Here is a 72,089-nt window from a genome sequence, read left to right as displayed (position 1 = left end):
AACCAGGATGATCAGGGGTCTGGAAACAAAGCCCTATGAAGAGAGACTGAAAGAACTGGGCATGTTTAGCCTGGAGAAGAGAAGATTGAGGGGAGACATGATAGCACTCTTCAAATACTTAAAAGGTTGTCACACAGAGAAGGGCCAGGATCTCTTCTCGAACCTCCCAGAGTGCAGGACACGGAATAATGGGCTCAAGATAAAGGAAGCCAGATTCCAGCTGGACATCAGGAAAAACTTCCTGACTGTTAGAGCAGTACGACAATGGAATCAGTTACCTTGGGAGGTTGTGGGCTCTCCCACACTAGAGGCATTCAAGAGGCAGCTGGACAACCATCTGTCAGGGATGCTTTAGGGTGGATTCCTGCATTGAGCAGGGGATTGGACTCGATGGCCTTGTAGGCCCCTTCCAACTCTGCTATTCTATGATTCTATGATTCTATACCGCCCAATAGCTAAAGCGTGCTGGGCGGTTCACCAAAAAAGAAAAATGACTTGGAAAATGGCGTTGGTTTTCCCAGTCAGCTTCCTTGGGCATAACCTAGCTCACAGGGTTGTTGCAAGGATAAAATGGCGGAGAGGACCCTGTATGACATCTTGAGCTTGTGTGAGACTATAGCTGTAGTAAATAAATACATATAAATGAATTCATCTGGTCTTTGAATGACTGTTGAGTTTCTTCCCACAAGCAAATTTCTAGCAGAGCCTCAGCAACAATACCTTCAATCCATATAAAGCATGCTCAAACCCAGACATTTCCCACATCAAATATGATGCCCCTTTTCACCAGGGGGAGCAGGTTCTGCTCCTGGTCATGGTCTCCATGTAATCAGTTGAAGTTTTTAAAAAATACATGAGGGGGTTGCAGGGCCACTTGGGCTAGCCCTGACCCACCCTGACAACATGCCCAGTGGCAGATATATACATCAGCTATGTTCCCCTGCTGGTTATGTGTAAAGCATGCATGACACAAGCCTTATTTGTGTGCACATACATGCTGCTTCCCCATTCTTGGGGAAATCCTGATTTCCTGAGGGTTCCTCACCACATGCAGCATCAGTATACACACATAGGGCTCCTTCTCATGTGTTCCAAATGCATGGCTGAAGAGGACATTATCACCGTGTGCATCAGGTATTGGCTGTGATCTCATTCCCTCTCCCCCATGTGTGAGTAAGCACACTGCCCACAATGTCATTCCAGTTCCACCATTTCCATTGTACTAGAGGGACCTTTAGTGCAACATCAATGATGTAAACGTGTGTGACAGGAGTCCCTCGAAAACCTGTTGCACAAGCTAATGTTACTGGTGTTACGTAAGAGGTTCCTTGTGCTAGCACAATGTTATCAGCAGCAGCAGAATGACAATCTTGGATACTGTCCTGTGTGAGAACACACCTTCCGAACAGAGCGTGGGTCCCCAACCTTTTTTAAGTTGGTGGGTACATATCGAATTTTGAGAGAATGTCAAGGGACCTCTCAAAAAATGGCTGCCACAACAACACCCTGTTTGCCAACTCTGGTTGTTGTTGTGTGTGTTTTTAAAAAAGAAAGAAATATTCTGAGCATGTGCAGTTTTGCTTTTTAAATTCACTTAAATCAGAGTACATGACTACAGGAATACAGTGTAGTCTACTTCTGCTGTCCTGATGCTAAATATGTTTCCTTGGGAATAAGCACTGTTTTATTGTAAAAAAGAATATTATGAATTTTGAAAGTAAAAATAATAAAATGAGCATCTGTAACAATGTACATGCCCTCCTGGCTGCCCCCTCCCTATAACATGCTTTTTAAAAAAACAAAAAAAACCGAGAAACAAGGATGTTGCAGTGTGCAGCATCAGCCCTAGCTGGCCCCTGGTGGCTCAGGTCCTGATACAAGGGCTACTTGCCACTGCTCCCATCACCTGCCACTTTCTGAGTGGTCATTCGGAGGGCCCCTTGGCTATAGGACATGCGGTTTCCCAGCGACACATATTTGGCCACTGTGAGGACAGAATGCTGGACTAAATGGAGCCATAGGTTTTTTCCTAGGTTTTTTCCATAGGTTTTTTCTTATGATTTTACAAAGTGGGCTGTGCTCACGAAGCCAACAGAAGCAGGAGAAAGAAGAGGGGGAATCGCATGCATAGACCCTGGCCTATGCACAAGAAAGGATGTGTGCTGATGCTCAGAAGGATAGCGGACAGGTAGAGAGCTGGATTTCACTAATGGATTTATAACAGCCTGTCAAATTGTTAACCTCAGGCCTCTAATATTACTAAGGTCGTTAATACTAAAAGACTGGGTGCTAAAGTAACTGAAATACTGCAACTTGGATTGTTATACACATACACATATTTGGCTAATAAAACCAAGGCTGAATACTGAAAATTTGGTATATTTCCTTCCCCCAGTCTCTCTCTCTCTCATACACGCACAAGCACACACATACACTTCTGAAGCTTTCATCAGACATTATCCCCACATCTTCCCATCTATACGCTTTATCACACCAGTGCTATACTGTGCAATCACTGCAAATTGCATGCAAAGGACTCTGAAGTTTTCCAGCTTATAATCTGCTTTGACTGCGAAGTGCTCCCATGCATCCTGCTTTAATTGTGCTATGAAGCCAAAAGACCTGACCTATTTTGCTACTACTTTTGGAGCGAATCATCTGTTGTTTTCCAAGCGGCCACTGGGGGCGCAGGAGCAGGATTTGATACTTTTAAGCTTCAAATTAAACAAATGCTTACATCTGCATAAGTTTTAAATATAAAAACATCAAAATTAGCACAGTAATAGATATTAAGGAGAGCTTTAAGCATACCAAATTTAAATCAGATTGGGTCATCCGTTGATTTTTTAATGATTTTTTACATTTCCCCCCTTAAACCCTTTTCCTGGTATGCAAAGGATCTTAGGAGTGCTGCCGGCCAGGGTGTGATTTAGCTAACAACAACAACAACAACAACAGCTTAGCGTTGTAGGGGATAATTTGAGGGAAACAGGTATGTGGGATGAAGCTTTATCTCTACACAAGGGCTAGAAACTTGCTTCTCCCCACTTTTCAAATGAACACAGAGCATCTTAGGGCGCTAAAAGTTCTGGCCGCCATTTCAAGGAATGCACCATGCCCTGAGAGTAAATGTAGCATCTGCTAATAGGTAAAGAAAAGGAAAAGGTGGCTGAGTGAGTTGCATGCTAATTGCCTCTCCTAGATTGAACTCTGGATCAGATGGCAATTCAGTTGTTTTCAGCACAGCTTCTTGCATTGCTCAACACACAGGCGCAGAAAATGGAGCGCTCATTTGCTGACTAGAAAATCACAGTCGAGGTCGATTGATGAAGCAGTGCAAAGAAGGCTGTTCTGTCCCCCAGCTTCTGGGTAGACAATACCAGGGCTCACCCTTCACTAGTTATGTATTCAAATGCTGAATATTTTTAAAAATCTAGTTAAGCTGCAGCACGGCTTACTCACAATTTCTCGGGAAGATGTCAGATTATTTTTACATTTAGTAGCACATGAAGCAGCCAAGAATGTTTTTTTTTTTAAAAAAAAATACATCTAATGTGGAATAAATATTAAGGAAATCCAAGCCGTACCAAAAATATACTGGAAGTGGGTTTCCCATTGTTCTGTACAAAACCTTAGGAGGCAGCGAATTAACTAATGGAACGAAAATGAAGCGAGAAAGGTACAGTAGCTACTTTCTTGAAAACAAATCCAATCTTTTTCATTCCTGCCATTTGTTTGAATTCTTCCTCCGGGCAAGCTGGACAGCTGCACTAGTGAGTTTTTTAGTCATGGATTGTAAGCCCCACCTGGCTAGATTTGTTTAGCAGACAGCTGGCAGAATGAAATAAAAAAGAGGGGGGGGGGAGAATGAACAGGGATGTACAAACTGCTTCCAAAACAAAAAGAGAGAAAATACCTTCTTCGTGTGTGTGTGTGTGTCTGTGTGTGTGTGTGTGTGTGTGTGTGTGTGTGTGTGTGTGTGTATATGCATGCTTTTCTTCCTTTGCTGGGTTTAATGGATATAGATATGTACATATGGAAGGACTTTGTTCCTTTTTCATCTTCCTTTATATCCTTACTGTACATCCTCAAACCTTCCAAAATGAGGCCGGAAAATGAAGAGATAGAGACAGCCAAGTACATGCCCTACATGCCATCATTCTGAATATTAGCAAGGAAATAGTCTCTTCTATGTTATTTTGTTTAATTTGCAGTCACATTCCTGATTTACAGGTTCACACACACACACACACGTTTTAAATTAACTCAGATTATGCTTTATTATTATTCTGAGAATTATTATGGCTTACTAATTTTTTAAATGCTCCAACTTGAATGTGTGTTTTTTTCCAGCTTAAAGATAAGGAGGCAGAAATTGTGGGAATGGCATCCGTTCTGCATCTGTTTCTCTCACAAACCTATCAAATATCTAATTTTTGGCATTACTGCTGGCTCCAACAGGGGGATGACATAAACCAGCTTTGTGGTTACATATTTCACTTTTAATCTCACAAAAATGAAAATCAGCGCTGAAAATGTCCCTTTAAATGCGACTCTGTGAGCTTACCCCCACCCCCAATCCCAAAAAGGCCCATAGAAAAGGGCGTTAGCCTGTTTCAACTTAATATACAGCATATGTAGAAACTTCATTTTCAACTCACTTGGTACTACAATCTAAGCTAAAAACATCAGATTTTTAAATCCATAGCAATTTTGAACGAAAAGATCATCACTAAAAAAAAAAAAAAAAAGTACAGTGCTGTAACAAATTACAACACAGGAATCAGCAGCCTCCCATACCATTATGCGATACGTATTTCTTGCATGATTGTGTGTTGTTTGGTCTCCATACAATTCTTAGAAGCTGGCAAATCAACTAATATTTTCTTCTCTGGGTATCATGCAGTGATTCAAGACTATTCAGACATGCCTTCTTCATTATATGGATGAACATGGTAGACATTGTTTAGAAGATTAGAAAAGAATATGGTTTGGCCATTATCCAACTGGAGGAACTCCATGAAAACAAAGGCCAAGGTTGGGATCCAGCAAGTCTCATTAACCCCTTAATTTCCAAACCTTCACAGAGGACCAAGAGGAAAAGCAAAATGTTTGGATGGCAGGGCTGGGGGGATGGATAAGAAAAAAATAAGTGTACATGGATCCTGTTCAGATGCTTCTGTGCATAAAAAGTCCCTTGGGAAGATGTGTCCCAAACAATTGCCCATCCTAAATAAAAGCCCAAACAGACAAGACTTGGAATATCTGTGCTCGCATCTCCTGATGTTTCCTGCTTCTTCTTTTTTAACTAAAAGCTGCCATGAGTCCAAAGCTGGGAGTCCCAATTTCCTGGAGCGGCAGCAGCACTAGGAGAAGTAAGTTAACCGTTTGTCAGCCCCACACAATATTTTTCATCTAAATCCTCTACCACCTGCGACGTTCATAATAGCCCTGCAACAGAAAATGATTCCTGTTAGAGAGCATGATTTGGAAGAGAATTCCATTTATAACCAAACTTCAGTAATGTAAACAATAGGTTACAAAAACAACAACAACAACTCCACATTGGCCTGAAATGAAATCCCTGTTGTTGGTGGAAACATCTCAGCTATTAAAGAGCAAGCCTTGAAAGAAATCTAACCCATTACATAATACTTCAGCTTCCTTCCCAGAGCAGGAGCTCTCCCCCCACCCCTGCAACACACACAGACACTTTTCCCCCTTTTAGTTTGGCTCTCTTCCACCCGTGCCTATACATCTCCACAGAGCATAGACTTCGTGGAGCCATGTGCGATACGTGCATTTTAAGAGTCCAAACTAACCAAAAACATTGGTATCCATATCAGATGCTTCAAAGAGAAGGAGGGCCCAGGCCGCCTTAATCCCGAGGGCTTGAGGAAACTCAACGCCCTCTCCCAGGATGTTCTTGACAAGAGAGCAAAGAGTCGTCTTGCTCGTCTCCAGGTTTTGTGTGCTTCAGGAGCTGTGTCGCCATCAAAAAGCAGGCAAGCCGGCACAGTGGGGTGAGGGCAGCAGAGGTCACGTTAGGTTTCCGACTGACCCTCCTACGCAATTAGATCCTTGCTGTAACTTAACAGTTTCTCTGTAGTTCACTACAGACAATTACATATATTTGGCCAGATAATTATAGGAGCTGTGTATCTTTCCAGTTTTAACCGTGACTCATTAGCATTGCAAAGCTTTGTAATCCTCTCCTCCCCCTGCCCACACGCAAACCCTGCTCCAGTCCTTCTTCAGTTCCCTCTATCTTTCCAGACCCCCCTCCCCACTACACACTTCCACACCGACAAAGAGAGAGAGAATGAGAGAGAGAGAGAGAGAGAGAGAGAGAGAGAGAGAGAGAGAGAGAGAGAGAGAGAGAGAGAGAGAGATGCAAGACTAATTTGATATTTCTCTATTCTTTGGCAAACATTTTGTTAAGAGTCCACCAGTGTCTGCTCTCAATGAACCTGAAACCTTTGCCAACTTCTTTACTAAGGGAAATTGATTCTTGTTTACTCCTTTTCAGAAAAAGAGAAATCATGATGAATTTTAATAGGCTAACCCCCCACTGTTCAAAATCTCCCCTCCTTTAGCTGTGCGAGCTTTGAAATACGTAAATCAGAAATAAGCCTGGATTTTAAAAAGAGAAGGGGATAGAAAGAAGAGGGCGGGAGGGAAATGAAGAATTCTACAAATCTAAAACGCATCCTTAGATTTGGCTCTACACAGCCATCTTCTTTCTTTGCAGCATTCATCACCCCAAAGAGCACTGCACCATTTTGTTGCTGTTGTACTAAAGACCCTAACTATAAATTCACCTTTACTTTACTTTTTGCTTAAAAAAAGAAAGAATAGCAAATGATGAATAGCAAAACCACTGCAAGTATTTTATTTCCATGCCGAACATTTACATAATTTCATTGCAATTCTGTTAAGCATATACCTTTTCCTCTGGGGGATAACTGTGAGAAAACATAAACTCTTCAGAGTAGAAGGGCATATATAAATATTCCAAGAAATTATGGATGCTGCAGTGTACTCAGTCCCAGAGAGACGCACACAAATACGGATTCTGTACATCTGTGGTGGGGAGCTGAGTTGATGTACACATCTCTTTCTAGGACACTGTTACCCATACTTCATTAGCGGCCTGCAGATATGAAGCTTGGCCCAACACTGAGATAGGAGAGCCCTGGCAATAGCTCATTAGCAGAGTGTGCATATTTTGCCAGCAGACATTCCCTGGTTCTGTGCCCTGCATCTCTAGGTTCGGGCTGCAAAAGACTTCTGCCTGAAACCCTGGAGAGCTGCTACCAGTCAATGTACACAATATTGGGGTTCCAGGAGCCAATCTGCCCCCCTGGAACTCACCATGGGCTCTACCCTTGTGGCCACCACACCACCAAAACGTGGCGACATGGTGTCAGTGGTAAAAAAAAATGGAGTCATGTGCTATCGAATTTCAGCAGTCCAGTGGCAACTGAGAAGGGCTGATTTTGCTGTAAAACAAGACACGCATGGGGTGCACAACTTATTTTAAAGTTAAGTTGGCCCTTTTCACCTGCCACTGCTGTGTGACTAAAATTCGGCAGCAAACCACCACTTTCTGTTGTCGTTGCTGCATCAACAATGGTGAGGGATGATGGGAGTTGTAGTCCAACAACATCAGGATGCTGCAAGTTGCCGACCCGTAGTCTACTGCAATATAGCATATGGTCATTGTGCTATACTTTCCTCTGCCCTCGCTGCTAATAGTCAGTGATACAACATGGGGGCAGAGAAAGATATCACACATAGGTATCGCATGAGATGTTGTGTTATTCGCCAGTCAGGGATCATAGGATTGATCTCTTAATCAGTGAGTGTGGGTAAATTTGAATTAGTGGGACTGAGAGTTAAAGGAATACAGGTTGGCCAAGGACTTCCAAAGTGGTCTTCTATCACTTAGGTGCTTCAAGAGCTTCACCAGCTGCCACAGAGCTTCACCCTGTGCTACAAGGTTTTGTTAACTATGTATAAAGCCCTGCACTGCCTGGGCCCTGGTTACTTGAGTGCTCACCTCACTCCTGTGTCCCACCATTGACAGACTCGCTCTCAGGACCAGGGTGCCCTGATAGTCCCCTGCTACAATTTGGAATGTGCGGGAGCCAGGGCTTTTTCAGTGGTTGGTCCCCGGTTGTGGAAAAATTTGCCACCGGAGATTAGACAGGCTCCTACTGTCAATTGTTTTAAATGCCTCTGTAAGGCGTTTTTACTTTCACAAGAGTTTAAATTTAAGGAGGGTTTTTAATGGAAGTTGTTTTATGTTATTGTAAAGCGCCACGATGCCAGAAATGGTGAGGTGGAGCTATTTGAAAGAAAAAGTTTTAAAATAAATAAATAAATAAATAAATAAATAAACAAATAATTTTAAGTTACTATTTTTTAGTGTATTTGGGGGCTACTATATTACTTGAATTGGAAATTAAAAGGAAACTATTAAAGGTAGCCTTTCCCTACTAACAATGAGCGTTAGCTTTTGTGCATGAAATTGTAAGCTATCTCAAAACGATACCTATACTGAGATTTTGGTAATATGCAAATATATTTAAATACAATCCATAAATTAATCAGTTGATTGGTTAAAAGGGAAGAGATTAATCATCTATCAAGCTTTTACTTGTTCAATGGCCCTAATTTGGTTTTGTTGATGAGAACATCAATGTGTAACCTGGATTGTTTGCAATACTTACCTAAGTTGCCATATGAACATATTTCCACGATGCTTCTGCTCTTGGCCCATGGCACTATATGGTCTATAGTATAGGTTCATTGGAGAGGGCCTGCTTAATTCTGGCTTTTCACATCCCAACATTAGAGGGTTCAGACAATCCACCCATACACTGAAAGAATGTTTGAAGAGGACCATGGGGGTCACACATGATATCCCCACAGCCTAACCCACCGACATTTGTTGCCTTGTTTACACTTTACAGGGTGACAAACACACACACAGAGCATTTTAAACTTATATTTCAGAAGCAGTTCATATGCTCTTGGTTCTTATTTTCAGGATTTCCAGGGGTAGGTGGGGAGAGAACAAAGAAGAAGAGTTTGCTGTAGAGATGTATTTTTTTTTTTGTTTAAAGTGAAGCCTGTTTCAGCTGAAACTATCAGAAACACGTTGTGATCGCATTGAACTGAACAGAGCTCCGCAACGTAGCTTCCCGGAGCACCTGAATCTACACTGGCGGCCTCCATATGGAGCCTTGACCCAGGCTTGTTGAGGATGCCTGATGCAATCTCAGCCTGAGGTAATCTGGCTGCAGGCCCTCGCGATTTTTGTTGTGGTTTTGTATTACTTTGATTCCAGGCTTTTAACATCATTTTGAGCAAGTCTCTGTGGGCTAAATCATGCTCATGGATGTGCAGTGCTATCGAGCTTGCAAAATCAGTCCCTAGGCATGTGCGGCACGCAATGCTGGAGGGGTTCTCAAGGAATCTGATGATACTGTGATCTGTACTCGTGTACCAGAAGACGTTCCGTCCTTGCCTTGCATTTTAATGCAAGGGTCGCTCCCTCCCCCTGCCTGCTTTCTCAGAGCTTACCTTGATGATTTCTAAGGAAAAGGTCGCATCCTTACAGCAGGAATGTTTCAGCCCTAGCTAACTAGCCAAGTGCAAAGACAAGCATTCCCTGCTGTAACACATGGGATGCAGTCTGCTGTTTTAAGTGAGTGGATGTATTCTTCGTTGCTTTCAACCAGATATAACTGCAATGGATGGCGCTCATCATTACAACCACACATGCCGCACAATATGTGTACCTTTTAAAGGGTGTGCTGTTTTGCATTTTACATGTGAACATTAAAAACTCTGGTGGGCAGAATCCAGCAAATGTTAGTTATGGCAATGGCCGGGTTCTCCCTGAAGTTTTGTGAAAGCTTCATGGCTACTGGGGCACATCCACACGTCGTTCTCAGGGTGCTTCCATCCTCCCCCAGTGCAGCCCGAAAACGATCGTGTAGCTTGCCTGTAAAAGAGACGAGGAAGAGGCGTCCTTGCTGCCACCGCCGCCACCCACCTCCCTCCTCGCCCGCTGGGACGGTGAGCTTGGCAGAAGAAGGCGGGGTGGAGAGCTTCTTCCGCTTTCCACCCCACCTTCTTCTGCCGAGCTCTCCGTCCTGGCCGTCGTCTCTTCCTCATCTCTTTTACAGGCAAGTTACATGAGCGCTTTGGGGTCGCACTGGGGCCGCATGGAAGCGGCCTCAGTACAACGTGTGGAACTGCCCCATGCTGGCTGCACATTATCTCCAGCAGCAGAGGCAGCATTCCTCTGCAAGCCCATTGTTGGGGAACATGAGCAGGAGGGCGCTATTGCCCTCACGTCTTGCTTGTGCATCTGGTTGACCACTATGGGGACAGAAAGCTGGACTGCAATGCTGGACTTTGGTTTAAGCCAGCAGGGTTCTCCACATGTTTGAACGCTCCTCTGCTGCAAAGAACTCCTTCTCTGTCCTAAACTGGTTTTGACAGGGATAAGGCTAGGCTAAGATCCTTGTTCCTGACATCTCGCTTTCTATGCGGAGAGAATTATTTATATGGAGGCGGGTTAGATTATGTCTGCCTCACATGCAAACTAAAGCGTAGCCACTCCAGTAAAGTGCTTTCCACCCAGTTGAGAACTAGGCATATATTTCATTGAAATCAATGGGAGAAGCTAGAAATGACTTTCAGTTTTCCTTGGCTTCAGGTGGGGCTTAATCACAATTAACTTTTGCTGGGTTACAGCGGCAAGGTAGTGTGACAGATAGGACCGGACTTGTAATCCAAGGTTTGCAATCTTGGCTTTTAAGAGGAACAACAACACAGGAGCCCAGGTTCAGGCGACATGATAACCTTTCAATTTCTGGTTAGTTTTACCATTCCTGATGATGGGTGAGTAACAACAGGGTTAGTGGAAACATCTAAAAATGCACTGCAATGCCTGTGTCCATACACAACGGTAAACCAAGTAGTAGTGAAGGTGCTCTGCCCATCAGCACACAGATCCTTCACCGTAAACCAGGATTATCCAGAATTCTGGCTTACCATTGTGTGCAAATATGGCACATGTGTTTATAATTGTCACCACCTACATTTCAGAGAAGGGCTGTGGCTCAGTAGTAGAGCACTTGCTTTGCATGTAGAAGGTCCCACATTTGATCCCAGCATCGCCAGATAGGGCTGCAAAAACTCCTGCATGAAACCCTGAAGAGCCACTGCCTGTCAGTGTCAGGCTAGATGGACCATCTATCCTGGGCTAGATGGACCAATGTTCTGACTTCAGTATAAGACATCTTCTAGTGTGCCCTGTGCCCTCAGGATGCAGCAGATTAAAAATCTAAGAACCTGATAAGAGAAAATAATAAAATGGAATTTTAACCTACTTTGGTTTCTAGGGTTGCCAATATTATTTTGAGTTCTTACTAGGGATGTGCTCCGCTTCTAATCGGACCGGCGAATTAGAAGCAGAACGGGGTGCTTTGCCTCCCCTTAAGGCGGAGGCGAAGAGGATTGGGGGGCCGGCGGAGCATGGCGAAGAGGATCGAGGTGAAGGCGGATCCTTCGCCTCGATCCGGAGCTCCGCCAGAAAGGTAAGTGGGGTTTACCGGGCCCTGCCGCTGTCGCTGTCGCCCATGCGGCGACGGCGGCAGGGCCCGGTAACCCCCCCGCCCTCCTCTCCCTTACCTGCCTCCTTCCGCGGTCCCTCGGCTTCATCAATTGAGCCTGCGGTTCAACAAGGAAGTCTGAGCCGCAAGTGCCCCCCCCGCCCTCCTCCCCCGGCCTTACCTGGCACCACTCCCCTCCACTGCGGAGCTCCGATTCGGAGCCGGAGCTCCGCGGCGAAGAGGAGCGGAGTATGGTCGGAGCGGCACGGAGCGGAGCGGAGAGGAGCGGAGTGGGCCGATCCGAAATTTTCGGATCGGCCCGCGGGGCAGAGCGGGGGGGGTCTGTGCACACCCCTAGTTCTTACACCTTTAAGAGCAGACTGACAAAGAAATTTAAGAGGTTTCTTTCCAACACTTAGGGCCTGTTTAGATGTCATGCTAAGCTGCCCTGAATAGTTGAAAATTGTAATCTACGGTGGTTTAGCATGTCATGTGGTGGGTGTTTCCCTCCACACACACACGATGGCTCAACTACCATGCCCACTACCCACCTGCTGCAGTGGGGTTAGCAGGCTTCCATGGTGATTCTAGTGCCATCTGATGGGATCTCCATGGTTAGAATGTTATATTCTGGTGGAAACACATACACCCCATGGCAGTGAGCATAGAGTCCATCAGCAAGAGGGACCACCATTTCCAGTGACATCCTTGCCACCACAGAGTTTCTCTACAGTCATGTGGCCATTTTTTACCCACATTGCAGTGGCTGCTGGGACTCCGCTCATACTATGGAGAATGCCAGGCTGCACTGTTAAACCATACAGAGTAGTTGCAGATAACTGTGGAGGGGAGGTGGGTAGTGAGTAATAAGAAGTGGTAACCGGCCGTGTGGCAGGCCCACTAATCATGGTTCTGTCCCCTCTCCATAGTTACCGTAATCACCACCCCGCCTTGTGATGTGAATAGGGCCTTCATCTCCCACCAAGTCAACCTTAAATCCAAGAACCTTCAGCTGCTTGAGATTGGTGTAAGCTGAGTGCGGTTGAAGTCATAATGAGTAGGATCGGTTTAAAAGCTGGGAACCATCAAATTCAAGAAAACTGAGAGGGTTGTCAACATTTTTGACCGTGGTATGTTTTCTATGCTTTTAACAACAGACTGAAAGATGAACATTCAGCAGGTATAGTTTCCCACCCAGGAATGTCATCTGTCATCCTTCTGCTTGTCACATCTGTTACAGTCAGAGGAGCAGGGAATAATTAATAATAATAATAATAATAATAATAATAATAATAATAATAATAATAGGCAACCTTATCCAGAACATGTCTAAATAAAAGCTATGCTCTTTAGTGACATAGCTTCTTAAATCTGATTCATTCGGGGGAACAATCAATTCCTCGCTCTCTCGCTCTCCTGCAACAGGACATCTGTTCAAGACAGTGACTCAGAGGCATGTATGTCCGATACCTCCTGCGGTATCCCCACCCCCTGAAATCCTGCAACATCAGGCGATTCCTTCCCCCGGAGGTCTCCCGTTTATGTACTAACCAGGCCTGACATTGCTTACCTTGTGAAATCTGACGAGATCACAGGCAGATCTCGTTTGGCTGCAGGCACCCCCCTGAGAAAAATCGCAAAGCAATAACAGCCACCGGCTGGCTATATACAAATAAAATGTGACAAACATCAAAAGTTTTTTGGGGGTCTGGGCTGTGTGGGAAGCTTTCATTTGGGAAGGCTCACACCTGTTTCTTCTTAGCGGGCCCTTCCCAGATTGTGGCCTTGTGCTTCATGTGAAGACAAGCAATTATATCAATATAATCAGAGTCAAATCCTATGTAATTTACACATTAAAAGGAGAGAATGATGCATGGAATGAAATCGGTTTGCCTAAAGCAATTAAAGCCTTTAAGCAAATACTGGCACTGAAAGGGGGCAGACAAAAACTGCTCTAATATCCCAGGACTTTTGCTTTACTAGCTCAGCTTTAAAAGAGCTGAGAAAGGGAATACATTTTTTTTCCCTTGGATTCCCTCCACCCTTTTCTTTCTATGTCATACACTCAGATTCTATCTGGATATGCAGCCCAAATATTAGGAATTTGGTTTGCTTTCAAATTAAGGTTGCCAGCTTTTAGGTTTTTTTTTTCTTTTTAATTTTCTTGCCCTGGCAGGTTTCCTGCGCTTTTAACAGCTGCACAGCAGGCAGAAATTTAACAGATGAAGTTTTTCCTTCCACGTCAACTCCATGCTGGGGAAAGTTTCCCTGCTCAGTTTCTGACTAGCAAGTTGCTGCAAAAGGCAGAGGAGCCATTCTGGGTGGTGGTGGAGGGATTTAGCAACCTTAGTTCACATCCACCGGCGCATGTGCTCTGGCCGGTGTAGGATTTCACTTCATTCATTTGACAAAGCAATTTCCAGCCCACAAAAGCTTCAACCACAATAAATTTGCTAGTCTTTAAAGTACCAAAGGACTCTTTATTCTTTTGTGTTCTAGAAAGCATTCTATGTCTTAGTCAGCTCCACCAAAAGGCTGCAAAATTCTTCCGAATGTCTGTGGGAAGGAACCACAATAATCACTTGATGCTGAGATGATTACACACTAATAATAATAATAATAATAATAATAATAATAATAATAATAATTTCTTACCTGCCTCTCCATTTTGATCGAGGCAGGGAACAACAGCAGACATAAAATACATAGAATATGTTCTTTATGTTTGCTTCTTGTTTTCAAGAGGTGAGTGCCAGCTCAAATTACGCCCTGCTGGACAAGACAAGTCAGACCTGGCCAGGGGTCTTCATGGCACCACTTGGGCACCTGAACCCCACAGCAGCATAGCTGCCAGGTGAGGACATTTCATCCCCATGGCAGGAGGGAGCCTGGGCTTTCCAGCAACCATTTGGTTAATCAGGCCTACCCCCTTCCTTCTCACTCTTCCAGTGACCTATCATTGGTCACAATCCATCCCAGAATGCCTCCAGCCTGAAGCCGAAGTGAGGTCACCACCATTTCCCCACTATCTGTTGTAGCAAAGCAAAAAAATTGTGGGAAGTCCCTGACTTCTAAAATCTGCAACTTCAGGGAAAAGCCCTGGGGTTGCTGCAAATTGGTGGCTGCGTTGTATACCCAACACAGCACAACTGTGCAACCACCACAGGGTAAATAGGGCATATAGCAGTCACTAGGTCACAGTCAGCATCTTGCTCATGTACTATAGTGCAGGAAGGACTAGGAAGAAGTAACAATAGCAAGAGAAGTTAAGCATAAGTGATCAACCCTTCATTGTCTTTGACTCCTTTCAGTCACAGCTTTTGTTTCTAGCAATGCAGCCTGTACAAGTATTTGACCACTACAGGTGTGGCAGTGGGTGGGGGTAGAGCGGCTGTTTTCTTCATGAAATGAAGTAACTTAAATGAAAGTGATAGCTTTCCAGGAACTTGGAGGATTCATGTCAGACCTGCACAGTGTGGTGTAATGATTGGAGTAGCATTGCACAACCTGGTGCTTTTTCAAAGTTTGACCTTGCTGACTGGGGTTGATGGGAGTTTTCATCTAATGCATATTGCAGGTACCAGGTTTATTTGTTTATTATTTATTATTGCATTTATATCCGCCTTTTTTCCTCCAAGGAACCCAAGGCAGTGTACATAATCCTCCTCTCCATTTTATCCTTACAACAACAACCCTGTGAAGTAGGTTGGGCTGAGAGTCTGTTCCTGGCCCAGAGTCACCCAGTGGGTTTCCATGGCCGAGTGTAGCCTAGAACCCGGATCTCCTGTCTACAGTGCTGGACAAGGAACAGATTCAAATCCCCACTCAAGCATGAAGCTTTCTGTCTGGGTCACCCAGTCATTATGATCCTTTCTACACAAGGCATTTATTGTGCACTTGTGATTCCTGGGTAACAGTAGTCTGTTGGTGCTTTAAATGATGTTTTTATCCTCCAAGGCTTTGAAACCCCAAAGGTGGCAAGAAACCCTAAAGTATTTCTGGAAGAAGCCCTGGTGTATTTGTGCAATTTTACTATACCACAGCGCCACCTCGTGGTTGTGTAATAGAACATATAGGAAGACAGAGAAAGAACCCCACCCACCCCAGAAAATGACACACGTAAAGGAGCTAATCTTAATCCCACAAAGAATCTAAGAGCAAAAGCCGCATGTTGAAAAGCCCCATCTCTCAGAGCCAAACTAAACATTCTGTGTAGCATGCATAGCACAGCCATGTGTGCTAGCTTGGATCAGAACTGTGGTGCTTTGAAAGGGGGTGTAAACTTTTTATCCTACTCATTTCTTCACAAAATTCCAATCCCACCTCCATGGAAAAGGGTTTTTTAAAAGTGCTCTTTTAGAGTCAATGGAGTGGGGTGTGTTTTTTTTTAACTGCTCTGAAGGAGTAGGGGTGGAATTTCACCACACACACACACACACACACACACACACACACAATTAAGTGGGGGAGAACTTAAACCCCCTCCCTTCTTGGAACACCATGGTCCCAATCTGAATCAGTGCTGTGTTCTTACAGAAGAATAAGGAAAACTGGACAGAACTTTTTGTTTGGACCTCAGCCTAACCTACTTCACAGGCTGTCTATGACCATAAAATGGTGCAGCGAGGCTTTAGGGTGGGGAAATATGACACATATATGCTTCTCTGTGCTCCCTGGCAGAAGAATGGGATAAAACTCACCCAAAGGACTTTGACTGAGTTGATTAGAAATACAATAAATGAAAAAAATATATGGGGAAAAAATAGAAATACAATAAATAAAACCACAAATAATGTAATAAATATACAGTTACACAAACATACACACTGTGGTCTCTGATCAAAACATTTTGCAATTTTTGAACACTATGAAATATTAGAAAGGCTGAAATGAGTAAGAAGCTGCTAACCTATGCTCATTTCCTTGAGGGTAAGTCCTACTGAGCTCAGTGGCTGGGTTCGCACAACATACTAACCCACACTCATTGATTGAGTCTGGGTTGTTGTTCAATTGTGGGTTGTTTATTAAGCCATGGGTTAGCATTTTGTCCGAACCCAGGACATATTCTGCAGGGTGGCTTGTTAACCATGCAGTGTGGGTTATTTTTCTTGAACAAGCTACCTTGAGAACCCATGTTTTGTTGATGGGTTGTTCAGCCCCACTGCATGATTAACAAGCCACCCTGGGGAAAATGTCCTGGGTCCACAGGACACACTATACCACTTCAACAACAACCCACATTCATCCACTGAGTGTGAGTTAGTGTGTTGTGTGAACAGTCCCACAGTGTGTGTCTCACTTTCTGTATCTACGTGCAGGCTATACAAAGACTTCCCTTGCACCTCTTCCCATTTTGAAATATTTTCACCACAAATTTCCATTTCTCCATCGGTCCTAAAGTTCACCTCTTGCCCATATTTCCTTGACCAGACATAACAGGATTGCCATAACCTCCCTAGCCCCAGCATTCCTTGTCTTTTATTTCCCTTTTACTCATGCTTTTCTCCCAGCTCTGTTTTCATCTTCCGCGCCAGTGAATCTATTTATTAATAAACCAGCCTTTTCAGAACAGTGATATATCAATAAACTCCAGAGCTGTTCAGTTAGTCAGCATTCTGGGAAATCCTTTCCAGTATTGAACAACTGTAAATCTTCATTATTGCTTCCAATAGCACAAATAGAGAACACCCCTCTCACCTTTGTGACAACTTCTTTGTTAATTTTAAGAGTGAATGTGTGCCTTTAGTTTATGTATTGGGCAATTGGCAGATTTTCAACTGTGGATGAAGGAACAGCAATTAGTTATGGACAATGATGATAACCAAGTAAACACTGGTTTAAATTAAAGGTAGGTGAACATGCAGAGTTAAAATAAATAGTGATGTATACACAGAGAGAGAGCGAGAGAGAATACTAAAAGAATTTCCCTATGTGTGGGCAACAGGGATTTGTATGTCATACATAGACAAAAAGCTATAGAGAAAAGGAGAGCCCTGTCTAAATTGTTAAAAGGATGTTATGTAATAAGCCAGTGTGTATTACTTCTGAAAATAAGCTCATCCAGTAGACCAAAAGAAAAGAATCAACAATGGTTCTCCCAAATGGACCTGAAACAGTGTTTCTGCTTGTTCTGACTTGTTAAATTCAGATTCTGATTCCCAGCAAGCTTCAGTGGAAAAACATACCCAATAGTTGGAATTTGTGCTGTGCTGAGCATTTCAATTCTTCCATTTTTGGCGTTATGTGGGCAGGTGGGGGTGGGAAATTAGTGAAAGAAGCTAGGAGAGGTAAGAATTTCAGAAAATTTTCTCCTTAAGGAGGAGGACAGTGTTTCCACATAACTTTTTAAGTGTAGGCAATTGTTGAGGGGGGCTTCTTTCTATGTTCTTTATTTTTTTAAAAAAAAAATACCCCTAGCACTTTGCAGGAGTCCTGGGGTTCTTCCTGAATGCCTATTAGAGAGAAGAGGTCACATGGTCTCTGATAGCCATCCAGGAAGAACTGCTGGACTCCTCCAAGTACAAGGAGTGGGTTTTTTAAAAAAAATAAAAATGAAAAAAGACCCTTTAACCACTGGCTATGCTTAAAAAGATTTGTGGAAACCCTGTCCTCCTCCCCAAAGAGAAAATTCTCTGAATTTCCCCCCCTCCCTGCAAAAGAGGCAGAAAAAGCAAGACCTCTTTTACAGGGAGAGAAAAGGTTCCCGAAAATAGGGGGCATGATTCGGCACAGCACTGCTAATTGGCTAATTTAGCAAATGCAAAGTTTGACAGCCCATCTTTCAACAGGGACAAGAGGGCAGGAACATAGTACATTAATATTTTGCCAGTTGAAGTGGCTGCCAATAAGTGCTCAGATACTGGTTATTGCCATCGGTATGACCTGGGCCCAGTGTTCAAGGTTGGATCAAACAAAAGATGTTCAGACAAACCTTCTCATTCTGGATTGGCCCAAGATTCCACCTCACATAGAAGTATTTGTCATACCCCTCCCCTTAGGATCCCTTCTGTGAGGCTGTGGATATGTTTGATCTGTGTAAAAGAGGGATCTCTCTTTACATTTCATTTTTAAGATCTCAGAGCGGCATACAGATAAAAACATACAGTATAAAACAATAAATATACAAAGTTAAAAACAAATTAAACCATGATCCAAGTTAAAACAATATATAATTTAAAAGCAATAAAAGCAGTTAAAACAGTTAAAACAATGTGCCAGTGAGTTTAACCATCAAAGGCTTTGTTAAAAAGCCATGTTTTTACTTGGCATCGAAATGCAATCAATGTTGGTGCCAATCGGGCCTCCAAGGGGAGGGCATTCCACAGTCGGGGTGCCACCACAGAGGAATCATAGCATATATGTTGCATTGGTGGGATGCGGAGAAGGGCTCCTCCAACAGATCTAAGGTCTCGGGCATGCATATATAAGGAGAGGCGCTCTCTCAAGTATCGAGGTCCCAAGCTGTTTAGGGCTTTAAACGTCATTACCAGCACCTTGAATTTCGACCGGAAGCGTATAGGCAGCCAGTGCAGTTCCTTTAAGACTGGTGTTATGTGGGCTCTATAAGATGTACCCGCCAGCAGTCTAGCTGCTGCATTTTGCACTAGCTGCAACTTCCACACCATCTCAAGGGCAGCCCCACGTAGAGTGCATTGCAGTAGTCTAATTGGGAAGTTACCAGTGCATGCACTACTGGGGCTAGGTTGTCCCTTTCCAAGAAAGGCCGTAGCTGGTGGATCAGCTGAAGCTGACCCCAAGTAGTCTGTGCCACAGGGTCCACCTGGGCATCCAGTGACAATGATGGGTCTAGGAGTACTCCCAAGCTACGTACCTGCTCCTTCAGAGGGAGCGCCACCTCATCCAGAACAGGTCGCTTACCCAATTCCCAGACTTGGGAACCACCAACCCACAGAGCTTCCATCTTATCAGGATTCAGCTTCAGTTTATTGGCCCTCATCCAGCCCATTACAGCCTCCAGGCACTGGTCCAGCAACCTCACAGCCCCAGCTGACTCCGACGACAAGGAGAAGTAGAGCTGAGTATCATCAGCATACTGATGGCACCCAACCCCAAAACCCCTAATGACCTCACCCAACGGCTTCATATAGATGTTGAACAGCATGGGGGACAGAATAGAACCTTGTGGCACCCCACAGCTTAATTGCCATGGGGTGGAACAGGAATCCCCCAATACCACTCTCTGGGATTGGTCCTGCAAGTAGGAGTGGAACCACTGTAACACAGTGCCTCCTACTCCCATCTCGCAGAGCTGACCCAGTAAGATACCATGATCAATGGTATCAAAAGCCGCAGAGAGATCCAGGAAGATCAACGGGGTAGCACTCCCCCTGTCTTTCACCCGGAGTAGGTTGTCAGTCAGAGCCACCAAGGCTGTAAAAGTGCCGTGCCCTGGCCTGAAATCAGGCTGAAATGGGTCCAGATAATCTGTTTCTTCCAAGAACGTCTGAAGTTGCCCAGCCACCACACGCTCAAGCACCTTGCCCCAAAAGGGGATATTAGCAATGGGGCGGTAGTTCTCACATACCTCTGGGTCCAGGGAGGGCCTCTTCAGGAAAAGGCGCACTACAGCCTCTTTCAAGGCAGCAGGCACCACTCCCTGACAGAGAGGCATTTACCACCCCCTGGACCCACCTTGTCAATCCACCTCTGCTAGATCGAATTAGCCAGGATGGGCAAGGGTCAAGCTTACATGTAGTGGGACGGACCGATTGAAGTGCCTTGTCCACATCATCAGGCTGCAACAACTGAAACTGATCCCAAAAAACATGATTAGATGGGGCACTGTACACCTCCTCAGACTCTGTGATAACTGCGGCATCAAGTTCTGAGTGAGTACAAGCAACTTTCTCCTCGAAGTGCCTAGCAAATTTATCACAGCAGGTTACCAAGGGCTCTAATTCTGGTTTCCCAGAGCTTGAGCCTCCTCCCAACAGGCTCTTAACCACCCGGAATAATTCTGCTGGGCGGCATTTTGAGGATGAAATTGAGGAGGCATAGTAAGATTTTTTTGCCATCCTCACTGCTGCTTTCATGACTACCTATCATGAAAGATGCCACACTGTATGCTGTGAACAAAACAACTTATGATTTATCAATTACACATAAGATGGTAAAGATTTATTTACATATATAAAAGCTCTGAAATTAACTTTTTTTTATTCCTGGCCAAATCTAACTCCTCCCTCTACATCTATCCAAAATCAACATACAGATTGTCCCTGCACTAACTTGCTTCAAACCCCAACTGTCTCTCTAACTAATTGACTCACCCCTATATAAACCCCACTCACTCTATACTCTCCACCAATCATATGCCAGCACACCAACATCCCATTCTCTCTCTCTCTCTCTCTCTCCACTCCCACCTTAACTAACTTACCATATTAACTCTACACAAAGGACATTAAAAACATTACCATTAATAGACATACCAACTTGCACCATTACTCACATTACATAGACGGACATCACAGTGTTCTATACATGGATGTGGGTACGTGCATAGTGCTACTTGACAATTACACATGGCCAGCTGGCTGGTGGATGTGTCAATGGCAGTGAGACTAGCCTACATGGCCTCAAACCACTTCACATATCCTTTAAATGCATGAGAGGCTTTGTCTGAACCTCATAACATGAGCCAGTGCACAAGTTCTGCACATAGTGGAACATGAGAGAAAGTCTTAGCATGCCCAACATCCATAGGACAAGTTATCTGAACCAATGTCTATGTACATTAATAGAGCCCCGCTTATTCAATTTAGTCATTAAAAAAAAAGAGTCAACTGATCACGCGGACAGGGTATACATATCTGTGAATGTACTTGTGCAGTCATTGGATCACATAAGTTTATTTATTTATTTATTTATTTATTACATTTTTATACCGCCCAATAGCCGAAGCTCCCTGGGCGGTTCACAAAAATTAAAACCATCATAAGTTCCAAATGGAGTCAAACTTACTCATAACTCCTCCTGCCTGTAGAATTGCTTATACATCCAGGAGCTGTGAAATTGGCCTTATAAAACTTCTCCCTTATGGACCTCCTCAACAATTGAGATTAACATTTGGTGCAACTTTGCTATTATAGGGTGATTTTGACATTATTCTTTGTAACCCACCTATTGGATCCATCTTCTGATATTTCCTGATGGCACATCATTCCTGCACAGACTAAAGCTTCTCACCTAATGCACAAGTCTCCCATAATTTACCATGTGGCCTATGTCATCTTTTGAGAAACAGTGATCTAAAGGGAATCCAAACTCTAAAGTTTTCAAGAACTGAGAAGTTAAGTCACTTCTTCATCACTCTTGTCTACATTGTAATTACCGTCTTCAATCATTATAATGATAACAGATAGTGTCATGTTGCATCTTGGTTATATCCAACACCATGGAGACATTTCTGACATGGAGCCTGCAGCTGATACAATAGGACAAGGTGTCCAATGAAAATACCTGCTTTTAGCTGACTCTCAGTTAACTATAAGTGTATTTTGACATTTCTGTAGAGAATGTGAACCAGCAGGTAATTTCAGTCTCTATCTCCATCAGCCCAGATGTCTTCTTGTTTGATTAGGGGGAAATCCGAGAATGGTGAGTTTTAAATTACCTTTGTTCACATCAGACCCATCAAGCAGGTGGGAAAACCTATCCAATCCAGTTGCTTCAACATGTCTCCCGTTGACTTCACATCCCTCAGCGCTCCTGGAATATTAGAAATGATTCCACGGCCACATAGACATTAGGAAACCCAAGTGTACTACACTGACAATTTTAGTTACTCTTGGAAACATTTTCCATACAAATGAAGAAATCCCTGAAGCAGATACATTACATGAGTGGGTTGTAACCTGGGGAAAAAAGGAGATGTATTAAAATATGGTGAAATTACAAATGCAATATCACTTCACCATATTAATTAATCCTGAATGACTGCAGAATTTTTATATAAATGTGTATGACATACCTAGCATGCCAAATTAATTCTTTATTATCAGAGAGCTATTGCAATCAATACTAAATGAATTCATAATGATAAGTTACATAAAATAAAAAGCTACTGCAAAAACAATAAAAAGGCTATCATCATCAAAGCTAGAGCATACTAATAAAAACCTGACCCAATAAGAGGAAGATAGATATGAGTCTTACACCATGCTTACTCAGAAGTACACTTCTCGCAGTTCAATGGAGCTTACTCTGAGGTATGTATAGGTTTGCAGCAAACCATTGCGCTGTAAGGCTTATAGGATACTTTGGGCCTTGCTAGACCCTGCCGGATAAGCCAGCAGTGAGGCAAAAAGCCACGGACCCTGCTAGACGTTCCTCAGGCCGGGGATGCGGAAAAGGCACACCATAAGCGAATTCGCTTATGGCGCGTTAGGGGAGGCTTTAGTGGGCCCGGATTACCCTGTGCGTCATGTGGACGCACAGCAGGGAAACCGGGTCTCAAAGCGCGCTAAGGCCTCGTCTAGCAAGGCCCCTTGTCTTCAGCCCAAATTTCTCACTATTCTCTTTTTCCTTCCTCCAACACAATAAAAGTAATAAATACTTTACTTAAAGTCTGGTTTCCACATCTATGCATATCTTAGTCCTGATCTTCTCACTTGCTGACATACAGTCGAAGGAGCAGACTGCTTCCACTGAAGGGCACTATGCTATTGAAGTGATGAAAGGTGACCGTGTGTGTGTGTGTGTGTGTGTGTTTTATGGCACCAGGTTTATGCCACATCCCTCAGAAACCCTGTGCTTTCCCTCCCCCAGGGTGGTACTGGGTAATCCCAATGCCAACGAGGGAGAGCAGGGTTTATGGGCAGCCATCCAGGGGGCTGGGCTGCCCTCGTCCTCTTCCTGGTGGAAGGGGACCAATCACAAGTCGCCTTGTACCAGGCACTGCCTGGCTATGACTCTGGAGTGAGGCTTTGGGGCTCTCTTGACATTATCTTGTTCTTCTTTGCCTTGGTCTGGAGAAAAAAGTCAGGTAAGTCCCTGACTTTTTTCCACTGTTTCGGCAGAAAGCCCCAGGGTGAGTGTGCAATTGCAGCTGCATCGTATAATAGACACCGCACACCCACCTCAGGGGTTTCTGAGCAGTTAGACAGACCTCCTGAAAGTTCTGTGAGTAGCAAATGTTTCACAATTTTTTCACAATTGACTAATGATCCTGCATGAGCAGTCCACCCAAAGTTTGGCCAATGCAGTAACTTCTTCCATTTGTTCTCAGGTTCATGTGCATGGCAGCAATCTATAATACTGACTAAGTACTGTAACACACAACCAACTACTTAGAAAAAAGAGACTCCTCCACTTTCCACCCCAACTGCATAATTCTGACTGCATAGCTCACATGAGCTAGAACTACACTACTGCTTCATAATGGTTTTGAAGTGTACTGGTAACTGTTGGGGCCCATGACACATTCCATATACTGCTTTCATGGTGTGTGCTTTTTATTCCACATTATCCCAAATATCGCAACAAATATCATTGTGTGTCATAAGAGGTATATATGCATGAGAGAGATATAGTGTTACCATGATGGGATCGTAACAATTTGACACAAGATGTAGATCTGGCCCTGGTTTTGTAATGGTTCCCAGTAAACCATTTGTATGGGCAGGAATCTGCTAGTGTGGTGTAGTGGCTAAAGTGTTGGACTGAGAGTTCTAGTCCCTATTTGGCCATGGAAACACACTGGGTGACTTTGGGCCAGTCACAGTCTCTCAGCCCGACCTACCTCACAGAGTTGTTGTTGTGAGGATAAAATGGAAGGAGGAGGATTATGTATGCCGCCTTGGGTTCCTTGGTGGAAAAAAGGCGGGATATAAATGCAATAATAAATAAACTCAGCTGCTAGAATGTTTGGCCTCTCCTTGTGGGGAGTGGATATTGGTGACTACCATGATGAGCACTTCAAAATGTATCAATATGCCCTCATTTATGAATTTTCCTTCGCTGTGTTTCTCCATATTAAAAGAAAGATAAAACTACCATGTTACTCGCAGGGTTTTAAGCTGTGTTGTTCATAGACTGTCGAAGGTTATAGATTCTTTTATCATTATTTCTTTGGCTTTTACTTCATTCTGTGTCTGAGATTGTGTGTGTGTGTGTGTGTGTGTGTGTGTGTGTGTGTGTGTGTGTGTTCACTTTAGCAGCTCAGTTCCATGCATCAGCAGCAGTAGCAACAACAATAACAGTCTGCCAGAGAGGTTTCGGGGAGAAGCAAACCTACCTCATTGAACATAATCGCTCCCCAGACAAAACAGGGAAGCTCAGGAGCGCATAGTGTTTAGGAGGTCAGCTCCTGTGTTCAGATGCTCAAATTAGCAGCTCGGGCTGCTGTGATGCTTTTTTGAGCACTCGCTCGAGTTTGCGTTGCCAGTGCATGGCCCAGTGGAGTTTTGAGCAAAGTGAAAGGCACAACCAGGGAGAACATCTTTAACAACCTTCCTTTTTAACTTTCGGCAGGGGAGGGGGGATGTATCAACATGCAGCAGATGTGCCGAGACCAAACTGAGCTCTTCCTCATGATTACAGTCAGATATACCTGGGGAGGTGCAATTTCATTCAGGCACCAACATGCAAAAGAGAGCAGCGCTGGAGCAAAATGTGAATAACGAACGGCTTCCTTCCCACGTACAGTAACAAAAGTGCAGCATTTTATTTTCCTAGACCTGCCTCATGTATAGAGAAAAGAGGCACAGTTTGACACAGGCCATCATCAAGCACAGTTAAGTAACGGTGTTTGTTCTCAGCACCCTTTGTTATAAATATCATGAAATTTTGCATTTGAAGTTGGAAATGTAATGATTCTCTCTCCTGTCTCCTTGCGCCCCCATTGTTTTGTGCCACTTGTAAATGCCCAAGGTTGTCATTATACCTTCACTTATCAATATGAAACCTTTACATGCTGTTGACTAAATGAGCCACTATTATCTTTGTTTCTGAAAATAGTGTACCTTAAAAAAAACACCTTCATTTATCAGTAACTAGGGATAGTCAATTACTCACCGGTATTGATCACAATATCTATAAGAGTTGCAAAGTACCTTTGCTCAAGGTCACTGTAAGGTCAAGTTATGATCAATATGAATTGACTGTCTGCAAATAAATTTAAGTAGCTGACATAATTGCAAGGAGTACCTATTTGAAATTAAGGTGGACCACTCCACAGCTTCTTTGGGAGGCTTATGCAGTTAATTACTACACACTCGGAACCATACGAAATAGGGGTGCTCAACAGGCTTTTGCCGTGTCTTTTAACATAACATACACAGTTTATGGACTGACAAATACCTGAATAAACAATCTCAAATGGAAGGCCTTTTCTGCTGATGATAAAATAGTAATTCATTTGAACAGTCTATTCACTCACCTAAAGCTATCCTTCTGCCAATGGCAGGCAAAGACTGCCTTATTCAAGAAAGCTGTTGGCCTCATAATAGGTCTGTAGGTTGGCTGCTGCTGTTATTCTGTACTTGTTGTTTTTTATTGTTTTTTAATGTGTTTTATTGTTTTAGGAAGGTAACCGATGGCTGTAGACAGTGTTTGCCGGACCCAGGATATTTTAGATTACAAGATCTGAGGCTGGAGGCAGAGCAGTGACCTCAGAGCCAGGAGTCTAAGCTCATGGCCTCCACGTGGGCTTGTAGAGAGGTGAAAGGGGGGTGCCGGCGGGCAGTGAGGGGAGGAGACTGAGGACGCAGGGATATTAGTAGTGGGGGGATGACACGCCTCTAGAAAGTGTGTCATCCCCCCACCATGGTAATGGTGGCCTTTTCCCTTTAGGACATTATAGAAAATTACAGAAAATTCCCTGACACCTAGGTTAGAACAAAAACCAGGGAAAACCTGTCATTTAGCAATCCCGTGGATGCAGTGAATGGGAGGTCCCATCCAATACTAGAGCCTTGTTAAACAAGGCAGGGCTTGACCTGGTTATGAGACAACAGTGTTGTAAGAGCTACATATACATCATTAAAATATATCCCTTTTTTAATGTCAGCAATCCTAGCTACAGGAGAATGCAGAAGCCTAAAAACCAGGCAATAGCCAAAACATTTGGGTGCGTCTCCTTATCTGCAGAGCAGTCTTTGGCCATTTTGGCCCATTGTGCAAGCTTCCATGGCACCCATCCTAGACATCAAATTTCAACAAAAGTGATGCAAATGCAATCTGTTGTGTCCAGTCTCGTTCAAAGAAAATAGCAAGGAGGGCACGCTTCTGAAAAGAAACGTTCGTGAAAGGGGACTGACTGGTGACATGTGAAATGATCCGTCTGCACTATTCACTTGGAAGGGTTTCTCATCGGCTACATGTTGAGTTATCATTATCCTATACCCAACCTAAATATCCCCCATTACAATGCACAGCAGGCAGGGGGGCCCAAAGCTTCAAGAGGCAATGATCAAATCAAAAACAAATGCAGTGGGAGTTGCATTTGATTAGCTAGAGCACGTTATGGGTAAAGGGCCAGATGCAGGTGCTAAAACAAGCTCTCGAGATTTCTTTAGGATAATGCAATTTCAATTATATATACATGTTTCTGAGACCAGTCCTGGCCAGATCCGGATTCTTATACACATACATACTGAAACAAAACAGTGTTTCTGGTAGAAATTAGTACAGGCTTGTGCTAACTAAAATTACACACATTCTTTTAAAATTTCATTTTCATTTAGATTATAAGAAGTCCCTTTTGGTGATCCCCCCTCCCCCCAGGCACTCCTCTCATTTCAAATATTATCAATATTAATACTATGGGCGCTGCCATCTTGGATCATGTAGGTGTATACCTTCAATCAGAGAGCCAGTATTGAAGCTCCCTGGTGAATTGGGCCAGTCACTGACTCTCAGCCTAACCTATCTCACAGAAAATGGAGAAGGATCATGTATATTGCCTTAGGTTCCTTTGAGGAAAAAAGGCAGGATATAAATGTAATAAAATAAATAAATACAACCAGAAACAAGGACATAGGGATCCAAGATGGCAATATCCATAATGAGGAGAATAACTTGAATACACACTCAAGTGTCTTTAGTTTGCAGATACTACTGTTGTAGTGATACTTACAGTCATTTTCTACCTGGTTTTTCCTTCTTTGAGAATTAAAAGGATCACTGGCTAGAGTTAGGTGTGAAATAGTTGATGGTGCAAACTGGCCCCACAGACATATGGGGCCAGTTTGCACCATCAAAATAAGCCACTGTGGCTTATTTAAGTCACTTGGGTTGATTACGGAAATCATGCCTGGCACACACCCAGCTAGCCCTGTGATTTAAATAAGCTACTGGGCTTATTTAAATCATGGCATGTGTGGTCATGTTTTCCAAACCCAAGCAAGATGGCTTGTTTGAGGAGAAACAACCCTCCAATAACCCATGGGCTGTTCTCCCCTCAAACAAGCCATGCCACCTGGATTCATATATAACAACAAATCATACCCAGATGGTGATTATGGACATCACACTCCACACATGCCTGGCATGCACCATGATTTAAATAAGCCACTGCGCTTTTTTTGATTGTAAGAACAAGCTCACAATGTACTAGCAGAATTAAAGAATGCCACATGACTCAGAGCAAGAACTTCTATTCGGCATCAGAAACTGAAGTCGCAGCCCCACAAAAATATCTCTGGGTTTCCCCCCAAGTTTTCTTCATGTCAGCAGCCTCTTTTAGAGGCTTTTTCATTGTTGTTAAACAACTGAGATTCAGAAATACTTGCAGATTTACTGGAGATTACTCAGAGAGTTACCAGTAAATCCTAGCCTATGTTTCTGCCCATCCCTGGCCTGCTCTGATTGCCAATGGCTGTTTTTTTTTAGTAAGGGGTCACAGCTCTGTGGCAGAGCATATGTTCTGCATGTAGAAGGTTCCAAGTTCAGTTCTCCCACTAAGCACCTCACATACTGTTGCTGAAATAGTGTTGAAAGCTAATGTAAATGATTTATACCTACAACAGAAGCAATGGAACCAGAATGTATGTTATACCTCCATTTTCTCCTTTCTCTGTCTTTTTTAATATAGCATTTATTATTGTTGTTGTTATAAATAACATTTTTTTCTTGTAGAGTTCCTACCAGTCAGTGTAAACAATACCGTACTAGATAAACTGGCAGTCTGACTCACTAACTGCCTTGATGCACTACTTGCATTAAGGGGCATCACATGACTGAACAGGTGTTTGAGCCACACCTCTGATCCTGTCCCCAATGACACAGAGCTCCCTGGAGCCCCAAGCTTGCCATCCCTGTGCTATCCTGATCATGCAGGATACCAGGGCCGGAGGAAACAGAAGTACCTGGGCTTCCATGCCTCTAACCTGTTGACAGAGGGTAACACACAAAGGCTGCTACTATAAGTCAGCTTTATCGGTTCAAATTCAGGGCTTCATACTCAAATATGTAATTATTTTATTTCTATCCTACCTTTCGATTAAAACACGGTGCTCCAATAAAACCATCTGTGCTGTTAATGGTACCTTTCAGTGAACAAATGCTTGGCCATTCATATCTTCTTTGTGGAAATGGAAGGCGAAACAATGAGATGAGACAAGATTGGGTTTAAATAGGGCCACATTTATTTAAGTTCAGAGAAGGGTGATGGAGGCCACTGACATGGCCATGTTTGGGATCGGGCAAGCCATTCATTCCCAGTAAATCTGCAAGTATTTCTATCTCTCCAGCTGAGAGCCCCCTCCCTCCTGCTACCAACTGTCTCTGGAGAGGCCACCAGTGAGGGAGGAAGCAGCAGCCAGGCATCTCTCCACCGTGCCTGGGTCCAGCTCCAGCTGAGAGCCCCCTCCCTCCTGCTGTCACCTGTAACTGCTGAACTTTACAACTAAGATTGTAGTGCCTGAATTTGCTTTCCTTTCCCCCCTCCTCCTCCTCCTCCTCCCTCCCAATCCCCTTTCCTTTTGTGTCATGTCTTTTAGATTGTAAGCCTGTGGGCAGGGACTGTCAAGAAATACTTTTGTAAGCCGCCGTGAGAGCCTTTTTTGGCTGAATGGCGGCATAAAAATCCTTAAATAAATAAATAAATCAAGAGGGGTTTATTATGATTTCTCTCTCCCCCCCACTCCCCACTCGGCTCCCAGCTCCTTTTCTAAAGTAGAAAGTTTGGCTTCTGAATTTGATCCCATGCAAAGCAAAGCTGGGGGTGGGGAGAGTGGAGGGGGGATGTTCTTCGATTCTCCAGCAAGCTTCGCTCACATCTGTGTGTTCAGGTGTTAAATTGCATGGAACAATACCCATCTGTGAAGTTAAAAGCTGCCCTTGCATTTTCCCCTGCACTCGGAAAAGAGAGGGAGAGAAAGCAAGTTTCCACCTTAAATACATTAAATCGTACAACAGCAGCAGCAGCAGAAGCTAAGGTGGTCAATGCAATTAAATTCAAAACCTGAATGTATTGAACTTTTCTGCAATTATACATGGGTCATCTCTGGACAATATGTTGGCCATCTGGTAGCATCTGTGCTGTTCCCACTAATAGAGTTCCTGCTGTGGCTCCAGGCCATGACAGGCAGCACTAAGCGGGTCACATGTTGTGTCTTTCAGCCATATTTAGGTCACAGGGTGTTTTCCCCCACCTCTCTCTCCCTCTCTCTCTCTTTCTGTCTGTTTTTTGGAGGTGGCAGGCAGCAATCATCTAGCTTTGCACAAAAAGGCAAGAGCCCTTTAACTCAGGTATTTGGTGTCTGCAAAAAGTAAAACGCCACTTTGCCTAGTTTTTAAATGTCTCATTTAGTCCTCAGGTGCACGGAAGAGAGATGGGGGGGGATGAATTGCTACCTTATAAAACCTGCTATAATGTTGTGAAAAATAACACACACATGCACACGCACACACGCACACACACAGGGGGGGGGGGAGCTCATATTCCCTAACTGAGTGCTTGGCTGGCCTGTAGGGGAACAGGGAGAATGTGATACTGAAAAAAGAAAAGTTCTTTGCCCCTCCTCAATCACCTTCCCGTCCCTTGAAATAAAGAAAACAAGCAGAAACTTAAAACAACTTCCAATATTTCAAGCACAAATAAATGTTTTTTTCTTGAATAGCACCAATATAGTTATGTGATAGAAAAATCATGCTTCTGAACTGTTGGTTATATCAGACCAGTAATTGCATTGCATGGGAGCAAAATCAAACCCTTTCAAGGACCCTTTCATACACCCTGTATACCCCATAGTGGCTGTGCAGTGGAGCTGCATCGTTTATATGACACAGCTGCCAATTTGCAGCCACCTCAGGCTTTTTTGACGGAATTGTGTGCTTTAAAAGTAGCTGACTTACCACGGGTCTTCCCTTTGCTGCGAGGTCTCCACTTTTTTTCTACTGTCTGTTGGTGGTGTCCTTGCTTCAGGTTCAAGCTGGAGGCATTCCCGTTGGGGGGGGGGATGCATCAAAGCCCAGGATAGGACATGGTAAGTTGGGAAGGCAGGGCAGAGGGCGGCCCGACAAGCTGAATGGCCGCCACCACTGCGGTGGTTTTTTTGTTGGTTTTTTGGCTGGAAAGCCCACGTTTCCTCCTGCAATGAAGATTAACGTTCCCACCCCATGGCTGTGACACCACGGGGGTTCGAGAGAACAAGCGGCAAAGGCACCATTGTCAAGACAACCCTCTAGTTACGCATTGCTACTTTCCATTAAAGTAGGTCTGAGACAGGAAAGCAAGTTCCAGAACGTTCCCCCTTTTGGCCAGGCAAACTTTCAAAGTGAATTGAGCCCAAGAGCGACCCGTTCCTCCTGAATGCAGATACAGCTTTGCTAGCTCCTTATGGCAATCATACAGCCATCTCCTCCATCTTCCAGTCCAGCTATGCAGAGTACTGATTGGCTCACTCTTGTGGTGACCCTTCTTTTGTCCAGAATTGTGAGGGTGGAGTGGAGGGGAAGAGGTTTTTTTAAAAAAGAAAAGAAAAGAAAGAAAATCAAACAGAATGGCTTCAAGGGGGAAATTGGTACTGAATAAATATTGAAATGGGAGAGAGGTACATTTGCCTTGGGCCAATGGGTGCAAGTGGACAGACAGAGGTCAGGTGAAAACACTTTAACAACCACTCAGCGAAGAACCTGAGTTTACCATCAGAAGCACCCTCATCAGGGAGCTGTTACCATTTCCACTTCTCTGAGGAGTGTATCCCTTGGTATTCCTCTCTCAGGAGTGTGTCTATATGGTGCGTGAGTTTTCAGACAGCTGCTTGTTGCTTTCATTCACACTTTGCATTTTTAAAGGGAACACAAAAACTTTTTTAAAAACATCTGTATTGGCCTTTTTCACAGTCCTATTTAGACTGTGGCTAACTATACCCCCCCTCTCCATATATATATATATATATATATATATATATATATATATATATATGACCCCCTTTAAAAATACAAAGAAACCCTGCTATAGTCTACAAAATGAATTGAATACAGTTTTTAAAACACATTGCGTTCATCTGTATCTTGACCAACATAAGCAATTTCATTTTGACATCAATTAGCAAGTTGCTTTTACTCTTATAGACATATTTATAATGGAAAGGAGTGCATTTAGGCTTTAAGGTCCTGCCAACTAATCAATTTGATGAACTAATTGATAATAAATGTTAATTGACAACTAACAGCAGTCAATTAATTGCATTTCAAATGCAGCTCCAGGAAGCTGAGCTGAACATTATTTCACCTCAAGCTACTCAAATAATAGCTCTCGATGACTTTGAACAAGCTTCCGAGGTCAAAATGGGCAGCCTTTCCTATTTGTTATTAGGCGATCATGGCACATGAGTTTGTAAAAACAGTGGCATGTGCATAAGTTCAGTTTCCCATGTAATTTAGAGAGGATGGGCACTTAAAAGGACCCCTCAATGTTATCCTGTAAATAAAGCTTGGGCTGGCCCTTGCCTCAGAAGAACTGATTTCACTTTCACACAATCCCTTTGGGATGAATTGAAGGATATAGGTCTCCCGTCAAAGAGGGATATTTGTTTTGGGAAAGGTTGATCTGAATCAATAAACTCTTGCTAGGCAAGAGGACAAGAGTGGATCCTTTGCTTTATTTAATTGCATTGACAGCAGTGGGATTCTGTGCAGTTCCTTCCTCCATTTATTTTTTTATTTATTCATATTCTACTTAATATTTTTTTAAAAATCCCCAAATGGTTCACAAAATCACATTTAAATACAACATTAAGACACTATTAAAACTGATTTTGACTACAACAAAATAAATATATTTAAAATACACGATTAAAAAACATTTTTAAAAACTACAATAACAATACAGTACAATACAAAAAGCGGTAAGATGAAGCAGTATATGATCAATTGCAATTATTTACATGCCAGAGAAGACCTGGGTGAACAAGTGTGTTTTCAACAAGGAGTTTGAAATTGCCCCATGGATACAAGTGCCAGGCATCCACATTTTTGACATAGTCCTACACACAGACCTTGTTCAGATATAATACAAAACCATGATTGCATTAAACATAGTTAAGAACCCACCATAGTTTGAGCTTCCAGGGATGCATCAGGCAATTAGAGCTACTTGTCAGCTTGTGTTTCTCTATCAGCTCGGCACTTACCTTCATAAACTCCATCTCTATGGCTCAGCAGCCTCTTGAGATTAAACAAGGGCCCCAGCAGCATTTTGTCAATGATCTGTGTCTATTAGGGTGACCATATGGAAAGGAGGACAGGGCTCCTGTATCTTTAACAGTCGCATAGAAAAGGGCATTTTAGGCTGTGTCATCTATATACATGCAGCACCTGGTGAAATTCCCTCTTCATCACAACAGTTAAAGCTGCAGGAGCTATAGTAGAGTGACCTGATACGAAAGAGGGCAGGGCTCCTGCAGCTTTAACTGTTGAAATGAAGAGGGAATTTCGCCATATGTTGCATGCATATAAATGACTGAAATTCCTGCTGAAATTCCTCTTCCAATATAACTGTTAAAGATACAGGAGCCTTGTCCTCTTTTCCATATGGTCACCCTAGTTAAGACGCTGGGCTCATCTATACCAAGCAGGATATTCCACTATGAAAGTGGTATTAAAGCAGTGTGTAAAAGGCAGGAGCCATACTACTGCTTTATAGCACTATTGATTCTGGCAGCAATTCGATCCCAAAATGACATAGCCTTAGCTCTTGCGTCGTCCGGAATAGGTGCGCCATTGCTACCAGGTGGAAGAACAGCTCATTCCGCTTTGAAATTGCCATTGAACATGCAATTCATTGAAACTCCCACATGCAACATTTCCAAAGCATCCAGCATGGGAAAAGTATTGCAGAAATGCAAACTTATTGTTTGGGATGAATGCACAATGGCGTAAAAAAAATCGCTCGAGGCTCTTGATTGATCATTGCAAGATTTGCGTGGAAACATCAGACCATTTGGGAACGCATTAATATTGCTTGCAGGAGATTTCAGGCAAACACTACCTGTAATTCCTCAATCGACACCAGCAGATGAAATAAATGCTTGCCTGAAATACTCTACTTTGTGGCGACATGGAAAGACTTTAAAATTAACTACAAATATGCGTGTCCAGCTGCAAAACGATCGATCAGCTGAGATATTCTCACGTCAATTGCTGGAAATTGGGAACTGAAAGGTACCAGTTGATCTGACCTCAGGACGAATTTCATTGCCTCATAACTTCTGCAATTTAGTCACGTCAAAAGAAGAATTCATTGAAAAAGTATTTCCCAATATTCAAACCAATTATAAGAATCACGATTGGCTGAGTGAACGAGCTATTCTTGCGGCCAAGAACAAAGACGTCGACAAACTTAACAATATTATTCAGTCTAACATTCAAAGCGAGGCAGTCACATACAAGTCCATCAACACTGTTGTGGAAGCAGATGAAGCGGTTAATTATCCAACAGAATTTTTGAATTCACTTGATCTGCCAGGGATGCCACCGCACGTACTACAATTGAAAATCAGCGTGCCAATTATCATGTTGCGAAATATCAACCAGCCAAAGCTTTGCAACGGCACGCGGCTTGCAGTAAAAAAAATACTGAGCAATGTCGTAGAAGCAACAATCTTGACAGGACCTTTCAAAGGTGAAGATGTCCTCATTCCTCGCATTCCTATGATTCCAACGGATATTCCATTTCAATTTAAGATATTGCTATTCCCAATTCGATTGGCGTTTGCAATCACCATCAACAAAGCTCAGGGCCAATCTTTAGAATTGTGCAGTTTAGATCTAGACACGGATTGGTTCTCACATGAACAATTATATGTTGCTTGTTCTAGAGTCGGCAAACCAGACAATCTCTATATCTGCACAGACAATGGAACAACAAAAAATATTGTATACCCACAAGCATTGTGAAATTAAACATATTAGAAACATGCGCTTTCTCTTTTCTTTCTTTTCCATTTAACCAGACTGAGCCACAGCAACGCGTGGCCAGGTACAGCTAGTATATATATTTAAAAAGACCAGTACTGTGTAGCCTCTAAAAGCATGATGAACTGAACATCAAGAAAGCAAGAGAGTGCTTTGGATGAATCAGCAACCAAGGATAACACTGTGAGAATAATTTATCCCCCAAACTTTTTCTATCCCATGAATATCTTTCTGAATCACGTGAATAGTAGGTTAGAAAGAAAGTATCAAGGCAATCAGAGGCATGCCCAGAAAAAATGTGGTGAATGTGGGGGTTGGAGGAAAGGAGTTTGCCACATTTTACAATCATCCCAAACAGAAAACAAAACTGTATACAGGATTGGCATAGGGGTGGGCATTTGCCTAGGCTTCCGCTCCCCTTGCTCCTGGCACCACCTGTCTAGGAGAGGAAAGCATGTAGTCTCTAGGTTAAAAGTCTGGGATCTAGGGGTGCAATCCTATGCATGTTTAAACAGAAAAAAATAGGAATTTCACCCTTAATGGCTGTATTTAGAAAAAAACAACCTTTCACTGTAGGTTGATACCAGAGATCGTGCACGCACCTCCTCAGATAAGTGGCTCCCCTGTGGTCCTCCCATTGCAGGAGTATCTTGAAATGTAACTCCAACTCATTCATAAACTAGAAATTAAAAGAAGACAGAGATCCTAAGCATGTTTAATAGTCCATTAAACATAATTTACCAAAAGTACTGATATACACGTGTGTGAATACAAAACATGCCAAAGAAGAATGTGCCAATGAAAGAGGATATGAATGATTTGTTGTACTTTATGCAAGCTTGAAAAGTTGTGTCACACACTAGATTTCAAACAACAAACCCAAGTTCAAAACCTTACTTGCATTTATCAGTCAAAAATATATGCAGCTGTTTTAATGCTGTTTCTTATTTCAATGGTTATTAAAGAAATGTTTATTTTTATCCCACCGTTTCTCCAAGGAACTCGAGGCAGTGTACATGTTTTTCTCTCCTCTTATCCTCACAACAACCCTGTTGAAGTATGCTGGTTGAAGTGATCATGACTAGCTAATGGTCACTAGGTGAGCTTCATAGCTGAGGAGAGGTTTGAATTTGGGTCTTCCTGCTCCTAGTCTGGCATTCTAGCCACTACACCGTACTAGTGGTAATAGGGGCTAATAATCGCCCTTCTACCCATATGGCCTAAAAAACAAAAAAACTATGGATTTCCATTCCCAACCTGGTGTCCTCCCAGTATTTCTGACCAATGACCACACTGGCTTGGACCTGAGGCCTAAAACATCTGGGCAGCACCAGCTTGGGGAAGCTGTTGTCTACATTAACTCATTCATGAGTTAGCTCATATACACACATTCACATGTCAGCCATCTTGGAAAATGGCAGCTACTGGAATGATGCCACAAAATCTGCATGTCTAGCCAAGTTAAATGTGTGCCTACATGGGCCTGAAACATAAACAAGTGGAAGTTCACTCCATCAGAAGCAACATGTTTAACTTCAGAGAAAATATGTTTAGGATGGGAGTGTTACTGTGAAATGTATATGTGAGATGAAACGAATCCTGCAGCTGTTTGGGTGTGTGTGTGTGGGTGTTTCCTGTTTTTGGTCCACCTTCTGGAAGCATAAAATGGGTGGGTGAAGATTTATGAGAGGAGGAGGGAACTACATTGAGGCAATGTGAAACCAGTTAGGGCTAATCCTTGCCAATATTTCAGAGCTGAAATGAAAGGAATAATTTGGGACTGAATGAAAACTGGAGATGGTCCCTCTAATATTGGATCATGCCACTGCTAATATATCCAAATTAATTAACAGAAAGTGAATCTGATTTATCAAAATACCATGCAGAACTCAATCAACGGCTGTGCAGCGGTATTTCTGGGCTGGAAAATATTTTCTTTCGAAAATATTCAGAAACAGAAGCTTCTCCAAAACATTTCTGATATTTGGGCATTAGGAGTGTCCACATCTGGTAGAAACATCCGGGGGGGGGGAGGAATCTAATGCCTCCTTCGAAATTCTTCTTTTGCAGCCATAAAAGCCTTGTCTGTGTCCAACGGTACTGCGACACCCGATAACGTATGTTCAGTGCTGCCTTATAACTGTGCATCAGAGATTGGTGCGTATCTTGTTTTCTATAGAGCCATTTCCTGTGTTGTTTTCACCCGTTCAGTGCAATGTCTGAAGTCATTTGTTTTACACCATGACACAGATCCTGCATTAAAGCCGTTGCTGCCAGGAGTCCCTGCGACTGCAACTCTTTTTATGGGCCAAATGTTTTGGGTCAACCCTTACGACAAAAGCTCCTTGTACAGTATATTGCTCAGCAAAGTGTCCCGCCACTGCAGGCATTTAGTATTCGGTCTGTTGCTTAGGCTGTTATTGCAATCCAATGTTCCCGTTTGTTTAGTAAAGCAGCACTAATCAAAGCTAATGCCCCTGGGCTGCCCGTGCCTCATGGAGTTTTAGGACAAAGCCTAGAGCTGCCTTCATTTTTGAGCATAGGACACAACAGGGAAAGCCCAGCCTCGCAACACACGGCAAGGCTCCTGGCTCACTGATGCACAGATTAACAAAGGGCTTTGCGTGCTGAGGCTCCATAAAGATGATCAGTTCAGAAAAGCAACTGGAGCACCTTTCCCCTTAACACTCCTATGCCACATTAGCTTCCCCTCGCCAGCCCTAATCCAGCATGAATAACTTGATAAATATGTAAGTACATAGCAGAGGGACAGGATGCGGGCCTGCTTAACTTGATTCACCGTTGCAGCCACTTGCCCTCATCCTGTATAAATCAAACAGGTTCCAAAATTGAGTAGATGGGGCATCCTAAGGGGAAAGAATAATTAAAGTGGAGGGGGAAATGTTCATGAATGGCAGTAAAGAAAAATAATTCTGGAATGGCAGGGCATTGCTGAGAGGATGAATTTGTCTTGCAGTGCCCATTTAAGACTTCAGTCCTATATACACACTTACCTGGGAATAAGCCCCAATGAAAACTGCGGGAATTATTTCCAAGTAAAAATGCTTAGAATTGTGCTGCACTTTTTTTCTTTTCTTTTTTTTAAAAAAGACCTATTTGAGTGGAAATACATATAGTTTCTTGTAAATATTTTTCCTAAGACCTTTAAAAACATTGGTAAGACTTTGCCTGGCATGGGTGATGGTGAACGGGCCAGAGATTTTAGACTCACCCTAGGACAAAATATCCAAGCAGCTCATCAAATGGGAAGCATGCCTGCATCTGTTATGATCACAGTTCCTTTCTGTTTGGAACTGGCAGTGAAATAGGTTCCCGTGACTGTGTTTTCAAGGAGGAGTTTGCATTTGTTAATTTGGTACTTGGATATTCATATTTGTCAGAAACAACCCATTGTGTTTTATTTTATTGACTTATTTTATTGATTATTACTTTTTTTTTCTTTTTGCAAGGAGCTCAAGGCGGTTTAGATTATCCTCTTCTTCTCCAGTTTATCCTCACAACAACCCTGTGAGGTAGGTTAGGCTGAGAGTCAGTGACTGCCTAAAGTCACCCTGTGAGCTTCATGGATCTCCTGAGTCCAGTCTAACACTCTAACCACTAAACCACACCAGCTCCATTATTGTCACAAGCACTGTACAACAGGCAAGGAAGCCAATGTCACACAACATTGTATATGTGTCTATTGTGTTACTTCTGAAACTGGGATAGTTTCAGATTTTCTACAGTATTGCTGAAAGTGCTACTCTGAGAGTAGGGATATGTGACACGGGGGATCCCATCCCACTTAAGACCGAAGAGAGCCTGCAGAGTTTTCATGCTGGTAAGTGGCAGCAGACTGTAGCAGATTGTTTTTTTCCAGTCCCAGAAATAGTTTGTGCTTTCCCCCACAGCACCCCATAATTTGTGCAAATGGTAATTTCTGCCAATTGCTTCTTTTCTTTTTTGCAGGGGGAGGGATCTTGAAATTTCTACAAATGGGGCTGTATGGTTTTTTTAAAATATTTAAAATATGTGATCTTGCATAGGTGTGCACAACCACCTCCCTCCTTCACTTGAGAAGCCCTGAAGTAGAGGAGGAAATTGCCAAGTTCTTTGACAAGTAGGGAGTGTGGTTCTGCAGGGCTAAACAGAGTGTGTGGAGAGTGTGAAACTGACAAGGATATTTACAAGAGGGAAATAAGCTTTTGAGGGGCTACATAGGGGACAGACAGACTTAGGATCGTGTGCACTTGTGCAAGATGACCAATTAAAAATATATGTTTAAAAATTACAATCCCATTTGCACAAATTTCAAGATCCCAGCGCCCCCACCACCACCAAAAAAAATCAATTTGTGCAAATTGCCTACTTTTAAAAAAAACAACAACCTTGAATGCTCTTATTGGCTCAGTTCACCACAGATTGAGTCGATGCCAGCAGGGGAAAACAGAACAAAATCCACCAGGGCCAAACCAGAAAAACCCATCAAGTTTTCACCCCCAAAATGGAATTCTCAATCTGAGAGGCACTGGACACATAGAGGGCACATCCAAGTTTTGCTGTCTCCATATTTCTATGACTTCATCACCCTCCACACATATGTTTCCCAGCTACAGTAGATATAAAGAATAAATGAATGGGCCAGGCTGGGTGAATAGCAGGACTGTGCTAATAAACTTTTGATAGTCTTTTTCTCCCCTCTGCCAAGATACCTGGGGGGGATTTACACTACTACTTTAAAGCGCTTTTTAACAGTTTTGACAACTGTTGGGGCCCAGGACACACTGCATATACAGGTTTCAAAATGTTTTCAAAGCGCTTTAAAGAGCTTTAAAAGCAGTAGTGTAGATCCCCCCCCCCGGTTACAAATTTGTTTGCTTTGGGGGCATGGCTGAAACTGTATGTTTCCGCTGTTACTACAAGTCTCTATCTATCCTGTGATTCTGCTGTTCCATTGTTCAGAACCTGGTCCTATACGTAACACAATGAAAATCTCAGATGTGCCTGTGTGTGTGCTTAAGATGCAAATTACTAGTCCTCATGGTGCTCATGATAAACTTTTACATGTGCAAACAATGTCTGCTGAAATCTCAAGAGCTAAAGCAGAGAAGGAGTAAGAGATCCCCTGATGTGTAATGTCTTGCCCCCTTCCTCAGACTAGGAGAATAATGCAAAATAACAAAATAGATGCAAATTTGCTTAATTTGTATAATTTGCCCAGAAATGGTGTTACTTTAGCACAACATTATGTCTTTAGATAGAGTATACATAACCTTGCACCTTTCAAATGTGTCTACACCTACAGCCAAAACCTGAATGGTAATAACTCTATATCTGACCTACACTTTGCCTCCAGCCTGGCTGTTACTTCAAATACTCCCCACTCTATATTAAGGCCTTACTTACTCCCCCATCTATTTCCCAGCATTCCTTCTCTTCCCCTGCACAAGCCATATATTGCTTCCCTCTCCAGCTGCTTCCTAGCTCCCCTTGGACTGTCCCCAAAGTCTTCTGCAGCTTCTTTCGTTAGAGGGAGTAATTTGCAAATGGAAAGGCACAGTTGAAGGACTGGAGATGGGCAGGCTTGTGGAAAGCTTGGTCCAATCCTCAGGGCAGGTGCTTCACTCCCACCGCAGTTAGGGGAGCAGCAGAATTAGCCAAAGAAAAGGGATGCGAGAAAAAAAAAAGGTTCAGGAACACTACCTATGGTAGTGATTACATGAGCAAATAATGCTAGCAGTATGTATATCTTTGATGCTGGAAGCAAGAATCTGATTCCATACACGAATGTGCTCATGCATCACTCAAAGTCTGATACTCCGTTAAAGAAAAGCTACAGGATCAAACTACAAAGAGGTTTCTTTGCCCTGTTAAAGAGGTTTTCCGTCTCCAGTTTGAAGACTTTCATTTTGGGCAAGCTGCCAGAGGAGGGTGCTCTGTCGTTAGCCGAAAACCCTTCCAAGTAGGATAGACTGAATAAAGAGGAATCCTCTTTACCTTATTGTGACAAGTGCTTCTCTTTCTTTCTTTCTCTCTCTCTCTCTTTTTTGTGTCCCATTCTGTCACTTCCCTGTTCTTTTACAATAGCAGGACAATGATCTTGTCTAAATGATTTCACAGTCTTTTGTTCAGACACTCTACTTTTAACATTTCAATTTTGTCATTTTGTTGTTACACAAAAGGTGCACTTCTACAGTATAATGTTGCCAGAATTATCTCAATGAGGAGTAATGGCTTTTAACGTTTTTTCTTTAAAAAAGAAGAAGAAGAAGAAATCGTTAACAACTACATTATCCGTGGCCTGATCAACATCTTGGCCTACCTCCTGAGAACGCCAACCCAGAGCTTTGAATCCGTTAACTATCATCTCTTAACATTTTTTATGAGAAAACTCAAGAATGTTTGTGAAGATATAGATGAGGTTAGACAACACAGTGTGGGCTAAAATTTAGAATTAGCTTACTGATGTATCTGTCCTGCCAGCAATAATTGTGCAAATGGGGTTGACTCTCCGATGACCATAATCAATCCTAAAGTGAGTCATGTCTGGAATGGGAGTTGTCTAGTTGGGATTCAGCCTGTTCTGAGAGAGGAGATCTCGGCCACAGGTTACATCAGCTGAGGAGATGTCCAGTACACCAGTAGTCCTAATGATAACCCTTTGGTCCTAGCAACAAATGTTCAAACTCACCTAAACCATTGCACCACCATGGTTTCAGGAATAAAATGGAGTTTGGTTCTACAGCCATGATGCTGTACAGATTTGCCTGGAAATTTTTTGTGAAAGATGCCTGGGTGGACTGCCTCTGCCCCCACCCCCACGCCAGACTACAACATGTTTTTTAAAATAAAATAAAGGACGCTGCAACAATCAGCAGTGAAGGATCACACCATCAAGAAACTGCACTCTGCCCTGCAAGCTGTAATCTCCCCCTCCCCCCTGCACAGCTGCTATTTTCTTTTATCAGCAGCTTCAAGGGGGTGTTCAGTGGGAAAACAGCATGGGAAGGAAGGATTGAATGCCCCCATCTCCCATGCCCTGATCATCCCCATCCTATCTCTATGTGATTGTGTTAGTTGAAAGGAAGGAGAGAGAGAGAGAGAGAGAGAGAGAGGGAGAGAGAGAGGGAGGGAGGGAGGGAGGGAGCAGAATCCCAATTATGTAGTTCAAAGACATTTTTAGTGTGACATGTACTTTGATCCTGAGAAGTAAATCCACAAGGCTGAACTGAGAGTACCCCAGGTCAATGTACATAGGACTGCAGCAGCCTAACAGAAAGGGAGTATTAATTGTGAAATAATACACATGCAAACATAGCTGTATGCTATGGGCAACTTGTGATGCTTCAGATGTTATTAGACTGCAACTTCCACCAGCACTAGCTAGAATAACCAATGGTGAGGGTTGATGGGTGTTATAGTCCAGCAACATCTGTAGGGACAAAAGTTGCCCACCACTCTAAGGCTTAAATCCATGGTGGGTAACTCATTGGCTATACTGGCTAGCACTAATGGAACTTGTAGGCCAAAACAGTGGGAAGGCCAGAAGTTGCTCACAACTGGCTTAGATGAGTGATGTGTTTTCTAGGATTTAAAATGCCCCATCCTAAGGAATGGGGCATTTTTAAGTACTTCCCCCTCCAGCTGTGTTGGCCATTGGCCAGTTTCAGAACAGATAAAGGGAAGTACTTCTTCACACAGTGCATAGTTAAACTATAGAATTTGCTTCCACCAGACGTAGTGATGGCCACCAGTTTGGATGGCTTTAAAAGGAGTTTAAAATACAGTACAAATAAAGTACAAATTCAGGGATGATGGAGCTATCAATGGTCACTAGTCCTGATGGCTATATGTTACCTCCAATATTTACAGCAGCTGCTGGGGAACATGAGCAGGATGGTACTTTTGCACTCATATCCTGCTTGTGCATTTCCCACAGCCAGCTGGTTTACCATTGTGTGAACAGAACGCTGGACTAGATGGACCCTTGGTCTGACCCAGCAGGGCTTTCCTTATGTTCTTATGTTTTTAGGAGTTGTCATCCAACACAACTGAAGGGAGACAGGTTAGGGGAGGCCAAAGTAGAAACTTTATAACTTGGTAATATGAATTGCCTTTTGGACAATGTAAAGACATTTTGGCAAAGGACCTGGGAGTTAATACACGATGGTGCAATAACATACTGACCACCCCTATTTCCGACTTGAGAACAAATCTAGAGCAATGGGTCTGTTGTTTTGAAGTTAGTTTAGAATTTGCCTTAGGTATGATATTTTGTCTTTGAGGCAATCAGAGTCTGGAAACTCCACAAACATGAATTCTTCCTCAAGGACAGAGGAGCATACTTAAATACTGAAGGCATAGTCCCAACTCTAATGTCAGAGAAATAATGGATGAGCACCTATAATATAGGCAAGACTGTCTTCCATAAATGAAAAAAGGAAGCTTCTGTGTTCACTTTTACTTCTCTTGAAGTAAACTTCTTCTTACTTTTCTGAGCCCTACTGGTGCTACTGGATCCTGGATAAGACCAAAGGTCTATCTAGTCCAGCATTCTTTTCCCATGGTCATACAATGGTCCAACAACCTCTTTCTGATATAAATTATGTTATTAGCAATGTGGTTCCCAAAATTCCTTTTTGCATTCCTGATTGTCTGCTTGCATTTCTTTTGTGTAAGTTTGTGTCCTTTTTTATTCTCCTCATTTGGGCAAGGATTCAATTTTCTGAATGAAGCCTTCTTTTCTTTAATGACTGCCTTGATGCTGTTCATTGACCATGCTGGTGACATTTTGGACTTTGTGATACTTTTCCTGACCTGCTACACATTCTAGCCAAGCTATTATTGTGGTCCCTTTTTACCAAACCCCTCATTTTTCAAATGTTTCCTATTTTGAAGTCAAATGTGACTTTGTAAGACTATCTTGGCAATTCCTCACTTACATATAAATTAAATTTGATAGCAGTGTGGTCACTGTTTCCAACTGATTGAAGAACTCTCACATATCTCACTCCTCCACTCCACTCAGGACCTTTAAGGTGGTACCCTGGAAAGGCGCTTTCCCACCCAACCTACTGGGTGTCCTCTTTTTTGGTTTCCCAAATATGATCACCCTAGTGGACAATAATATGTCCACATTACTAAATTGCATTTGAAGCCTGGTATTGTTACCCACAGCAATTCTAAGGAAGAATCTGTCTTTTTGAGGTTTCAAAGAACTATCTAGAGATGACTGCAACTCCATTCCACCCATTTCTGGTATGCCACTATATCTATGCTTGCCTTCAAAACCAAGCACTCTAACTGTCTCAACTTAAATTGGAAGCTTCTTGCATTAGCTGGGTCGGCTTCCTCATTATCTGCAGCTGGGACTTTTTGCACTTAAAAGTGAATGTGAATCCGTAGGAAGTCTATGCAACAGCATCAAGCTTGAAACATGGTTCACTCCTCTCTTAAGCAAGTACTTAAATATAAAATGAGAGAGCCAGTGTGGTGTAGTGGCTAAAGTGTTGGACTGAGAGTCGGGAGATCCAGGTTCTAGCCCCCACTCGGCCATGGAAACCCACTGGGTGACTTTGGGCTAGTCACAGACTCTCAGCCCAACCTACCTCACAGGGTTGTTTTGAGGATAAAATGGAGAGGAGGAGGATTATGTACACTGCCTTAGGTTCCTTGGAGGAAAAAAGGTGGGATATAAATGCAATAATAAATAAATAAATAAATAAATAAAATCATTGCAAAATCACCTGGACTGTTCCTTGGTCTGCCATCTACTTGCCTTATTGATTTTTGTGACTGTTCTATGCTCCGTCAACCAATTGTTTAAATCTTTTTCCTCTGGGTTTCTTGATGCTATATCATGTCTACTACAAAGACCCATATTCAACTGCTGAAGGTAAAAATGAAAGTGAAATCAAACAGGTGAGAATCCACAGTGCTCCAGCCTTAACCCTTGAAATGCCTGGGGCATGAAGGTCTCCAAGAGATTAGAATACCAATTGAGAACAGAAATGACTATATACAGAAAGATTTATCTGCCTGAATTTGCACTTTATTATCCTAGCATAATTCATATAAAATTGTTATTGTGAGAGTGAAGAACAAAACCACCCAAAATGTAAAACATCACAGATGCTTATTAAGGAAAGCTCATACAAGATGGTTGTATGCTTTCCTCCACCTGATAACAGCAGAGCCTGTTAGAATATCTGACCATGGAGAAAGTGCAAGTTCTAATCACAGACTTGTCATTTCTCTCACTTTAAGAGACACTTGATCACAATGCTGATCTCCTCTCCAGCAGTGGGGGAAAGGGCAAAGGGCACACGCACGTCAGGGCAGAAGTGGGTTCTGCCAGGAACTGCGCACCCTTTGTCCTGTGATGGCGCTAAAATCTGCCAGGCTTGTGTGTCAAGGCCCAGGAGGGCCGGACTCAGGGGCGTCTGCTGCCCTCACAGGCCCAGCTGGATTTTCGCCCCTTCGCTGTTGAAATCTAATACCAACTTTGCCTTTGTTCAGATCAGTTTCACTTTCAATTTGATTTTCTAAATGATGTCATTGGTAGTTAAGAGAAGGCAGGCAGGTCATGTCCATTCATCTAAGGCTTAGATTCTAAGTATAGCACTTTGCAAGACAGCTCAGTTCCTTTGAAAGTTAAACAAAATAAGCCTTGAACAAACTGAGCTGCCAGATCAAATAATAGTTCCTCAAAAAAATGCCAGTTCCTCTGCCAATCAAGATACAATTTGCTAAGCCTGGGGTGCTAGATAAACCATGGAAATATCTAGAGTCTGAGAAGCAGATCTTAGCAAGAAATTATAATCCACTGTCCAAATAGATAGATTATAATTTACCATCCTACTACAGTATTAAAATCATATGCATAGGAAACTATCAGGGTTCCTTCCATGTCCTGGATCCCTTGAGCAACTCTAAGGATCTCTTACCTCTTTAAGAGCCCCACCTTCCTTCCTTTATTTTCCCCTTCCCAATAATATGGCATTTAGACTATAGACATGGGGTGAGTGACACTCCAGACACTTGTGGCTTAACACAACTATTTACTAGAATAATAAAAGAACCAAATTACAATAAAGGTATTTAGTCAATAGTACTGAGTGATACAAAGCCATTAAAAGAAAATAAATGTTGAAAAACGCAAGTTCTTTTTACCCTGGCTACATTAAGCTTTTCCAGCTGCTTCTTCCTCATGCTCTCATGTTTTTCCTGCTCTCTATCTCTGGCTAGCTCTATCCTCTTATCTCCTCCCCGCTGCACCCAAAACTGAAAGTACCATTTCAAATGTGAAGAAATGAAACTTAACTGGGAGATGAATCTTAACCAGAGAATTGAAACAACTACTCTCAGAAATTCCCCCTCCTAAAAGAAACATTCCAGGTCTCTAGGCCTGAGTTTATTACTTTGCCTCTGAAGGCCTCAAACCTTCACAGAAACATTTTGAGGGTTTTATTTTCAGCATACATTTTGGGAATTTTATCTGAATGGATGTACATGCCCTGCTTCTCTTTGCACTGTTGCCATCATGAGCCAAGTAATAAGATCAAGGGGTGGAGACTTTAAGATCTGGAGAAAGAGCCTGTTTTAAGTTTATGACCCAAGAGACATGCAGATCTATAGTGTGGTCTCATACTCCAAACTCACAACTGTGCCATGATTTTGGGCCATGGGAGCCACGTTCTGGAGTTCCCACTCACATGAAAACTCTTCACTTCCTGTCACTTATGTTAAAGCAAGATCAGTTTAGCTGAGACCCAACAACACTGAGTCCTCAGCACAATGGTTAATCCAGTCCTGAGTGTTAGACCTAAGTAAGTGTGAAATGATCATAGTAATAATCATACACTATCCAGATCAGGATGTCAGCAGATCTCCATATACAGTGATTTATTCCCGTTTAGGATCTGGCCCATGTCATGTTTATATTGGCCATATATTTAAAGACCTACGTGGTTCCTTTGAAAGGTTCACAACATTCAGGTTCCCCCCATCCCCGCCAATACCATTACATCCTTTTCAAAGTTCATTCATCTCTAAAAACATCTGAAGCCTTACTATTCCCATTTATAATGTAATGTCTTTGTTGATAACTTTTCCTAGTAATTCCATTATCGCAAATCACAGGGTTGCCAAATATTCAAGGATCAGAAGATCACGAGTTGACAAGTAGCAGATGTACATAAGAGGTTTTAAATGACATACATTTATCCCCCTCATCATTCCTTTCTCCCCCTCCCCAACAACAAAAAAGTACCTATTTCACAAAGCCAGACATACTTTGTGCAGGGGTGGGGGGAACCTCTCCTGCTGCATCCTCCATTTGGACCATTTTTATTCACAGAAGAATTGAGAGAATTCTAAAGGGCTTCAGACAAGCTGTTTTCGTTTAAGGACAGAAGTTTTCAGCTAAAATGCGAAGCATAATTGGGACGTCTTTGAGCGCAGCAAAAGCTGTAGGCAAACCAAACGTTTTCTTTGTAATACCACCACTGTAGGCTTGTTTGAAACACTATAGCATCTTCAGACTATAATTATCGCCTTTGTTGTTTTGTGGATTCAAAAGATAATAGAAGCTGTTTGTAAAAATTTACACACCACCAACGTATCGCATACGAAACAGAGATGCGAAGTTGTGGACAAAATAACGTACTTAGATTTTTTAAAGAAAAACAACAACCAAAGAACAAAACAAAACTCTGGACCATTTTATTAAGATATAAGAGTGGAAAGACCAGAAACACCACATAATTTTTGGGAACATAATCAGGAGTTTGGATACTCAAAGAATGGACCCCACTAATGCAGTGTCTATGATCATCTTGTCTAAATTGGAATTACCTGACAGCCCTAGCATGAAGGGAAACAATATGACCTCAACACAAGATACAAATAATGAACAGTGAGAAGGCAATAGTTTCCTTAACTGTGCTGCACATGGATCTGCCCTCCTTTCCACCTATTCAATGACAAACATTTCCATCCGGTGCCATCTACAGATGGATCAACAGCCGGATTCGTACATCTGTGTGTATCTGTTGCACAGGTGTCGCAGATTGCATTTGCCAGCGAGACAACCGGTAACTAGATTGTGTGAGGGTTTGTTTTGATTTTCCCTAGGGCCGGGGAAAAAGATCGCCTACAGTTGTTTGACAGTAAGAGAGAGGGTAGCCTTCACAACGTTAATTTATAGGTTTACTCGTCTTCACCACCTTGCTGTTTGGTTTCACCCTTTGAGGTGCAAAAAGAGGCAGATGTGCTATCTGGCAGGGTTTCAATATGTAGCTTTTTTTTCTCCTTAAGGTACATATCAGCCAGAATTAAAGACATCCTTTGAAAACATTGTGGATGCTAGCAACGCTTATGAAAACAACACGGATTTTGTATACCTTTGTTTCAAATTATTCTTGGCAGACCATATGCTATACATTATATAAGTATGTTTTTGCCAGTTTTCAAGTAAACTGTTTTACCTGAGGATCCTTAGATTGGTCCTGTTCAGAAGACACCTTAAACCACTGTGTTTAAGGCTATTTTGTTAACAAAAAGGCCTTACCCACTGTGATTAAAGCCTTAACCATGGTGGTTTAAGGTATCTTCTGAACAGGGTCATTATTATCACTTGTTCCATTTAGTTCTTTGTCTAGCTCTCTCTCCATGGCACTATACAATCTGTATCATTCTTAACCACATGCACACACATATTTTAAAAGTAATGGTACCCAAGATTTTGGAGGTTCAGTCCATCATTGCTTTGAATGGGGCCTTCAGTGTCATAGCATTCACTCCCTGGAACTCCCTACCACAGCACATTAGGCAGGTGTGACCCTTCCGGGTTTTTAATTCCTTCTCTCAACAATACCTTTCCCAACAAGCATTCTCAGGAAGGTGATCTTGTCCTCTGTGCATTAATATAAGCAATTCATAAATATTGTTAAATAATTACATAACATACAATTTTGGAGGAGGAAGTGTCATTGTCAGTTGCACCCTCTAGGACTTTCTACAGGTATATCTTTTGTAAAATGCCCAGAGAGCTTCGGCTATGGGGCAATCCAGAAATTATTATTATTATTATTATTATTATTATTATTATTATTATTATTATTCAGGGACTGTAGCAGTTCAGCCTCATAGCGTATAGCTGAGGTCTAGGCTACCCTGGAGTTGTGTTTCAGAGCTTCTTCAGGCACAGAAAGGAATATAGGTTTGCTGTATTGGGCCCTCTGATTGGCAGGCAGTCTGAAGCCTTTGTATTTGGCCAACCTAAGACAAATATAAGGAACCTATGCCTAATCAACAAAGCAGTAGCTTCTGGGTGCTGCACTTCGAGTTCTAGTCTTGTCCCTCAGCCCCTAGGCTTGTGCCTCCAGCTCCAGCAACTTACCTCAAGAACTCCAGGTGGGGAAATACAAAGGGCAGAGTTTGGAGAGGCTGCCTAGAGCTTTAGATGATGCCTGAGAAGCTCTTCTGTAAAATAGAAGGTACATAGTATCCCAGCCTTTCTTCTGTCCTGCTTGGTTTCATCAACATGCTAGAAGTTGACCATACTAAATGTTTAAAGAAAATGCATCTTGTGTGTTTCATAGGGTCACATAATACAGACTCCACCACCTTCTGAGGCAGTTTGTTTGACTGTTGAACAACTTGTATCATCAGGAGGTTCTTCCTAATGTTTAGTTAAACTCCCCTTTCTTGGCATTTGTACCTACACATTTGAATCCTATCTTCTGGAGCAGCCAAAAGTAGATTTCCTCCATCATATTTGTGTCAACCCTTCAAATATTAGAAGATGGCTCTCCAATGCCTTTTAATCATTTCTTCTCCAGACTAAATGCCTCCAACTCCTTCAACCTTTCCTCTTAGGACTTGGTCTTCAAGCCCCACCATCTGTGGTTTATAGAGCCAAAAGAGCTCCCAGTATCCCCGGAGGTATTCACATGCCCCATACCCATACCTGACTTTGGGGGTATTACAAAAAAAAGCACCCCCAGCCATTTTCTCACTGCTTCTCTGCAGCCTAGGCAAATGCAATGTTGGAACCAGGCCCAGTCAGGAGAAGAGTGAGCTGATAGGTAATCCACAGCTAGTGTGAACGTGACATAGTGATAATTGTTTCTTAACATTTGCCATCTCTCTGAAAAGGCTCACTTGGCAGGGATGCTGCTGCCTTTCTTGATCTTGTACTGCCTGCTGTTGAACAATATTTTTACTTGGGAAGGGAGAACAATTTGAAATAAATTTTAAACAAGGAGAAGTTACGGGGTCATTCAGAAATGGTGAGGTTAGTATTCGTTCATTTGATTAATTTTGAGGGGGAGATTACCAAAGAGGAAACCCAGATCCTTGTCACTGCTGCCTTCTCAAACAGGCATTTAAAATTGGAGGTGGATATTCCATTTAGTTCCTGTGCAGAGAGTAGGCACACTCCTTTTTACCCTCTTGCTACCATGCTTCTGGGCATGAACTTTTGTGTTTACTTTTTACTTTTTATGAACTTTTTACCCTCTTGCTACCATGCTTCTGGGCATGAACTTTTGTGTTCACAAAACCACTCTAGCACATATCCCAGGGATCTCCAATTCCGTCCAAACTTTTCTATGTGAGTCTACTACACAGTTTCTGTCTTTGATTTGGAATCTGTTTTGGATATGAAAGGGGAGTAAAGTTTTCAGGAAACTAAATTTACATTCCCTATGTAACAGGTTTGTGGGGATATCGACCACCAAGGGACACAAAGCTGGTGAGATTAAAGACTAGTTCTCATGAATGATGTTGCTGAAGTTCATAATTCCTTAGTTTGGAATACAAACCATGGGGAACTCAACACACTTACAGCCATCACAGTATCCATCTCTGGTACTTACACAGTACCAGTGTAGTAGCAGTAGTAGTAATTATGATAATGTATAGCATTTTTACCCCACTCTTCATCTAAAAAGGCTCCCAGAACAGCTAATATAAGATCAATAAAAACAAGACAGTCCCTGCCCACAGGTTTACAATCTGAAAGACACAACACAAATGGAAAAATTGACAAAGGAGGGAGAAAACAACTCAGGCACAAGTTCTTAAAGTTACAAAGTTTATATAATAACTGGCGTGAATGGACATGTGTCAGGGAGAGTAGAGCCAATTAGAGCTCATAATTTAAGAGCCAACAGAGTGCAGCTGATGTTGTTGCCAGCATTTATGTCAGGGTACCCTACATAGTTCTCCAACTCTTCATCTTGATAGCAAGCCATGTGACTGACAGAGAGAGAAAGAGATGGGTCCAAGATCACCCCCATTTGTTATAAATGGCCAGATGTGGATTTGAATCTGTTCTTGTCTAACACTCTATAGCTGGGGTGAGGAACCTCTGGCCTGTGGGCCAAATGTCCCCCCCCCCCCCGGTTCCCCATCGGGACCGCAAATGTCTTCTTCTCTTATCTCTGATCAGTAATCAAAAGTAAGAGGGTATTTAAAGGCAATTGAACTTCAAATATCCTACACAGAATTGAACTGGGTTTTTGCAGGTCATGAGAGCTGTTGCTCTGGGGCTTACTCTTAAGAAGACTTGATTAGAATTGAGATCTGTTTTGTAACATCCACCTTGGTCTCATCCCATGCTTGCAACCCCACCCACTACTGCAATGCAGCCCTTGAGGCCATTCCCAAATTGGAATTTGGCCCCTGGACAACCCCCCCCCAAAAAAAAGGTTTTTCACCCCTGCTCTATGATCACTGCATCATGTTGGCTCTCATTTTGCATTCCAGACACAGGCAAAACAATCTAAGGGAGCAACCCTATGGTCCCTAAAGAGCATCTGAGGGGCCATGGTATACTTTGGATTCCCAGCTCTGAGGACAGAGTCAGTATTCTGACCTTTGAGCAGGAATTGTAGCTCTGCTTCATAGCCCTCCTCCTTGCAGCTGGCATGGAAAGAACTGCACCAGTTCCTCTCCAAGGTCAGGAGAAGGGAACATGCCTGTGGGCAGGGAGGGGAGGAGACTGGAGATGCCAGGATTCAAGCTATCCTGAGGCTTCTTCCTTCCTACTCTAAGATGCCCCAGCTAGATGGGCAAAAAACTTGTCTAGTGCAAAATGCTGGGCAGGAGGACAGGGAGGTGAAGATTGCCTCTGCTGCTCCTCCCACTCTACATAGGATGACCATAAGCCTCCAAGTTCAGAGGCTAATGAAGTCTGTGAAGGCACAGTGACTCCTTGTCAAGGATTTCTCACTGCACCATAAAGGAAAAACAGATACTCAGCCATTTGTTCCTGGATAGGGACAAACTGAAAACGAAATTCTACCCTAGTGACTGGCTTGCATCCACTCTGTGCAGGTGTTAAATGACAAGGGCAAGTCATACCCAATGAATTCAGTGAGGGCCATTTCAGTGATGGGTACTTGAGATGAAGGTCATTTACCTTTGAGCTGAACGTCCACTTGCAGGTTGATGGCTATGTAATCTCTCTCTTTTTAGACCCCTTAATTCAGAGCGTTGCAATTTCCCTGATGACACTTAGCTTGGAGATGGGCATGGCAGAGCTGGCAGGCTGGAAGATTGCCTAATGTGCTGTGACTGACGTGCAATCAACGTTCGCCACTGGTGCACGTTTCCAGGGATAAGTGGGGAGAGATGTGAATATGACACCTTTCAGGGTAGCTGCCATGACATCTGGCTGCTCTATAAACACTTCTGTAAAGGTGCAGCAGAGATGTTGATGGGTGAGAAGAGATCTGTAGCCGTGGAAGTCACCTGTTGCCTGGCACCTCCTTTGACCAGCTTGCTGGCAAACAGCCACGAAACATTAGCATCTGTGCACTCTGGACTTCAGAATGTTCTCAGTTTATCGATGGTGCCAAATGGCGACCTGCTTCACTTTCTCAGAGTATCCCACCTTTCAACTGGTAAAATGGATTAGCTGCTTGCATGGTTTGAAGTAGGTCATTCCTGCAGCCGCTCGTATGCATTTTCATGGTACTTTGTAGAGTATGTTATTTGGGCCTGCACAATTTGTGACCCACTAAACCAAACCAGCCATGTATTGTGGTCTGGCAAGTGTTTGACAACCTTTTTCTGTTATTATTGTTTTGAGCCATAAAGTAGGAGGTTTCCTGAGCTCCCTGGGCCACCCTACATGGCAGATGGGCTGTGCCCAACTTTGTGGGACTTAATATGCAGGCTAGGTGTTATGTTTCTTTTTCTTGTAGTAGGTGATCATGTTTCAGAGAACGCTCTGAGTAAAAGAGTATGCTGTAAGATTAGACAAAGCAATGAAGAACATCAGGAGAATTTGGCTGGATCATGCCAAAGGCACATCTAGGCAACCTGGTGCTCTCCAGAGGCACGGGCAACCTTTCTGGGCATTTGGGCACATTTGGCAATTGGGGAAACTGTCATGGGCATGACCACAACATGGGCACGCTCCAGAGGAAAGTATCAGCTTGCAGCCACCTGCCATCTTCATTTCCTAAGAATGTCTCTAAAGCCATATATGTCTCAGGGGCATTCATGGGAAAAGGAGAGCAGCTAGAGGCCCTCAGTTTGCTTTGAGGTGATTCCAGCTTCCAGGAATAAACTTTGTTGTTGAAACATAAATCCAAATAAAAAGTGACAGGGATAAGGCACTGCAGTGGGCACAAAGAAAGGTGTATGAGGACACCCTGGTTCCCACAGGCACCACATTGCCTATCCCTGTGTGAGACTCCCACAGTCCAAGCCAGCATGGCCAGTGGGCAAGAACTATAGAAGTAGTAGTCCAAAACATCTGAAGTGCACCAGGTTGCCAGTCCGATATTGCAGCCCAATATGCTGCTTCTCAGGTGCTTCCAGGAAGCAGAGCATGAATACAATTGGCATCCCTCGCTGTTGCCCCCCAGCCTCTAGCATTCAGAGGTACATTCCCGGCTCAATTTAGCCATCCTGGGTCATGGCCATGGCACTCCAGGAATGGGCCAGTCCCCTTTCAAAGCCATCTGATTACAGAAGAGATCACCATTCTTACCTCTGTCACAGTAAGTAGAGCTGGAGTTTGGTTTTCTTGTTTCTTCTTCCTCTGATCTCCCCTTCCATTTTGTACAGAGCAATACCTTTCCTTTTGTGCATGTGTGTGTCGTTCAGAGCATTAGACAAAAACCTCACTGTCAACAAAAGGTGTTTTGTTTTCTCACCCACAGCTGCTCTCATTCTTCTGGCAGGCTCAGAACTTCTCACAGCTTCCTTCCCCATTATCAGAACCTTTTAACCCCCTTCTGCAGTTACTCTTTGTGCTATTTTGGAATTTCACTCATCAGGCATTTGCATTTATTAGGCATTGGGAAAAGAAAGCAGGCTGTTCTAGCCTAAATATTGGCTTTAAAATACCTGCATTACTAAGAACTTGAACATGCCAGGATCGGGGCTGGCCCAAGATATTTTGTTGCCTGAGGGGAAGGGTAAAGTGGCTTCCACATACATAAGTCAACCAGAAGGATTGGTTGCAATGGGACAGCATCCTTGAGCATACCTGAGGCTAGCAAGTTAGCTTAAGGGGTGCAGGGCATGCTGCATAACACCCACAGCTTTGTCCTCCAAGACCTGACTACCCCCCTGAAACTGCTGCCTGAGGTAGCCTAATGATAGAGCTGGTCCTGGCAAGGATATAAAGAGTTACCAGATGCTAAGGCAGGATCTACACTACTGCTTTATATTGGTTTATAACTGCAGTGACAACTGTTTAGGCTCAGGACACACTAGATATACAGTTTTCAAAACGTTTTCAAAGTGTTATATCCTGCTTGGTGTAGATCTGGCCTTAGTCAGAGCACTGGGTCTGTCTTTCCCAGCAGTGTCTACACCGAATGGACTCAGGCAGAAATTGTCCCCAGTCCTGTGGCTGAGATGTTTTACAGGGAGTGAAAGGGGGAGAGTGTCTCTTCTTGTTTTTCTTGCATTCATTTTCTGTTTTGTTTTCCTTCCCCGTCTCCGCCCTGCTCTGATTCTATCATTCTGCTGACTTGAGTGTGTCCTACATATCCTCCGAAGTATCTGCATATATCACTCCCCTGAAATGTAACCACTTTGCTTTTCCTCTGGTTCACCACATGGGTCAGAATGTATTGATTAAAAACAAGGCAACTTAAATAATTATTTAAATCAAGAGATCAACTTTTAAAGTCATGGATTTCCTAGATGAGGATACATACTAACTGGTTGCTATAACAATTAAAATGTATTTCTTGGAAATTTAATAGAGTCTTTATACTATCCAGAAGTATAATCCCTAACCTGGTGCCCTCCAGATATGTTTGACTACAACTCCCATCATCTTACAGCCAGAATGACCATGCTGCCTGGGGATGATAGGGGTTTTAATCCAACACATTGAAGCAAACTAAGGGGGAAATTGAGCTTTTTCTATCCAGTGCAAATAGTAGATGTGTGTGGAGGTAGGGGTCACACTTGGGATCTGGACTGCATGGGGGCAATGAATTAAAGCCCCCTTACACCCATACCAGGATTCCAATCTAGTCATGGCATCCTCTCATGCAAGTTACTTTAAAAAGCCATTCATACAGTTGCTAATAGCATGAATGCATCACCTAGTTTGGCCCTACAGCTGCAAATCCCATATCTATACACTGACCTGGGAGTAAGGCCCAATGAACTCAAATGGACTTAGTTCTGTGTAGACACAGATAGGATCATACTGCAAAAAGATCACTTACTTGGGGCATATAATCCTATGGACTGCTCCCTGGGTGCTCAAAAGTCTTGAGTTTGGTGGAGGCAATTTTGGCCACCTCCAATCTCCTATATTTTGGCTAGATGGGTTTTTCAGCCTATCTAGTGAGGGCGCTTTGAAGGGGCCTTTCCAGTCTCCTCCCTCCCTGCTCAATGGGATGCCCCCTTTCCCTCCTATCTGAGGTTGACTTTCCAACCTCTGAGAGGCAGCCACCATGGTTCTCTCCACACCAGCTGTGAGGGGGCGGGTGGCAGAGTGGTGTCTCCAACTTCGGAAAAGGATTTTATGAGCCCAAAAACCATTGGATTGCTCTCTTAAAGACTAAGGGCCAATCTGGATGGGATGGGAACAGCCATTTATGTTGAATATTGTGACTTAGACATGTAAGAACCCCACAACCTCTGGTCCAGGGGGTTCCATCACAGGGAAATCCAGCCCTCTTGGGGCTTAGCATATTTCCCCAGAGCTCCTGCACATCCTCCAGATTTTTTGGAGATTTTTTTTCTTTAAACAGAACAAGCTATGCCAGTTGCAGCCACAATTGGTGTAACTTGGGGAAATTGCCACCTTATTTGGCATATTTTACTCCATTTGTGGCTGTAAAGTGCTTAGTTATATGTAAATTGCATCTGGTTTTCCCCAAAGACTTAAAGACTGAATTCCAATTTAAAACTAAACTCCCTTTCACAGTCATCAGAAACAGAGGGAGCATATATAATCTACCTAACATGTGGTAGTAGATTATTCAAGCACACTGTCCTGTGTCATTAAATTCAACACAGGCTGCAATCCTCAACACATTCACTTTCTACACCTAAGTGTCTTCAGGGATGGAGGGGGGATGATCCGGACTTACCTGCTTCCAGGAACATCCCTGGGCATCTAAACAGAAGCACAACATCTCAGAAGAGAAGAGGGATGTTATGCCCGTCGCGTCTGCCATTTTTTTAAAATAAAAAACAACACAGAGCCAGAGCACACTTGCACTCCAGCACAAAGTAACTAAAAGGGAAAAGGGAAAAAGCCCCGAGCCCACTCCCCCCCCCAAATGTCCCTGGACTTCCCCACACCACGTCCTTCCCTCTGCTGACCCCCACTACTCACAGGGAGAAGGGAAGAAGCCAGGATAAGCACCCACACCACCTGCAGTCCTTGGGATCGTCCCGGGACTGTGGGTAAAACCGGGATCATCCCTGCCTTCTCCCAAGATCCCCCGTGCATCATTTGGATGCATAGGGACGATCCAGGGGGAAAGGCAGGTGTAGAAAGGGCCTAAGTCCCATTGAATACAGTGAGATTGTCATCTGAGTAAACATGCATAGGACTGTCATACTGTTAGAATGCAATCCAATGCCCCTGAAAGTAACCCTATTAAATGCCATGGGAGTTCCTTCTGAGGAAACAGATGTGGTAGGATTGCACAGCATGGTGACTGGCAAACTATTCTGTAAGCCTAGTAAACTGTTCCCCCTGTGTCTTGCCATCATGATTGAAGCCCATTACCTAAGCTTTTTGGGGTAGGGGGGCATTCTTGAAAACCTTTTGCCTAGAGAAATGCCTACTGGGAACAACAAGGTGATAACTGTGTGTTGGTTGCACTACTGACTGGTTAGATTCAAGTTAGGTCTTCAATGTATCATACAGAAGGACTCTGAAGAATAATACCCCCATTTATGATTACATGTGACGATCAAATAATGCTCCAACAGTTGTAGGCTAATCATCTTGGGCAGGAAGAGTTCATTTTGTTGTGTTGCAATGAATGGTCTACATATAGAAACCAGGATGTGAACAGTTACCCTACCCCATCCTGGTCCTTTACTTCTGAACTAATTGAAATGATCTTGTTATTCTCTCCATTATTGTATTTTTCCCTTTCCTTTTGCCTCAGGAATCGAAGAATTGTAGGCTGAAGTTTGGTTACTTACAGATTCCTCAAGACCTTGATATGAAGCTGGATGCCCAAGACGCTAAAGTTAATTCCAGTATTGTTGGAGGCAACCTTTTTATTTATTTAGCGGTGACAGAAAACTCCAAGCAGTTCAGAGTGCAATCCATCACTGGCATTGTCATACCAAAGTTTGTTGCTCACACACGTAGGCACACCACCTCAAGTCCTCTCTGTAGTCTATAAATTCTATACCAATTCATGGAGAGAGTCACACATATCTTTCTCCATCCAAAACCATCAACCCGTTCCTCTTTGAATATAATGCTATAAGCACAGGCAGCTGCCAGTCATCCCATGGGGGACCAAACACAGTATTTTCTAGTAGACATTTAGTAACCTCAGGCACCAGATGCCTACTTGTTTTTAGCATTCAGGTCTCCCTTACCACTGAGCCACCTGTGCAACATATTTAGCATAGAACAGTGATTTCTGCTGCCACTTGAGCACAATTGCGTGCCCCTCCAGACCGGAAATCATCTATCAGGAAAGAAGATGAGTCAACCTAACCATGACCTTTTTGGCTCACCACCATTAAAAGTTGGAGGCCTGGTTGTTCTTCCAGATGTATGTTTGTTCAGATATATCGTGTCTATCTAAATCAAAACCCAGTTTGAATTTGATTATCAGCAAGGGACTCGCACCATCTGAGAAGATGAGAGTTCCTTGCTGCATGAGTATCTTCAAGAGTTTCTGGACGTTCGTGAACATTGAGTTTCTGAACTGAAGAGTCTACAAAATGTATGGTAATGGCCCTATATTCAACAGCAAGTTATATAAAGGAGGGAGGGAGGGCAGAAAGAAAGAAAGAAAGAAAGAAAGAAAGAAAGAAAGAAAGAAAGAAAGAAAGAAAGAAAGAAAGAAAGAAAGAGAACCTGCTACCCCAAACTAGGAAATATATTAGGCACATTTGGTTGAGTGCCATAATTTGTTAGTGGTTGACTTGATGAACTACAGTTATAACCTGGTAACAAGTCCTAGCTCTTGACATTCAGTTCTTTGTGGCAGCATGCTGTCCCAGTGCTCCACATTCTTCTAACATTCCTGCCAGCAGTACTGGAGAAACCACAATATTCTCTGTAGTATACTGTAGGCTGTAATCCTACGCATGCTGCTTTAGGAATAAGTCCCATTGAACTCAGTAGATTTGATTGTTGATTTGGCAACATGTAGCCCTCTTGCTCAGTATTTGAATCTGATTAGTTTCTTTAGACACTTCCCCACTGCCACCCCCCACACAAAAGTTCTGTGAAGAAAGAAAATGAAAAACAAAAACAAAACACAGTTCTATGCCTTTGTCTTCAGCTTCCCAAAGTCAGAATCTATCTAGAATTCCCCTCACCTTAAAACTTTATGTTGTGGCTGCAATAGTCTTTGAACATAAGAAGAGTAGATGTAGTTTTTTTCACTCCTCCAATGATACTTACAAGGCCATTCTCTCTCCCTCTTTAGTTTAAAAATGAGGCTGATAATGATAATGTTCTTCCCATAGAGAATCTCCTACTTTTTAATGATACCCATAGTTTCCCCTTTACATAAATGACTAAATCCTCACAGAATCTCTGTCTTGATTAGCACTCCTGCTAGTAAAATTTCACATACTAAATCAGCACCAGCTGTAGCAAGAAAGAATGAAAAGGCAAGTGTAAATGTTCCATATGCCCTACCAAATTGGCATCTGTGTCAGTAACCCTGTGTTCCTTAAACAATTGTATACATACATTCTCCTAAGTGTTGTTGCTCACAGGATTTTGCAAGTGAAATTCCCTTTCTGGTGCTATACCACTGAGATGCGAAAACTAAAAGCATCAAAACACCCTTACTTTCCCTTCCCATATCTAAGCCATGTGGCGCCAAATTAAATGGAATTATCTGGAGTTTACTGTACCTTATCTTGACAGCCACTCGGTGTAACACGTCACAAGTGCGATCACATAAGGTTTGAGCACTAGGTGGAGAGTTATTTAGTAACACAACAGAAAGGGGTATTTCAAAGCTACATTTGAAACATAATTAGACAAGCTCAAATTAAACATTCTGAAATCTAGTGCTATAATACACTACAGCTTTTGCCCAGCTTTGGCTAGGGGTGCCAATCATATCTGAGGACAGCATCACATCTAGATTGGTGCCACCTCCAGTATCCGAGGCAGTAAGCTTACATATACCAGTTGCTGGGGAACATGGATGTGAAGGTGCTGTTACACTTGTGGGTGCAATAGCTTGTTGGTCCCTGGTCAACAGTCGGTTGGCCACTGTAGGAACAGATTGCTGGACTAGATGGACCCTTGGTCTGATTCAGCAGGGCTCTTCTTAAGTTCTTATGATTACTGCACCACACTTTAGATGGGAGAGCCTCTGAAGAGATCAGAAACTTCAGCTAGTCTAAATGCTGTTGCAACGGGCCTGACTTGTTCTTGGGGTCTTGCTCCTCTATGGGAAAGGGGTGTAGTTGGGCAAATGTGTACTAATCAATTTTGAACAAGCCGTATGACTTGTGATGAAACTATGACACTGACCCATTTGTCAAGAGGTATTTTGGGACTTCAGATACCTGGACCTTTTGCATGTCAGAGTGTTTTTATTTAGCAAATCAAAAAGGGGACTAGGAAAATCTACGAAGGAGGAACACGAAGCTGTATATATTTTTATAAACCATCCTGCTGTACTTGGCGTTGTCCAGCTCAGATTTTTCCAAATGACTTGGGTACATTTTGCTCTAAGACCTTAGTTGTATTTATCTAATAAGCACTTTCTGCCTACCACTGTTGCAAGCGCAGTTTTCACAGTCGTTTTGGTGTCAAATTGCCCTTTCCTCAGCAGGGATTGTTAAGCCTTTCTGTATTATACTTCCAACACACTCGTGAGCTGGAGTTGGGAGATATAACGTTTTCTTTGAAGTTTGCATTTCAGAACACACTGGGATGCAAACGAGCTCCAATTCCTCAGTAGTTAAACAATTCTGGCACACAGGGACTCGGGCTAAATATCGTACCAAATTTTCTAATTATGTCCTTGTGATATTTACTGCACAATGTTAGGTGAAAGCAGATTCTAATCAATAGAAAGCTTCTTGTCTAAACAGGGTATCTTGGCTTTGAAATATGCTATTTGTTGCCTTAGAGTTTTCCTGGAGGAAACCACCAGAGGAGCAAAACTGTGAAAACTTTGTGAGGTTTCAGCATGACCTGACCAGACCATCAATTTCTCCCCAGAGGGTATCCGTGGCACACTCCGCTGAGAATTTCTTCTGTGAAAGCCTCATAGAAATGGCTGGGAGCGGTTCAAACAGGCAGCTCGAGCCAATCTTCTCAGTGGATCAAGCCCCTGGTGATCCTCAACCAAACCTGCATAGGGAAGCAGCAGCAATTGTTTCTCTTGCACTCTTGAGATGCATCCTGGTTTTTTAATGCAACCAATTCATTTCAGAATGGTTATTTGAGCTATGTCTCTCATCCAGTGGAACCGAGCTTCATACCAACATTTGGCAACCTTACCTTATACAGGGCAGGGTTTCCCTTTTCAGAATATAAAGTATTGTAAAGCCCAAGTGAAGCATATCTAGTGTGCATGCAAAATGCAATATTAATAAAGGCATTCAGAATTGCAAACAAATGGCCGCATTCCAGATACACTTCAAAATGAATTACAGCAGCCTTGCCCAACCTGGTGTTTTCCAGATGTTTTATACCACAGTTCCCAGCATTCCTGACTACTGGCCATGCTGGCTGGGGCTGATGGGAGCTGTAGTCCAAAATATCTGGAGGGCACCAGGTTGGGGCTGGCTGCATTACAGAATGTTGTAGGCCCCCAGAGGTGGAAGATACAAGCAGGTGAAACGATACACTTTGGTTTGACCAACTTCTGCTCTTGAGACTCTGCAGCTCTACAGACTTCTTCTTCAAGGGGATGTTTAGATAGTTTTGAAGCGTACACATTTCCACCATTAAACCCGACTTTTTGATATAAAATCAGACCTTCAAGCCAAGATACATGGGATGGGAGTAGAGGAGGGAATCAAGGAATGTTACATTTCCAGGGGCGGTCCATGCATACTGGATTCCTGCTAACTAGAATTGCTCGCCAGAGGAATAGCCATGTTAATCTGTTGCTGCAAAAGCAAGACAAATTTTTGTGGCACCTAAAAGACCACTACATTTATTCTGGCATCAGCTTTCATGGACACTGTCCACTTCATCGGCTGGAACAAATTTGTTAGTCTTTAAGGTGCCACAAGACTCTTTGTTAAAATTATTCACTTACTACATTTATATTATATAGAATCTGAGTGTTGGAGGGAGCATTGTAGGCAATCCTGTCCAACCCAACATTCGCTGAAGGAAATCCAAAACTAGAACATAAGAACATAAGAATACGTGGGGCTGCCTTTGAAAACGGTCCGGAAACTTCAACTGGTGCAAAACAGGGCAGCAAGGTTATTAACAGGGACTGGCTGGCGAGATCACATCACGCCAGTCCTTTTCCAGCTTCATTGGCTGCCAGTCCAGGTCCAGGCCCAATTCAAAGTGCTGGTATTGACATTTAAAGCCCTAAACGGTTTGGGGCCAGGTTATCTGAAGGAACGCCTCCTCCCATATGTACCTGCCCGGACCTTAAGATCATCTACAGGGGCCCTTCTCTGTGAGCCCCTGCCAAAGGAAGTGAGGCAGGTGGCTACTAGGAGGAGGGCTTTCTCCGCTGTGGCACCCCGGTTGGGGAACGAGCTCCCCAGAGAGGTCCGCCTGGCGCCTACACTGTACTGCTTTCGTCGCCAGCTGAAGACCTTTTTATTCACTCAGTATTTTAACACTTAATTTTAACTTAAATTTAAATTTTACTGTTTTAACTCTGTATTTTAATATTATATCAACTTTGCTGTGTGGTTTTATCCTGGTTGCGCTTTTTATACTGTATTTCGTAATTGTGTTTTAAACTGTTGGGTGTTTTACTGTGGTTTTAATTTTTGTGAACCGCCCAGAGAGCTTCGGCTATTGGGTGGTATAAAAATGTAATAAATAAATAAATAAATAAATAAATAAATAAATAAGAAGTGCCCTGATGCTGGATCAGACCATTCTAGTCCATCTAGTCCAGCACTCTGTTTGCACAGTGGCCAACCAGCCGTCAGCCAGGGATGAACAAGCAGGACCTGGTGCAACAGCACCCTCCCACCCATGTTCCCCAGCAACTGGTACACACAGGCTTACTGCCTCGAATACAGGAGATAGCACACAACCATCAGGGCTAGAAGCCATTGATAGCCTTCACCTCCAGGAATTTATCCAACCCCCTTTTAAAGCCATCCAAATTGGTGGCCATCACTACATCTTGTGATAGCGAGTTCCATAATTTAACTATGCACTGTGTGAAGAAGTGTTTCATTTTATTTGTCCTGGATCTCCCACCAATCAGCTTCATGGGATGTCCCTGGTTCTAGTATTTTGATAGAGGGAGAAAATGTCTCCCTATCCACATTCTCCATACCATGCATAATAGTTCTCCTTTCCCTTCCCCTGCCAATTTTATCCTCATAGCAACCTTGTGATTAGAATGAGAGATAATGACTGACCCCAGGTCACACAGAGAGCTTCATGGCTGAAGGGGGATTTCAACCTGGGCCTCTCCAGTCCTAGTCTAATATGAATGCTTTGAGGACCAGGACAATGCCAGTGTGGTCTAATACAATGGAATGTTTCTTTTCGTAAATCATTCTAGCCTAATCTGGCATTCTCCTTACTGGATTAGGGCTGTGCTAGGTAGTTCCAATTGTGTTCATACAGAGAGCATGGGCATCTGCATAGAGGAGGCCTTCACATCAGACAGAATCCCATGTGTACACCTATATACATGGAAGCCTTCTCTCTGTGGACACCAAGGGTTGAGGCTATGTGGTACAACAGCTTGCATGTTGGTATACACGGTAAGTGAAATGCCCAAATAGAGTTTCTCCTATGATTTGTTGGTGTGAATCAATTGACACCTGATTTGGGTGTTACCTCATTGAAACAAGACCTTGACAACTTGGACCTGTGGTTCTAACACTCCCTCTATGAGAGCAACACCACTTTCTTGTGTGATACAAAACCACACTATGAAGGGGAACAGGAATCCAAAAAGCACCCCTTAATGTGTTTTTAGGCTTCAGGAATGATGAAGACCACTCCATGACTTCAAAACCAAGATTTGGATAGCTCCTTTAGAGTTCTGACTGAAGCCCAGAGTGGATGGGAAATGCCTGAAAGGCTCTCATGCAAGCATTAGAAGGGCAGGATTAGAACCAATGGGTGAAGATTAGAGGGAAGCAAAAAATTTGTGAACCGCCCAGAGAGTTTCAGCTATTGGGCGGTATAGAAATGTAATAAATAAAATAAATAAAATAATAAATAAAATAAAATAAAATAAATTTTGACTAATATTCACAGAAACTACCAAACAGCAGGAGCTGTTCAGCAGGACAATAGACAGAGTGGGTTCTCCTTCATGAGAAATATTTAAGCAGTGGCTGAATGGCCACCTGTCAGAATGCTGTAGTAGTTGCATCCTACAAGGGAGAGCAGGGGGGGTGGACTAGATGATCTCCAAGATGCCTTTCAGCTCTATAATCCTATGAGATACTGAGGTGAATGGAGAAGGAGCTGCAGTGCTGGAAGCTGAATACTCCTTCCTATTTTGAGCAGGATAGAAGGCTGCAGGGGGAAGGGGGTTGTTCAACCTCCATTTCCTTCACCTGCAAGACCACCTAGGTTGTGGAATTCTGCTGTGTGCAACTCTGGCTCCAACCCAGACAGATCAGCACAAAGACAGATATAGTCTCGAGAAAGAGACACTCTTTGATGCCTAAGTTATACCCTGAGCAGCCTTGCAAATCTATGAAACAAGGTCTATAGCAGGGTTGGGCAGACTTCGGACTTTGTTATTGCACTAGAACACCCAGATCCCCCAAACAGAGCCAGGTGCAAAAGAGATAAACTTAGAATGAACTAACAAGATGCTTTTGAGTACATTCTAGGAATTTCTTTTCAGTACCAGGACTCCTGGTTACTTCAAGCTTCCTTCATTTCAGCAGCCTAAATTCAGTGGGAAAAGTAATCTTGTTGTTGCTATTGTTCAAACTATGGTAGATCCTGTTGTACTAGACCCTGATATATCTTCTGCCCACCCCAGTCTATAGATCAAGGATATCTCTCTCCTCTTCTCCCTCTTCATACAAAATGTCCATTTATTTATTTCCCTTCCTTTGCATCTTTAGATTTTATGTTGCATTTGCTTGGGAATTTTCTGGGATAGGGTGGTTGAGGTGCACCCTTGTTTTGTGTGCATTTATTTTGTTTTTAAAAATCTTAAAGCAAAAAACAAAACCCCCAGCAAAACTGCCTAGCAGCTTCATACTGAAATGCTCTGAAAAGGCTTCCAGACCATCCACTCAACTGCAGACAGAAGGATGAAGCCCACTAGGGAAATGGGATGCTAAGGGCCCTTTATAGATACTCAGAGAAAAGTGGAAAACTAAGATGTAACACCCTGAAGTTTGCTAAGTACATCCTCAGTCACGGCCTTTTTAGGTGAGAATTTCTAGAGGAAGGAGCTCAAAAGGACACTAAGATTCTCTTTAGGGGATTAATCACTGTTTTGGTTGTTACCTTTTGTTAGAGTCCTGACACCCAGTAACCTCCTTGCCCAATACAACAGATGTCCTTTTGTGCATCTGGTTTAAAGGGAAATCATTTGTTTTCTCTGTAAGAATGCTTGTTTGAGTAAATAAGATTATATATGTGTCTGCGTATATCTGTGTACACACGCTATATCATCTCTTTCACACACACACACATACACACACACACACACACACATACACTAATGTATGTAATACTAACCAGCTATATGATTAGTATGGTAATTAATTTGAGAAGGTGATGGACAGTTGATAAATTTGATTACAGAAATTATAATTTTTAAATGTCATTTCACCCTCCTCCCCCTATTCTGCTACAGAAGTGTATCCCCTTACACTTTTAAAACAGCCTTAAGAGCATGTTATGAAAAATAACAAAGAATAACTGAGAACTCCGAAAGTGAATGGCACTTCAGATGAAGTTTAGCAAATTAAGTCATTGACCTGCAGACGAGATTAATACCAAACAAGGTGCCCCTTCTTCTGAAGTAATGAATATTCTTCAAACAGCAAGGGAGCACTGACTGCTGTTTGATGCTGATGACATTGAAAATTTAGGAGAAGAGAAATTCCATCATTTTTCATTTGTATGCAAATGTGCCTGTTCCAGAAATTAACCCCTGAACCCCATGTCAGTTTTCATCTGGAGGAATTCTCTTTCGCCAGCACCGCACAGAGCAGGCTTGTTGCTGTCCTGGGGTCACTGGGGCTTCCCCCCATGTAAAACAAAACAAAACACAGCCAAAAAAAAAGGAGTGGGATTCGGGGTGGGTGAAAGAGACCAAATCATAATGCCAGCCTTTGTTTACAACTCCCCCACCCCCACCCCCACCCCTAGCACACACCATTAGAGTGGGGTGGGCGAGTGGGCCATAGAAGCAGAGGCACCTTGTAAAACGCACTTCTCCAATGCACAGTCCCGCATTCTGCCATAATTGAAATGCAAAATGGGGCCCAACAGTTCTTTAGGCAGAACAGCCACCACTAATCACTTCCACTAGTCTTAAGGTGAACCATGGGACAATATACAAATCCTATTGCTCTTCCTTTCAGGCAGGTCTTCAGCTGTTAGAAAAGTCCCTTTGTGTCTTAGCACCTTAGACAAATGCCACTATCTGCATGTGAAGGAGAAAGAGGTGATTGAGAGTTTTTTTTAATTGATGTGGATTTAATTATGCTAATTTAGACAGCTGTAAAGCTTCCCCCACCCCCGCTCCTACAGCCACATAAAGGGACCAGCAAATACAGGTGTCCTTCACTGCAGGCGTTTAATATTTAACCTCAACCGTTTTGTAAAGGGAAAGGCGAATGCGTGGTAATGGTTAACAAGCAGACGGCTTCCTGAAGACTTAATGGGGGAACGTTTAACATTTAATACTTCCTCAAGACAACCTTAAAGGGCCCAGAAGGGAACACAAATCAAGGAGTTTCCCTCCCAGTCCAACGATTGCACAGTAGAACTTCTCAAATGCCCGAATTCACTGTGCATCTTTCCATTGTGTCCCAGAGACTCAGGTTCAATTCACACGATCAAATTAGCATTAAATAAGATGAATTGAGCAGATCCAAGCAGAATGTGGTCCATGATTTGTTTGTTGGATTGCTTCACTCCCCACCCCCACCCACCCTCAATTCCATTTTTGGCCATTTTATGGGAGGTTGAATTACAAACGGGATGTGTAACCATTTCACCAAGATGCTGGTTTCTATGCAGATCAACCCAATCCATGGTCTCAGAGTTTCATCATGCGAACTGTCCCCTTGCGGTCAAAGGAGCCCTATTAAAACATTGCTGTCATATTTACTTCAAGCAGTGTCAGCAATTGGCTTATTGGTTTATTTATTACATTTATATACCACCCCATAAACTGCCTCTGGGTGGTTTACAATAGTTAAAATGGTAAACATTAAAAAGTATACAAATTTTTTTAAAAAAACCATCAGAAACATAAAAACAACAGTATAAAAACAACAATGGCTCCCTTGAAAAGCAGGTTATAATGCTGTTTCTTGGGTAAAAGGGAAGTTGTCTGAATGTGATGATATAAAAGTAAAACTAAAGGAAGAGGGGTTTTCTTCCCACATACTGGTTGGGTACTGAAGTAGCTTCCTGACCTTCATTTGTGTGTCCTCAAGCGAGTCACTCAAACTGAATCCTCAAAGTATTCTGTGTTGTGGTGGACATCTCAATGAAAATGACAGCCCAGTGTGCAACAGCTGTAAAGAAGTTAAACTCCATGTTCAGCATAATTAGAAAAGGAACTGAGAATAAAACTGCCAGTATCGTATTGCCTTTATACAAATCTATGGTGCGACCACTCTTAGAATACTGTGTACAGTTCTGGTCACCACACCTAAAAAAATATTGTAGAGCTGGAAAAAGTGTAGAAATGGCCAACTAAAATGATCAAGCGACTGGAGCATCTCTCCTATGATGGAAGGTTACAACAGGTGGGATTGTTTACCTTGGGAAAAAAAGAGGCTACGGGGAGACATGATAGGGGTGTACAAAACTATGCATGGTATGGAGAATGTGGATAGGGAGACATTTTTCTCCCTTCCTCATAATACTAGAATGCAGGGTCATCCCATGAAGTTGATTGGTGGGAGATTCAGGACAGATAAAAGGAAGTACTTTTTCACACAGTGCGTATAGAATTCACTACTATGGGTGAGGGCCATTGGATAAATTCCTGGAGGGGAAGGCTATCAATGGCTACTAGTCCTGATGGCTACATGCTACTTCCAGTATCAGAGGCTGTAAGCCTATATAAACGCATTACTGGGGAACATGGGTGGGAGGGTGCTGTTGCACCAGTGTCCTGCTTGTGGGTCCCTGGTCAACAGCTGGTTGGCCACTGTGTGAACAGAGTGCTGGACTAAATGGACCTTTGGTCTGATTCAGCAGGGCTCTTCTTAGGTTCTTATGACTCTTTCACTCGTAAACCATTGAGCCATATATATTTTATTTATTTATTTATTTATTTATTTATTTATTTTATTACATTTATATACCACCCCATAGCCGAAGCTCTCTGGGCGGTTTACAAAAGTTAAAAACAATGAACATTAAAAACAGATATACACAAATCTAAAACTATCAAAAGCATAAAAACAATATCTATTTAAAAACAATATTGATTTAAAATAACTATTCTGGGGTCAATTAAAAATTCAGCATATGTTGTTAACTGCCTGAGAGAAGAGAAAAGTCTTAACCTGGCGCCGAAAAGATAACAATGTTTGTGCCAGGCGAGCCTCATCAGGGAGATCATTCCATAATTGGGGGGCCACCACGGAGAAGGCCCTATTGTACCTGTTGGCCTTCCCCAACGTGGTACCTTCCAGATGTCTTGAATGATCATTCCCAGCATCCCACAGCTGAGATTCTAGGAGCTGTAGTCCAACACATGTGGAGGGAAGTAGGTTGGGTGTGTATTCTACAGCAGTAAAACAAGTGATATTCAAGCCATTTTCCACCAGGGGATGCATGGATGGTGCTTTATGATTAGCAGGGATGCTGAGGTCACTGGCCACCCCCTGTGCCTTCTGAACTTCATTGCAATCCTCACAGTAGCTCAGGAGGAATGAATTTTCCCCAGCAACAATATGTTATTCCCTGTTGTGATGCAAAGTATTTTAAGGTGGCTTGGTCTTGAAAAGGTATTGAGACCTATTAGCTTTGTAAAAGAGTTATCCTGGTAGAGAAGAGACCTGCTAGAACTGGTTTGTTGATATGGGTGAATATTTTGGACTCCTTGGAGGGCATATCTATGGAGACTGCCTTGATGAGGGCCTGCACTTCAGAATTTACAACTACACCACTGTCTACCACACACACACACACACACACACACAGAGAGAGAGAGAGAGAGAGAGAGAGAGAGAGAGAGAGAGAGTTGGCATTTAGACCCACTTTCCCTGCCCTGCAATGCTCTGATGTTTGGATAATTTATCCTGGACAATAAAACTTCCCTCTTTTGTCCCTTACCTTTCCATCTAGGCTACCTCAGCCTTATTCTTCCATCCCTAGTTCCATCTCCTTAAACCGGCTTCCCTACTCTCCACACTGTGCCCTCCCAATGTTTTGGATTACCACCATCCCTGACCATTGGGCCTGCAGACTGGGGATGATGAGATTTGTAGTACACAACATCTGGAGTGTGCCACATTGGGGAAAGCTGCCTTAAACAATAGACACTGTCTTCTTCATTTCCCCCCTGTAATATATTCTAGCATGGGAAACGCAGAACTACTAACCTTGAAGAAAATTGCAAGCTTCCAAGTCTGCAGATTATCCCCACATAGGCAGAACTAATTCCTCTTTTTCTCTTGTACAAAAAGAAAAGGAACCACCACCTTCTAAACAGCACAGTCCCCAAACTAAGGATATGTAGTAACTATCCTTTCCATTCCGCATACCTCAACACTCACTTGAAAAGCTCGTTGTTGTTGACAGGGTCCGTCATACATCACTTCATCTTTCTCCAGGGTCCCCAGTTGGATCCACCGGGTTTGCAAAGCAGATGAAGGGCCAAATGGCAATTAAACTGAACATTTTCATTCCAGCAAACACAGCACCTGACTTCCTGACTGGCTTCTTGCTACATTGCCTCGGTTGTTACGGCAGCTATGAAACTAACACTGAGTTTGGGTCCATTGTGTACGGGGCATTTACTTACTTGTGCTCTCAGATGCCATTTTCCTTCACAAACTCCTGATTACAGGGAATGTTCTTTATTATATTCCAAAATAACATGATATTGATATGTAGGGCGTTGAGGGGTTAGGATTTATTTTAAGTATTACATCCTATATTTTATTCTTGTATTTTTCCTTGAAATGTAAACTCTGGTTTTCGAGCCAACCAAATCCTGGTATTTAGCCCAGTAATATATCACATTTCTTTTGCAGATCCAATTTTTATAAGTGCATAGGGCCCTTTTTAAAACAGGAAAAGCCAATGCACAAGACACCAGGTTAAGCAGAATGTGTTGGATTTTAAGAGATTTTCAGGATTATTATTTTTAAAAAATATTTTTTTGAATTCTCTCTATAGCCAGAGGCTGAAAGTTGTAAATGCTTATGCTTGCAAAAAGAAAGAAAATGCTTAAGTTTTGGCTTTCCTTAAATTTTATTTCTTGACTTGCAAAAAATATTCTATCAGACACCAAATAAGAGGCATAAGTGTCACAAAAAGTATCTAAATGAAAAGAAAAATGGATGAATTGTGGAAGATCTCTTTATGGGCGACTTTAATCTAACCAAAACACTGACAATCTCTGTCCAAAGTGTGCCAATTTTGTGAACTATGACTAGGTTGTGGGGGGAATCAGACCTTTTTTTTCTTTTACTGACAATCTACGTCCAATCTAGGTGTGGTTCTGCTCTTACCTATGCCAAAGTTCTACATATTGGATCCCTGCATCAAATTCAAAGCTGTAGATCAGTGTTCAGACCTGAAACAAATTTTAAAATAGCTGTTTCAATGTGGGAGTATCTGGAGAACCAAGTAGGATAACTCTGTACCTAATTCTTTGTTAACCCTCAAACAGCCACAGATAAACAGATGATGGATAGATAGATACATGATAGATAGATAGAAAGAAATAGATGGCAGTTCTGCCATAATAATGCTTAACTCTTCTGCTGTGTGGTGCTTACCTTCGCCAAAGCACTTAGCAAACATTAACTAATTAATCCTTACAACACCCTCATGAGGTAGATAGGTAAGCATTATTATCCCATTAGGTAAGTATTAAGCACTGTTATCCCACTAGATAAGCATTAAGGTCTCCCATTTTGCTGGGGATACTGAGGACAACAGGTTAAGTTACTTACCAAAGGTCGTAGGAAGAAGCTCATAACAGAACGCTGGGAATAGAACTCCTGTCCTCTCCCCGCCCTCCACCCCCCATCAGCCTCTTTGGGCTCAACCAGGTCATTACCTGGAATGCATTGCAATATGTGCAATCACAGCACAGAACACAAGAGGTTACGCCAGGAATGGGCACTGCTTGTATCCTAAACATCTTTTATGGTCTTCCGCACAAAAGTCGCCACTTGTAGTAGCCACTGAATGGCACCGCATGATGCTTTTGCTCTGAAGGTATTAAAACAGTATAACAACATTGGCGTCTGTTTCAGAAAGAAGCCAGTTGGGTGTCCAACTAAAATAGAATTCCTTTTGAAATTCAGAAAACTAGAGCATGGTGGATTTTGTTTTTTGTGACAGAGATTTTCACGAAACTGAAAGATGTGTAATATGTCCATGTAAATACATGCATTTTTGAGACAGTAAAGAAATGAAAAATATTGATGCTTGTTTGCTTGTTTATTTAAAATGTTTATATACCACCCTTCATCTTTTTTTAAAAAAACCATGTATAAATATAACCATACATAACATCTTAATAACTATTCATACATGACATGTTAACATCAAAATTATCAAACAATTATCAGTGTAATAAATTATTAGAGAGTAGTGAGCAAATGACTAATACACCATATATAGTCAATTATATTACAAAACAATAAAACAGCAGAGACAGTCTTCTCCAATGTGATGCCCTTCAGATGTACTGGACTACAACTCTCATACTAATTGGGGTAACACCATTTCCCGCTAATTCTTTTTTTCCCCTTTCTTTTTAGCCCACACATGGTGGGGGGTAAATTTTGATGGGGAAGTGTCTGGGTGGGAAGGTTTAAGGCTGTTGT

The sequence above is a fragment of the Elgaria multicarinata genome, chromosome 2 (genome assembly GCF_023053635.1).
Source record: "Elgaria multicarinata webbii isolate HBS135686 ecotype San Diego chromosome 2, rElgMul1.1.pri, whole genome shotgun sequence".
NCBI classification, from domain to species: domain Eukaryota; kingdom Metazoa; phylum Chordata; class Lepidosauria; order Squamata; family Anguidae; genus Elgaria; species Elgaria multicarinata.
The sequence above is the reverse complement of the archived record's forward strand: the minus strand, read 5'-3'. Positions refer to the sequence as shown.